The following is a 72089-nucleotide window of genomic DNA, read 5'->3' on the forward strand; positions in this document are numbered from 1 at the left end:
TATATATATATAAATAATTTGTAGGGTTCTTTTTTCCCTTTACTTTAACCATAATTCCAATACTTGGCCTTCATTCATCTTAATATTCATGCAATTCATATCAACCTCTCATATATATATCTACCTTTTCTTCTGTTACAATTATTGTTAGGTTCAACTATATTCTATTTCTATTCATTTCCATTTTAATATTTTAAATTCAAATAATTCTATTTTTAAATTTGTAATTTTTATTTGTAAGTAGTTAAATGAATATTAATTCCATTAATTAAGAATGATATTTAAATAAAATTTGAATTTCAAAATGTTACAAATAATAAATTGAGATGAAACTAAAAAGGTTTAAAAGATAAAAATAAAAACTAGACAAATTAGAAAAAATAAAAAGGGGAAAAAAGTATCATATTTTCCTAAATTCTTAATTTTTTCAGCTCAATTTCTTGGAGTTAAAAAGACAAACAGCAAGAGTTTGTTTGGATTAAATTAATAAATTTTTTTTTTCAAAAAACTCATTCTTTTTTCTTAAAAGTAGTTTAAAATACACTTAAAAATCTATTTTGGGTGGCTTCCAAACACTTTTTTTTTTAAAAAAAAAAAAATTATTTTTTAAATAAAATACTTTGAAAATATAATTCAAACACACGGTAAAATTGACTAAATTTAATTCAGGACTTTGTGAAAAAGGATTTTTCTAATTCTTAAAGAATGATTTATGGAATAATCAAAACAAAAACACATTTACAGGGGAATAATAATAGACATTTGTGTAGAGGATAATAGTAAAAGAGAAATGAGTGAAACCTTCAATTCTTTGATTGTTTATAAAAGGTCTTCATTTTAATCTTCACTTCGAATATCCTTAATTAGCTAATAAAAGGGCTCCAAATTTGTTCTCTAAATATAATATAATGTAATATAATAGATAATGTTCGTTGGTTTTTCTTTGTTATTTTAGTTCAAACATCATACAAGATAAAAAAGATTTAAACTTTGACATTTTAATAAAAAATATATGTCTACACCAATCGAAGTATGTGTGATCTAATCCTTACTTTTACGCTTTAAAAAAGAAAATTTCATTCATTCATTTTCGGTTGAAACAATAGGTATAATCGATATCTAATGATATCTCATCATTAAGCAATATATATACATATACATGTACATACACAACATATATCATCAATAACTTTCTTTTAAAAATATCATTTGTTTCATTAGAAGATATATATGTATTAAAAGGTTAATTATGATAAGGATCTATTGTCATATGAACATGATAATGAGCAATAATTTTTTTTTTTTTTTGGGGGGGGGGGGGGGGGGAGACAAATGAATAATCTAGTGTGTTCTGTTGGTATTTTGTCAAATCTTTAATTATCATGGGCTTCCAAGAAAAGAAAATAATTATTCAAGGGCCTAATAATGTGTTATTGGTTATTCACAATATGCCAAATGACATGTTGACTCTATGTATCAATAATAATTTGAGTTAATCTTAATTAACTATTTAATTATAGTATGTTATTATTATTATTTATTATATATTAAGAGAGATATTTATAAATAGAGTCTACCTCAAGAACAACTGTAAGAAAATGATTTCCAATGACTAATAGGATCAAAATATTGCATCTCTCTCTCTCTCCCATCCTTCTTTTTGGCATGAATTTCTTATATCATAGCTTAGAGCACAAAACTTGGTGGGCCAAATAAATCATATAATTACAAACGAATATTCAAACAACTTGCAATAACAAATATAATAATAATAATAATAATAATAATAATAATAATAATAATAACAACAATATCGAAAAAGAATACTCACTTATACCTTTAAATTTTTTAAATTGGATTTTTTTATAAATAAATCAATTTGGATTTTAGTCAAGATTTTCTATGAGAATATCGTCTATATATTTTCTTTTATTGTCCATTTTATGAAATTGACATATTTTAAGAAGTCTACGAATATTTTAGAATCATTGCATGATTGATTTTTCAGGTAATCGAAATCAAAGGTCCAAATTGATAATTTATTTATGAAAATTTAGGAGCTCAAATAAATCAAATTATAAGTTTCACCACATCCATCGAGAAGATTATACATAAATTTGGAGTTGGGTGTGAATTGATGTTCTTACGAGAGTTTTAATTGATATAACATCTAAAATGTAAAATGTAGGGGTATAACATCTACCAAAAAAAAATATAATAAATGTTATTTTAAAAATGTATTTAACACCTTTTATTTATCTTAATATATTCCAGTGAAAAAGTAGATCAACCTCATAATTTAATTATATTTTCTGAACATTTTTATCATGATTTGGGAGGAACTATTAACCAAATTTCAAACACAAAATTAATTTTTAATGCAATATTTTTCTTTTAATGTTTCACACAAAGTTCATAGCATCTTCGATTGAACTTTAGGATGAATTATGTTTTTACTCAGTAAAAAAAACATTTAGAAGATTCACCTATTTGTCAATTAAATTTTAAGTTATAAATAGAAGCATGCAACTATTTATTAAATAATTAAGGAACCAAAATATATTAAAATTTGAGCTTTTAGGAGAAAAAGAAATTAGTTAAAAGAAAAGAAAAGAGAGAAAGAAGATGGAGAAAAAAACGGTTCCCATTTCCCATGAGGATTAGTGGATAATATAATTAGCATCCATTATCATTTTAAACCATACAAATACCTTAATTCCAACAATAATTATTACTAATTAATATGCATGTTTTTTTTTTTTTTAATTTTTGTGAAAAAAATCTTCTTTTATCTCTATAATTCATTCTCAAATTTATTAAACTTAAACCCTAACTTCAAATTTTGAATTTTGATAACAAAATTTTTATTAATTAGGGTACGGATTTTCAACCCTTACTACTACTAAAATCAAATTTTAAAATAAAATTTTGGGACAAATTAATAAATATAATTATCAAGTCTTTTAATCTTACTTTTATTTGATATGTTGCATTGCATTTTCTCTTTAATCTTCACTTTATCAAATCAAGGCAAGTTTCAACACTCAAAAGTAAAATTTTCAATTTTCAATTGCAGTTCAATTTTGTATCATTAAATTCATGACTTAACAATTATTATAGTGGAAAAGTAATAAATTGGAAGCAATAATTAGAGAATGGGAAATAGTTTATTATTATTATTTTTAAAGGAAGTAAAAGTGAATGAGAATGATAGAGTTAAAAAAAGGAACCAAAACCCACAAATTCTTTAACTTCTCTCTCTTTTTTTTTTTTCTTTTTTTGTTCTTTTAAATATTTCATTCATTTCATTAGCTGTTTGAGTTGTTGATAATTATGCCTAACATCTTCATGTCAACTTGAAAAAGTTGGAAAAAACAGCTGTTCTTCACTTTTGTGTTCTTTAATTAGCACCCAAAATTAGATAATAATTATACCCCAAAAAAGAAGAAAAAAAACTTTGATTTATATATTCTTTATATATATATATATATATATTGCTTGCAATCTAAGCTTCCCCTAGTGCCCTATACCCCAACTGAACTTTCTATTATTTTTCTACTAGAATCTATTTTCAATTATACTAATCTTTTTCTTTTTGTAAACGTTAATTTTTTTTTTTTGTTTTATGAAAAAATAGAAAAGCATATGGTTTGGCAAAATGGTTCACATCATTCTATTTAAAACTAACAACCTTAATTAATTAATGAATGTGATATTTTTTTTTTATTTCACAACAACCTATTTAAGTGTGATTTTAGAATTTTGTAAACCACGTATTATAATTAGAATTATGTTCCTTATATATCTAGAATATTAATATAACATGTCACCTTTAATTTCGGTTGTGTTTTAATGCTATATTATCTAATCTTTTTCTTGTTTTGTTTTGCTTTTGTCATTATCTTCCCAATCTATTTCTTTTGTCTTTGTTATCATCTCTATTTTTGTATGAAAAGATATGGGATTTTAATTATTTTCTATTAATTGAATAAAGAAAGATAACTAGCTAGATTAAGATGTTGAAACCATCCATTGAAAAAAAATGCTTAAACTGATAGCCACATGTAATCTTTTTAGATGTAAACTCAAAATCTGTATATTTTCTATATATAACCACTTGATATCAATTTGAGATTTTTCTTTTCTTTTCTTTTCTTTTTCTTTTCCTTTTTTTTTGTAATTTTCCTCCCATGCATTCGATGATGCAAGATTAGTTACCTAATTTTGACGGTATGCTTGAATAATTTTTCAATCAAAGAGTATTTTCTAAACAATTTCGTCAACACTTAAGCAAAAAGTATGAGTTTAATTTATACATCATACTTTGTTTTATTCGAAATGATATTATAGTTTTAGATTCCTGATTGTAAAAGATAATTATATTCAATTTATAAATTATATATATATATATATATATATATATATATATATATATATATATATATATATATATATATATATATAACAAAAATTGTTTACTTTAAGAACTAGGAGTGAAGATTTTGAATCTTTAATTTGATTTTTTTTATGAAGAAATTTTGTTTAACCATTGAACTTGTCTTTAGAACAAAAACACACTTTATTACCTTTGAAGTAAAAACATGTGATTAGAAGATATGAGTAATGATGCAGCTTACTAATCTTAAAATTAACGCATTAATTACATAATCAAGTTTATGTTAAATAATTTATTTAAAAGAAGCAACAAAATACAAAGAGCTTTATACAATACAATAGTCTTTGTTGCAATGTGTAGAAATCAAAATAGAAATGAGAATGATATAGAAGTAGTAAAATAATTTCAATACACAAAATTACAATAATGTAACGAAACAATAATTAGGATTATTAAAATAGTGAGAGAAAGAGGAGGAGTCCATAAAAGATGAATCATAGAAAACCTTAATGGGAAAGCCACTAAAGTCATAGTCAATAGTGTGTAGAAAAAAAGAATTAAAAGAAGAAGAAGAAGTGATGATTTCATAATTTTTTAATCCCAAGATGGTAATAATTAGATACAAATATTATACATAAAGTAGGACTTTATTTAGCGAAAGAAGGAGATGAAAAGAAAATGCTCAATGGGTTGAACCAATCATACCCAATAAATACCCCTTTACTTTTGCTTGATGTACATTTTCAAATTTTAAAGATATTTTACTTTACTTTTCATTATTTCCATATATACCAACATTTATTTACTTATTTATTTATTTTTACTTCTTCAAAGCTGTTAAATCATAATCATTTCCTTTTTTCTTTCTTTCCAATTAAAGGATAATTATTATAAATAGTTAAACCATTGAAAATTATTCTATAGAATATAACAAAATACTTATCCAAATAGAACCAATATAAAATTTTGTTATATTTTTAAATATTTAAAATAATTATGTTATTTTAAAAAATATTCATTAATTAAATCTATAAACAAGTTTTACCTATTAATTACTATCATTATATGTTTTGTTATCGTCATAATTAAAATTAAATTTTGAAAACTAAAATTTATATATTTCATTTTTTTTTAGATTTTGAAAATTGTTAGGAATAATCACTTTAGTAATGTTCATTTTTGTAACCATTTGACTTTTTTTTTTATTCTTTTAAAAAGTAAGCTTAAAAACATTTCTACCTCATCTAAATTTATTACTTTTATTATCTACTTTTTATTAATGTATTCAAATACCAAAATAAAATTTAAAAAATTGTTTTTAGAATTTGATTAAAAATTCAACCCCAATACCTAAAATGCAAATAATGATAAGAAATTGATAGAAGAAAAGAGACTTACACAAACCAAAAATAAAAAACCAAATGGTTACTATAATAACAACCACAACTAAAAATTCAAAAAAATAATAGAAAAAAAAGAAGAGTGAATGATTGAGCATATTAATTTGAAGTTAGATAAAAATGTAAATAGGTTGAAGGAACTTTAGTCATATATTGTTAAAGAGAAAGGTTATAAATAACTTGGCAAAGTGAAAAGTAGTAACCTTTGTGTATTGGTCAAAATGAGCAAATATTCAATTGTATGGAAAAAGCCTATACAATATATATATATATAATATACTAGGACTTGTTCTTTAGGCATAGGGGATACCCTTAATTTTTCATTTTTATCTCATTATTCAAACCTACTATGATAGTTTATTTACAATATTACTGAAATAACGTTTATCGTAAATCTAATTTTGTATGAACAAACATTATCTATGTACATGAACAAAAATGTTACTTCAATCATTTTTTTGTTCTAAATTAAAGTTAATTTCGTTTAGTTTGATTTATTTTTCAATTGTCTAAGACAAAGAAAAACATTAATATAGAATGATAAATTTGAAATTTGTAAAATGTTAAGATTGTAACAATTTTTTAGAAAGTCAAATAAAAAAAAGGATAATTGTTTTGGGTAACATTTTTAGGAATAATAGTTAAACGTATAATAATAATTTTAAAAAATTACAAGTACAGTAAAATCTATACGACGAAGTCCTACCAATAATACGGTCTATTACTAATATTTAGAAGTATATCTCCAAATACTTTTGAATCTAATTGTTATATTCGTATTGGTTTGTGTTAGTTTTGCGTGTTAGAAAAGTTTCAAATTAATTCTAGTTAAATTAATAAATAATCTCGTTTTATCAAATAGTTAATCAAGATACTTCCCTAATTAAACTTTACTCCTACAAACACAATTAGTACTAATCTTGTTTGTTTTTAGGCCAATGTGATTTGGGCTGAAAATACTTGGCCCAAAGTGAATTACTAATCCGAATAGTTGAAATTATTGGGCCCTCACATATGTTAGCCCATGTTTTTATTTCTACTTTCACATAGAACCCTAAAATAAGGGGTGTTTATATGAAAAACTTTTACAATTTCCCACAATTTCTATCTCTAAAACTGTAATCTTCTTTAAAAATTCAAACCTAAGTTTAAACTCCAACATTTTCTCTCTTTATTTTTGTTAGTTTTCCTTTTTATTTTCAGATTTTGATGATAAATATAATTTTATATGCATCTTGGAACTAAAATTGCAACATCTTATCTTATATATTTCTAGATTTGAAATTTAAATTAATTCTTAAAATGATATCAAATGTGATCTTTGTTTTAAGTATTACAATGTAAAACTTTGGTGAAAGTTATATAGTGGTAGCCCATACTCAATATATATATATATATATATATATATATATATTTTAAATTTAGATATAGCTATTATTAGTTGTTAAAACATATAAAAACTAAACAAAAGTTAGTAGTGGGCTCAATCTTTCCTTTAACTCCCTTTTTAGTTTTGCATCTTCATCCAGTTAGGATTGCATCTGATGGATGTAGCTCGACTGCACCTAGTTTTCGTTTTCGTTCTATATATTGCCTATTCTTTATTGTTCTTACCATTATTGGATATTTCTATATAGAAATGTACTATATCGATCTGTAGATATTTTTATATATTAAGGATTCTCAATTGTTTCTCATACTTACAAGGTATTTCTTCGATACTTTTTGGACTTTATCGGTCTCTATATCAAATATGACTTTCAATACCAATATTATGTATTCATTCAAAGTAAACTTAAATGCTATAAGTGATGGAGATGTGACAAGAATACTCACAATTGTTGAAATAAATGGGAGAAAAGAATATGACAATGAAACAAACCTAAACATTATAAAGGTCATGTGTGAGTGATACTGAGATGCGAGGGGATTGCAAATAGGTCATTAAATAACTCTCAAATCTTTCTACAGTAATTGTATTGAGTGGTTAATTTTTTTCAATACGACAGTTGTGGGAATGAGAGATCGAACCTCTCATCTCTAAAATGAAAAGTCATGTCAATTTCTACTAAATTAAATTTACATTGGACAATGAATAATATTTTAAAGATTAACAATTAATTATTTGACAATACTTTTAAAGAATCGAAAATATGAAAACCTTGTAGATAGATTAGTAGATTAGTAGAGTTAGAATTTGAAAGTTACCATATTCTACAAATTCAAAAAAGATATCAGAAAGGCCAAATCCAAACTCAAACTTCAAGAGAGAGTAATCCACTCCAAATATACTTAACCTTATTCTTAATAACGCATCCACTTTACCTTTATGATCTTCTCATGATTCCTTCTGTTCATTCAATCAGTTAAAGCCCCTGTCATGTCCACCCCATTCAATTGTCCTTTTACATATATCAATATAAAAGTCTCAAACTTTATACATTCTCATATCTTCTTCTGTTTCAAGAAGCTGCCAATAATTAGCTTCACTAATTTTTTTAATTCTTATATGCTTTGCCAAAGATCCAAGTTTTCCCATTACTACCAATTCCAAACCCAGCTCTTCAAGCAACATTTTATATCCCTCCCTCCAGATAAAAATGTCTATATATAGGAACCAACATGAAACTCAAAGTCTCTTTGAGAACAAAAAATATACATTATTAGGTAGTCCCCATTGAATATGGACCCTATGGAGAGGGCAAATTTTAGGCACACTGCTTCTACAATTGCTGTCTTTGCTCATATTTCTGGTCTCACTGCCTGCATTCTTATGCTTGTTTGGTTGCTGCATTATCGCGGCGGCCTTGCATACGATTCTCCCGATGCCAACCTTGTCTTTAATGTAAGGATTCGCTCGTTTCTTTCGTCATTTCACTTTACTTGTGGCCTTGATGTTATTGGTGTTTGATCGATCTACATTGTCAACTTGAATTTATTTTCAACGAAAAGATGTAAAATTAGGTTTAATTACTACTTTACCCTTTATACTTTTGAATTTTGTTTATTCTTGGTCCTTATCATCTTGGTTCATCAATTTTTAAATTTTGGTTAATTTTGATCTTTGTACTTTCAAAATGTTAGTTTTTATATATTTTTCGACTCTTAATGGCCGTTTGGGGGAAGAGTTAGGATTATGAGGTTAGTGTTATGATAAACTTAGGATTATGATAAAATATGTTTGGGGAAAGGTTTACGTAGCAAATGTCATGATAAGATGTGTTTGGGAAAGGATTATGAAAGAAGTGTTATGTGGGTATGGTTATGATAGAATTATCATAAGATGTGTTTGAGGGAAGAGTTATGTAGGTAGTGTTATGAAATTTGTTTATATATATATAATTCATATTATAGATTTCGTATATTTAATTTACCAAAGTGTCATAGTTTTCGTAAAAAAATTTGCCTTAATTTATTTAAATACGATGTTCATTTTCAACATTTTTCAAGTAATTGTTACGTGCAAATATTTTTTGTTTTTAAAATGCATATTATAAATCTAATACAGAATTTCGTATATTTAATTTACTAAATTGTTCTAGTTTTTGTAAAACAATTTGCTTTAATTTATTTAACTATAATGTTCATTTTCAACATTTTTAAGTATACGTTACGTTTTAACAAATTGGTTTTTATGAATGTGACATGCACGCAACCCGTAAACATATTAATAAGTGCAAATAATAATTGAAGATACGAAGTACCGAAAACAAAAAAAAATAAATAAAAATCAACACTTTTACCAACTATAGTTTTGTTTTCTAATGAAAAATTACAATGAATCTAGTTTTAGGTTTCTCTTCTATTTATTTTAATCTACCTTTAAAATATTAATTTTAATTTTTATTTTTTATTAGTATTTTATATATTTTTAAAATATTTATTTTAGTCATTATGCAACAATTATTGGATAAAAAATTCATGAACCTTCCGCCTCTGTAACAAAAGATTTGTTATGTTAATTTAACCAAACTTAATTTAATAACCAAAACAACATTATAGAAGTGAAAAAATATAAATAAACCGCCTCTAAATAATAGGTTTGTTGAAATTATAGCCCCACTAATTTTTAATTTAATCAAATAGTTTTCTAATTATTGTAATCAATTTATGATAGTTTGTTAAAATCTTACCATTTTGTTTTATTAAATTAACTTTCCTTGGATATTTAAGCTAATTAACAAAATACAATGAGGTTGAGATTGATATCAAAATTTTAATTTCACAAATATGTTGATATGAATTCAAACATATAGGGTTGATTGAAGGTAATTAAATTAAAAATTTAATTGTGTAATCACAATAAATTACCTAATTTAATAGCAAAGGAAGAAATTAAAATTTTAATAATGTAATTGAACTAAATTCATAACTTAAAAACAAACTATGATTTTAAAATAAAAGGATTAAAATTTAACGAGACTCATAAATATAAAAATTATAAATGAGAACAAAATTGAAGAAGGATTGAGGAAGGGTTGAAGAAGAGTGGAAGAAAGGTTGAGGGAAGATTGAGGGGTAAAAATAGGATTATATAACTTTTCCCTCAAACGAGAGTTGAATTATATAAGCCAACCTTCCCCTTTATAACCATTCCTCCAAACATGCCCTTAAACTTTAAAAGGATAAATATTTTGACTTCTTAAAAATAAAAATAAAAGAACCAAAAGGATCGCTACCTTTTCAAAGTATAACAACCTATAAATAAACTAAATTATAAAATACAATGAGTATCTATACTTAAATTATACTTCTATTTATTTTAACTCTATTTTGATTCAATAATTTCTTTGTTTTATCTTCTACCAACTTCTGTATATTATCAAATTTTTGAAATAATGTTCAATAAAAGAGAAAAAAAAAAAAAGATATTGAGTTACTAATTCCTCCTAATGAATTTCATAGTTCAATTAGATTGTTATTAGTAAGGGCCAGTCTGGCTAATATGACCCAAACATAGAAGTGCTAATATGAACAGAAGAGAAACTAACATCAAAGGATTTTTTTTTTTGACAGTGTCACCCATTCTTCATGCTCCTCGGTTTCGTGTTCATGTCGGGCGAAGGTACTAAGAACTAGCTCGAATTCATTTAACCAATATTTGAAGATACAATATATATATATATAAAAAAAAAAAAAACAAAATATAACCGTGATTGAATTGGGTTTGAGCAGCCATGATGGCCTACAGAACAGTGAGGGCAGAAAAGATAACAAAGAAGATAGTTCACATGGGTCTGCATCTGGTAGCTATTTGCATGGGAATTATAGGGATAAATGCTGCTTTCAAATTTCATGATCAAGTGAACTTGGAGGATATGTATAGTTTACATTCATGGATTGGTATAGTCACTTTTTGCCTTTACGGTTTACAGGTACATAAGTTTTAATTAAACCCTTAAAACTTTTGAAACTTGCATCATTTTTTATGTAAGTAGACTGACTTACATTGGTTTGCACAGTGGCTGTTGGGACTATTTACATTCTTGTTTCCCGGAGCAGATGCAATGACTAAAACTAGGTTACTGCCATGGCACATAAGTGGGGGAAGAGCTCTTTTAATGATGATAATATGCACCGCGTTGACTGGCTTGTCCGAGAAGGCTACTTCCTTGAGACTGACTGGCAGCCATGAATCCCGTTTGTTTAACTTCACTGCTTTCTTCGTCCTCCTCTTTGGCATTTCCATCGACATCTCCATTAGTTTTGCACGATTTATGCACGTTGATCACACCATTTAGTTCTTTTTTTTTCCCCCTCTTTTCCTAATATTCATGACCTATTTTTTTCCAATTTCTTGCTTTTTTGAGTGTGACCTTGTATACGAGTTGTTTTTTAGTCTCATTGTTGAGATGTGTGTTGATTGTTAAGATTATGTTTATTCCAACTCAATGGACCTCTTGTCCTCTTATTTTGAATGAAATGAAATTTGTTCTGTTTGAAACTGTATAAAGGGTATAAAAATGATTCAACATAGTAGACACATCTTAAACAAGTAGAGGATAGACTTACTTGAAAATCCTACAATTTCTTTTCTTTTCAATATATTCTTATAAAGTCAAATGTCTGGTAACAAAGATGAACATAATTCAATTGAATAAGACAGCATACATTTCTCCTAAAGACGAGATTATCACATCATACATTTCTCCTAAAGACGAGATTATCACATCTATGAATTATAAGGGGAGCGAGAGAAAGGGCTCAAAATCCATCGGGGGGAAAAATGGACCACTTAAAAGCCCAAGTTCAGAATCTAGAGAGAGAAACAGAGTTCAGAATCAAGAGGAGGGGAGGGGAGTGGTTGTACGACTTTACATTTATACTAAAGCAGATACAGAAAAGAAAAAGGGTTAAAAAGAATGTGAAAAATCTGGTAACTTTGACATGAGAGATAATGGTTTCACAATCAGGATTGAGCTTCCCAATCACTGCCTCTTTTGATCTTAAATAATGAACAAACATAACTCCATTGTAATATAATCATTAAAACAGTCAATATTATTGCTAAACCTCCACAAAAATCAAGTTAGAAATAGCACATACCCACTCACCTTCACACTATTTGCTTCTTTGTTACTTCCATTCTTTCCAACAACCCAGATATCTCCTTCTGCATTCTCTTCTTCATGTTGTAATAATCTATTTGAGAGTTCTCCAATACTTTCAACTCCTCCAACTTCTTCCTCCGCCTATCTTCTGCCTCTTTCAAGCACAACTTACCAATTTTTTCAGCGTAGTCTTCATCGAGTTTCTCTGTCTTTGCAATGATTATTTGTCTCAGTCGTTCGGCCTCTCTCCGTGCCTCATCTGCCTTGTTCTGAAACATTCCTGCCTCGGCTTTCTTGATTCTTACAATACTTTCTAAGCTTTCAAGGCCTTCTTTCTTCGTCAATGCCCCAAATTGGAACTCGTCATCATTCAAGTCACTGGCAATGGAGACTTTGAGATCATTCCTTCGAAGGTCGCCAGAGATCAAGTCCCGATGTGGCCTAGATGGGGTGTTTTTCTGCATGGAGTATGTTGAAGGTAGAGAAGCCTTTTGAGGAAGAGACATCCCATCTTTTGACAGGCCGGTTGTATCGGTTGTTCCTAACTTCTCCGAGAATACCTCAGAAGTTGAAATCTCCGATGTACCATCTAACCAAGTCCAACAATTACATTAGTCAAAACATACATTAACACTAAAATGCACAACACCAAAAAAAGATGGAGAAAAGCTCTTACAAATAGAAAAAAGCATAGGCATGAAATAATTCCGAGACGATTTTCCGTATGAAAATGAAATAATTCAAAGATTGAAATGCTTTGATCAACAAGGCAACCAACAGCATTAAACACACCCAAAAAGACAAGCCAAAAAAAAAAAAAAAACAAAAAAACAAAAAAACAAAAACAAAAGATTCAGAACAGTCTAGTTTTGTCTCCAAAACATTTTATGGTTTTATTTAGTTTCACCTGTTACAAAAAGATGGTAAAATTACTTGGGCACTTAAAAAAAATGAAAGGATACAAGGCACTTTATTTCCTACAGTATCTTTTCTCCATAGACTTAACAATATAAATGGGTTAACGATTTCAATATGAAGATGCCAGATGGAATACGATCCAGCAACCTGGCAGAGTAGCATTTTAATTCCATATACTGAACTAATATTAGTCCAGATTGTAATTTGTAAGGTAGAAAGACTACAATGTATAATCAAACTACAAAGAATCACAAAAGATGACCATGAAAGTAGGTCCTCTTTGAATGAGAATTGTTCTTATCGATTAAGAATGACAGGAAGCAGCAGTCCTTCATTGAGGAAAAGAGAGACGATGAAAACAATTGTAAAAAGAGCTAAAAGATTCAGCTATTCTGCAAATGAATAAGAATGAACTATTCTGAATTTTTGTGATTTGAAATGGTGACTCCTTCCTACTACTGTTAAATTAATGAGCTCACTCAACAATTTTAGATAAGGCGTCTCAGAAAGCCACGGCAACAGGAACCGTAATGTTTAATTTTTACATTTTAGCTGATCCTTGATATTGTATTTCCTTTGAGTAGGGATTTAAAAAAAAAAAATGTTATGACTCCCCTTGATAATTGGATGAAAAGTAAATCATGTGCCATTAAACCATTTTTGACAAGGTTTAACCTCAAAGCTTGAGGTTGATAGTATAAGTTCATGCTAATGAGTTGGTCATATGCCATTATATGGTTGTACCATTAAAACATGATAACTACGGACCACAGAAATTGAGTAAGAAAAGGGATGTTCATTCCAGGAATAGAAGGAGAAATGAACAAGAAACAGATACAGCAAAAGTTTCACATAAATGTAAAAGAACTTCATGTTTTACGTGAACAGTCAATAAACAAATTATAAAGACGAAAATTAAGGAGGACAAAGTAGATTAACATCTATTGTTTCTTGCAAACACATATTAAACAATCAAATTCAGGCAAAAGATTAGAAAGGAAATGGATGACGAAGAGTTTTGAAACTTACAATTGAAGTATTCAAGAATGATATTGCAGGCCTCCCAAGGGTCAATTGCTTTCCTTTCAAGCTTGGCCAGCATCTGAGAAGCTTTAATATACAAATCCTTGCCTTTGTAGTCATCGCTTCCAATAAAGATCCTCTTCACGCACTCGAGCTCCTTCATTAAGGTTTCTAGACCCCAGTTCTTTGCACAGTACCCAAAAACATCCTTCACAAATCCAAACATCTCTGAAGCATGATTACAAGCAATGCAATGGAACTGCATCTCCGTTGTCCCCGATGGACCTTTGAGGCTTGGACCAGGCCGAATGAGATTCTTCTCAATCCCACAAGCAGCATGACACCAATGGGAGCAAACATCACAACCAACCCAACTACAAGTATTGCTTGCACAATCAAAGTTCAAACAGATGGGGCACATACATGAACTGCAAAACCCCTTGTTGGCTGAGCAGATTTTGCAGTCACAATCATCAACTGGGATTACACTCTTGCAGCTCCTACATTTCAGAAACAAGAAAATGTCCACAAGCTCAGAAATGGAGCATCTGCTTTTTCCTGAGATGAAACTTGCAAGCCCCATCTTTACTGAAACTAAAATTTCGAGCTGTGCTTTGTGACACTTTGAAAGAGTTTCCTTCGTTAGATCAGATCTTCGCTCTAACCGTTTTTGTAGAGATGATAATTCGTCTCTCTTTTCAGGCATAGCAATCAGATCTTTCAAGTAATCTTTGATTGATGAAAGTGTTTCCTCAGGAAGCTCCTGAACTATCTGAGACATGATTGAAATCGACTCCGAAACGATTTCACGAAGAATTCTCTCCGGCCTACCAATACTCTCTACCCCCTTCAAATTTTCTGATCCCCTTCCAATCGAATTCCCTGACTTCATCTCTGTTCTCGGTCTAGCCGGAAGCTCCGATGGAAAGAACGAGTGCTCATCAGAGTTATTACATATCTCCTTATTCAAAGGGCGATTCCCCTGCAACAAAGAATTAAGCCCACCTCCATGATTTGACAAGGCAACTCCATCCCCTAATGGTTTGAACCTGCTATGAACTGACCCATTAGTTCCCTCTCCACAGTTCCAAATATGGTCGTCTCTCCCAACAGAATACTCGTAATTCTCAGTCGAATTTCGCGTCAACGAGCAACTGGGGTTGTGAGAAAATTGGTGGGAATAGGAATAGGAAAGCGAAGCAGCAGTGAAATCGTTAGAACAAGTAGTTTGGGTGTTGTTCATTGAAGGGGCTAAAGATTGGTGGCTCCTACAGGGCTTTGATCGAACAGGAGGAGGATCTTCATTTTGCAAAGCATTTGAAGCGGTAAGAGAAAGTGAAACTTCAGGTAAAGCTAAAGAAAGATTAAGAGTTTCAAGCTTCGGCTTCTTTCCTCGATTCTCCCTTTCAATTTCATCCTCAACCTCCCGCTTCGACTGGTTTACCCTATTCGAGTTCAAATTAAGGAAATCCCTCTCAACCCATTTATCATCTTCGTTAGTATTCTCAGAAAACAAAACTTCCTTACCTTTGTAATTACCTTTCTCGAAGGAAGAAGACGCAAAACCCTTGTCCTTCTCACAAAGGTAGCTAAGTGTGAGTTCTTGAGAACCCGAATTCCCGATTCGAGCAGATTTCGATTGTTCTTCCCGAAAACCAAGAACACCCTTGTCGGAAAACCCAGATTTGGAATCGGAATTATCTCTGATACGGTCAGAAACATGGCGCAAAAGCTTGGTTCGAGAGTTCTCGCCATCGGAGGCGAGATCTTTGGCCTCGAACATGTCTTCCTTAAAATCAGGCGATGGGAATAGTGAAAAAGGGGAATTAGGGAGATGGGTTTGTTGCTTGCTTCTTCTCTTTCCCCTTTTGTGGAGTGATTTACAGAGGTGTGCAACGGGCAAGAGCCAAAATGTCAAGCCTTTTCATACGAAGACGATGACTGGTTTCGCAATGGAAAATCAGGGATTACGGAAATACCCCTTGACTTGTTCTGAATTACACAAATTTCTCTCTCCTTTCATTCTTTTTGGTGGATTTCTTTTCTGCATTCAGAGAGGGATAATTGGTGATGAAGATGAACTCTCCCCTCCCCCCACTTGCAATTTCGCCGCCATTTTCTTTCAAACAAATGCAAAATTAAGCTAACATTTTTCGTGTCATCATTCAAATGATAAATAAATTCTTCACACTTTCAAAAATGTTTTTAGTACCTCGTAACTTACTTTACACATGTATTATAATTAAATTATAATTTTGGTCTTTTAACTTTTATATTTCTATGTGATAGGTAAGTTTTTACCAAATTTAGTTTCATTTGAATTTGTGTATGTTATGGATAACTTTAGACCAAATGGATAAAAAGGAAATTTAATATTTGAAGAGAAAATTTAACTAAATAATTGAGCATATTAAAAAGAGTGAAACTTTATATTTTGACTAGATATTAAATAGTACATTAATTTATGTTAGGTCTCGACGATATGTCAATATTATTACTATGACAAGTAAATAACTACTGGATTTAGTATTTGTCCTTAAACAAAGATGAATATGCTTAATTATATTTGGTAGATTATGTAGGCAAATGATTCGGTCAAGGGTAGGCCTCAAATATGGTGCCTTCAATCTAACATAATTAACTAACTTTGTTTTTAATATAATTTCAACTTTTTTATTTTTACTTTTTTTTACTACTACATTTTTCATTTGGGTTAAACTATATTCATTTTAGTAATAATGTGTCTACAAATTAGCTTTTCTATATATTAACAGTCTTTAATAAACTTAAAAAGGAAAAATAGTTTTTATTAACTTTCAAAATATTATCCTATATTTTGAATTTAACGAAAAATAGTATTTTTATTTAGTAATAAGGTTTCAAAATGTTACATTTTTACGGTTTAATTTGACTTAAATTTTTGTTAGGCTATAGATTTTAGTATTTTATACTTATTGATCTTTAATTTTCGCTAATACAAATTAATTTTAATGGTGATGGAAAATTATTAAAAACTAATTAATTATGATTCTCTTAATTTTTTAATAGTAATTAATAGACATTAATACAAAAGATCAAAAGCGAGTTTAATCAAGTTAGAAGTGTAAAATTTTAGACGTAAAGACCAAACGAAAACAAATAAAAATGTAACAATTTGAAACTTATGAACCAAATAGAAATTGAACTCCAAACTTAAGTGATAAAACGGTAATATTTTAAACTTTGAAAACCTTACCCTAAATTGAATTTAATTAGGGACTTGAAACCCTAAACTAAGCTATTAGGGTAAACCTCTACATTAGATTAATAAAATCTAGGGTTAAGCGAAAAAAAAAGTTGAACAAATAATTGTTTTGATTTGATAAATTGAAAAAATCATTCACATTGACAATGGGAATCACATCTTCAAATTTTCTATCGTAAAAATTGTGTAGTCAAACTTATAAAATTTTTAAAATTAGACTTTCAAATTTATATAGTTCGTAGAAATTGGAACTAAATCAAAGTTTCATCCTTATCGTAAAAATTAATTAAGAGGTAACATAATTAATTCAAGTAAGATTTAAAAAAATATATTATAGAATTTAACTAAGATTTAAAAGTTTACTAATCACAAATTTTATCATTTCATATTAATTTTTTTTTCACATTTTATCTAAAATTTAATGGATTGAATTTCTTATCATTTATTTTTTTTTTATAAAAAAGATATAATGTACCAGACCATTTAGAAAAAACAAAAAACTAGTTGCAATTTAAATCGTATATATTTTTAAATAATTAAACTACAATGAATTATAAATTAAATATCAATATATAAAAATAACTGAAATGATAAATCTACTTTTGATTTGTATAACTATATTACACAAATTTAGTATTACTTTACCTTTAGTAATTCACCAAACATTAGTTTACAATTATTTTAAAACTTCCCACAATTTCACACTCAACTTTAATTTTCTATGTTAAAAAAAGAAAAGAAAAGAATGCCCATCTCTGTTTTCTTTTCTTTTTTCTTTTGAAAAAAATACAAGACCTCATTTGTTTGTTGCTTCTGTATTATGATGGATAAAAATAGTAACTTGGGTACTAATTAATATTATATATATTTGAGCAAAAAGACGAAAAATCATAAAATTATATATATATATATATATAAATAAAGGGATAAGGATGATGTTAGAGGGAAGGACAAGTGAAGGTTCCAAAAGAGGCTAAGTCAACTTTCCTTTTCATACCACAGAACCGTTTCCCCCACCAATTTCTCTCACTATAAATTATAAGGCTTTCGATTCTACACACACACGTCTACATGTATATTACTATAAGTTGGGTACATGCAGATTTCAGATAATACTTCCTTCTTAAATTTATACATGTGTTTGTGAACTAAATTCTCGTTGATAGATTCTATTTTAAGAGCATAGTAATTAGGGGTGATAGTCAGTTCAATTTTATTAGTTTTTGAAGCAAACCAATTGGTTTTACACCTAAGAAAACATAATGTTGGTCACTCAATTCTATTTGTTGTTTGTCTCTATTCTTATACTAAACAATACATTCGTTCATTTTTCCTTTGAGTAGAATTTATGTTTTTATTAAATAAACTATAAATATTTAAATGGTTATTGATCTTGAGTTTGACTAAACGATTGATTAATTAATTAATTATTCATTCTTTCTCTTTCTCTTTCTCTTTCTCTTTAATTAGATATTGGGTTGAAATTATGCAAAAATTTATTTTTTCTTGCATTTTAATACTTGGTCAAGATATACTTAAATTGCACAGTTGTCTTAGAAGAACTAGAAGTAAAGCTTTGCAGTATTAAATGTAAGGACTATAACCTTTTGACTTTCTAATGAAAACATTGGAAATATTATTATTTTTCTTGGGGTGTATAAGACTTTGTCAAAAACTAAAAGAAAAAACGTTTTTATAGTCATGGATAGTGAAATTCTCTTAACTTCTACCTCTTCCTTTCATTCTATTCATATCATTAATACATTTTCTATTATAAACATATTATGGGTGGAAATATCTATAAATTTTATCGAATAAAAAATAAAACACTTCTTCCAAAACTCTCCATTAATTTATTACAATGCTATTTAATCATTTTATTAGTCAATATATTTAATGCTATACAAATATATGTCTTTTTTTAATCTATGAATTATATCTTTAATAGATGAAAATCTTTATTTAGGAATGGAGAGATTAATCAGCAAATTTTTCTATATTTAAATTTGAAATTTTTCTTAAATGATTATGAAAAATTATAAAAAAAAATAAATAAAATATTTACACTACTTATATCTTAATTTAATATGCTTTTTAAATTATTACTTGGAATTAAAAAAAGAAAAAAGAAAAAAGAAAAAGTCAAAATTATATACCTAGACTTTTGTGTGTAATTATTCTTGTACAACTAATAAATTTTGTGGATTTATGTTATTTTGTTTAGTGCAATGAGTTGTTATTTGATTCTACTTTTGAAAAATCAATTGCTAAAGATCCAAAGCTTTGAATTCATTAGATGCTATACCTTCCATTGATTGAAGAGTAGAGATATTATGCTATCTATCACATTTATAATTGACCATTAAATTCTTCTTATTTTCTAAAGTGCCCAAATGAAGAAAGAATCAGTCAATATAACACTTGAGATATATATATATATATATATATATATGTCAATAAAAACCACTCCCACTCCATAAAAGTCCTCCCCCCACTTTATTCTAATTCCATTGGTATACATATAATATATATACTCTCTACCACTATACATTAACCTATTCATTTACTCAAATATATATAATATCTTTTGTTTATTATAAAGTCTCCATCCTCAAAGTTTCACATTACCCTTTTTCTAATGGTGTTTTATTGAATATGGTGGGGTTATTGTTTATAATTGTGTCTCCAAAACTGTATTCTTTTATAGTATTTCAAAAGTCAATACAAAATATTAGGGGTTGATTGTTCTCAATGGATTAATTAAAAGTGTTGAGTACTCATTGAGAAAAAAACATAATTCAATCTCATGAATTCAAACTCAACTATATACAAATGGGTCAAACTCAAGAAAAACAAAAAAGTATAGTCTTATTAACTTCTTCAAACCTTTTGTTTAGTCTTACACGAATATCTACATAAATTGAACTATGACTACATTTATTTTATAAACATAATAAATAAACGGTAATCTAAAATGTGATCAACTCTATTTGATTACATTTGTTGTTATTTACTAGTGTTTTTCGTAATCATAATTAAATGCGGGTTCCACTATCAAATTTACGATCAGCGAAAATTAAGGAGTGACAGATAATCAATTAGATTTGTATTTAGAAGATATGTAAGACCTACCAAGATATATTGTTACCTTTATAGATACTGTTGCTATTACAGTAAAATAATTACGAGTTTTGTAAATAATTATTGTTGTCATTACAAATATCACTCCCGATTGATTCCTAAACAGTAATGATGACCATATAATAGCAAGAAGATATGATACATGACAATACAAAGTAACTAGTCTCAATACTAATCAAATTATTTTTGTAAGATGTCTAAATAAATATAATTAGAAAAAACAATCTAATTATCACTACAAGAAATCGAGGCTTTCTCGATGCCGGACAGACGAGTCGTGAAAGCTACGTCGAAGAAAACTCTATTTCCGACGCCACACACAATGCATCAGGAGTGACGTCGAGAAAAATGGTATTCTCGACACATCAAGCACGCATCGCCCTAACGGCGTCGGGAATAAGGCCAAATTAAATTTGAAATACACCTTATTCCCGACACCATGCACAGTGCATCGGGAATGGCATCGGGAATAAAGGGTTTTTCCGACGCGCAACCTTTTAATGAGCGTCGGGAATACCCTTATTTCTGATGCCGTAAAGGGGATCTCCCGATGTTTTCGTGTTGCGACGGGAGGTTCCCTTTATAAACGTTTCAATTCTTTGTTACACAGAACTGAAAACGAAAGGGAAAGGGAGAAGAGAGAAACGAAGATTCGTTGCCGTTGGTAGCTCGTCGTCGTCCGTCCCCGTTCTACCGTCGTCTGCCACCTTAAGTAAGTTTAAATATAAAGTTTGTTTAGTTTAAATATAAGTTTTAGAGTTTTTTTTTTTTTTTTAAGAAAATTGTTTTAGAATTTTGTTTTGAATAAATTTTTGTTTGTTAAATGTATTTTGTATAGGATGTGTGTAATTTGTGGTTGAATTGAAAATTGAAGGGTTTAGGATTTAGGATTTACAATTAAATTGAAAATTGAATGGGGGTTTATAGTTAAATTAAAATTTGAAGGGTTTAGGGTTTAAGGTTTGTAGTTAAACTGAAAATTGAATTGGAGGGGAGGGGGATGTTATAGTTGAATTGAAATTTGAAGGGGAGTTTAGTTAATTTGAAATTTGAAGGGGGTTATACTTTAATTGAAATTTGAATGGGGGATTACTAGCTAAATTGAAATTTTTGTAGGGGGTTATGATTGAATTCAAATTTGAATGAGGGGTTATGGTTGCATTCAAATTTGAATCGGGGGTTATGGTTGCATTCAAATTTGAAGGGTGTTTATGTTTTGAATTGAAAATGTAATATGTGTGTTAAGATTTGTTTTGGCTATCATGCAGTTATGGTAACCTGTTTGTAGCTTATTGAATGTTTGTTTTCTATGTCCACAACCATTATGTCATTGTCATACCCACGTAATAATTTTATGGAGACGGACGCTATGTTCCTCGAGTTTGAGAACGATTTAGATAACATCGCGGGAGGGTCCTCGTCTGTGGGCGACAATACGGGTGAGTCTAAGAATTTCCTTCATTTTAACTTGCGATTATTCTTAAGTTTTTGCAATGATAGTATACAGTGAACATATGGATATATGTACTAAACTTAGTTACTTTTATTATATCATTGTAGGACCGAAGGCGTAGAATGACGCGTACGCGCCTCGTTGAGAGACTTTTTATTATGTTTGCGTTTTTTTGTATTATGAGAACTACATTTTTTGTATTAAACTTACTAATGTTTTTTGAATTTATTCGTATTATTAATTTTAATTTTTTTTTTAAATTTGTGTTTGTATTTCTTAATTTATATTGAATTTGTTTTAATTTAGTCCAAAACGTCAGCAAAAATATTTGAGCAATCCAAATGTCCTTGTGAATGTTTGAGCAAAATATTTTAGGGAAAAACAATTAGAAATTACATATTTTAAAAAAATATAAAAAGGAATTTCTGACGTACAAAAGACGTCAAGAAAAAAATGTCGGAAGAGACATTCTCGACGCCGCGTCATGCATCGGCATAAGGTCCGTCAGGAGAGGAACTCCCGACACCACTTTGACCAACGCATGTCACAGCGTCGGGAGAGGCATTCCCGACGCCGTGTTGGTACGCCGTCGGGAATGCCTTTCTCGACTCACTTTTTCCGACGTTATTTCCGATATCGTGAAAAACGTCGGCATATCCTTTTCCAACATTTTTTTCACTTTTTCTGACATTTTTGTGCGTCAGAAGTACCTCCATCTCTTGTAGTGTATATTCGGAACGATGGAGGAATGAATAGAATCTCATTTAGATAGTTAGGCCAATTTAAATTAAGAAATTATTAAATTAAACCCTAAACCTAAAAAGACGAAATTAAATAATATATAAAATACAAAATTATATCTTTGACAGCCATGACAAATCTTTTATTTTAATTTATATATTTGGTAATGTGATGCATTAAAAAAGGGAAAACATTTTCAAAATTGAAAGGTTTGTTGGTCGTTTTTCTTCCCCTATTTCTTTGAAACCCCCAAACCCCATAATTCCCCAACTACTTTTGTCTCTTATTACTTTCTACTTTCTCCCCCAAAACAAAACAATAAACAAAAAACATTCACATCCTATTTATACATTTTCCCTTTTTTATTTCTAACCTTATCTTCAAAACTAGTCTCTCACAAATGTTTAATGCTACAAAATTAATTACCCATTATTTTCTTACATGGGATTTCAATTTTTTCCCAAATACTTTTTTAGAATTAATACACAAATCAAATATCATTCTTAAATAAGGGATGATATATCTTTTAAAGAGCTTTGTTCCACGCATATATATATAAAAGGTTAGATGTCAAAATCTAGATAGAAAAGATGTATTTGATTTATAGTGTGACAACCATGAAGATTTTGTAATTTTTGGAAGAAAACCCTGCAAAATAATTAAAGAAAAATTATCTTGATACTAAAATTGGAGAAGAGAATTTTAGAACGGAGAATAAATTAGAATAGGGATAATAATCGGTTTGATTTTAAAGTCAACTAAGAAACAAACCGATCCGTTCAGATTTGTGAAAAGAGATATCCAAATTGATGATCAATAAAAAATAAAAACTAGTGAATGATTTTTGTTCGATTCAATTTATTATTGGTTTGATTCTTCATTCTTAGTTTTGTTTTTGTTTTTTCTTCTGAATGACCTCTTCTTCTCCTTTTTTTTTTTTTTCGTTTTGAATGGGTCTTTTCTTTTTATTTTCAAATTCAACTTTGACCTATTTCTTTTTTCATTGGAATTTGGCATTTTTGACATTTTGCTTTTTATTTCTTTCTTCTTTAGCATTCTTCTCAATAACAAATATTCATAAACCATAATAATTATCACACATACACCATAATAATTGGTCTTTGTTTTTCTAAACAACAAAAACACACTCGCTATAATAATTAAAATAAAGCTCAACCGAAACGGTTAGCTAAGATTTTGGTTGGTTTTTCCAATTAAAAACCATTCGAACAAATAATTCTTGGTTTTCTCCGAATACAAACTAAGATGTCCACCCAATTTTATACTAAAAGTCAAATCAAACCAAACATTTGTTTGATTTGATATAGTTTTTTTATTTATAGATATTTCTTGTACTCCTAAATGAAGAGTTGAAGGAAGAGTTTAAGTTCCTACCTATGAAACTATAATCATATATTTTAGGTAGCAGCAGATCCAAAAATTTTATATAAAGGTCATCGAACACTATATAATAAATACATTAAAAATGTTTAAAAAGTATCTTGAAGTTTTATTGATATTCCAATAACATTCATTACATTTGTAGCAATAAAGAAAAAACTAACAATTTCCATGTGACTTTTTGTAATGTAAATGTAAATTTAAAAATTACATAAAAAATAATAATATCTTTTTCATGGAATATTTTGAGAGAGTGGAAACTTAGATCACCGACTTTGTTGTATTTCTTTTTCTAAATATTTGTTAAATAACAAACGACAACTAGAAAATAAGGGTTTTATCTTAGGTTTTGTTCCTCTTTTTAAAACTTTATTTTTACGACATTATTGAAACTTGTCAATAAAATAGAAATTTGAAGTATTTGGAGAATTAAAATTGTTGAATGTTGCAAAATTATCTTATAGCATTTAATTCTAAAACAAAATAAAATAAATATATACATGAGTGATGAAAATATTTTAATTTAAAAATTAAATAAAAAATAATAATAGTTGCAATAAGAAAGAATCAAACTCTTAATCTGCACTAGGGGCACAACCACTACACCACCAAAATTTAATTAAAATAAAGCATTATTTAATATATATATCGTAATATGACACCTCAAAATTTGTATTAAAATACAAAATCCGATAATATAAAAGAAGCACGTGTCCCTAAACTCTTAATAAATCTGCCTCTTACAGTAGGATATATCTTCTTAAAACTCGTAATTAATTTTAATCCTACGGAAGTTAGAATATGAATTTTTACTCATTCCAAACAAATTAAGATTAAATCCAAATGAATTTTATTAGTTGGCAAATGCACTTATTTAATCAATATTTATCTTCATTATAATAATAACTTTTGGTTTAATTTGGTAACTAAGTCGCGTCTTCTAAAAATATGTTAAAATGGTAAGGAAGAATTAGGAGCCCAACAAAAAACACTTTTCGAAACTTTCTCTTTGATTTGAAGATAAAAAATAATTTTCAAAATTGAACATTAAAAAAAAAAAAAAAAAAAAACATATTGAAACGAATATTATAGACAGATTGTGCTACATCTTTCAAATATATATATTCTATGCAATTTTACACAAAAACAACACAATTATTGCATCAAGAAAGATAAGTATTATAAGCTTTAAAATAAACATTTAAGCTTGAGCTAGATTCCAAGTAATAAAGCTAATTATATATTTTAATTCCACTGGGTTGATATTAGAATTGAATTATTGCATCCATTAGGAAAAAGGTAGAGAGAAGAATGAAGCCATAATTTAATATAAATATTTATGTCCCCTAAATCTTAATTTATGTAAAATTCTCTCGATCATTAGTGTAACAAAAGGTATTATTAGATAGATGGTGTTACCTCCATTACTCATTTCTTTCTTTTTGTTTTTATATTAAAGGAAAGAAAACCAATGATGAATTGCCATTTTTAACCATTTATGAAATTAAAAGTCTATCCCTAATGAGAATTTTTGAGGCCAACAAAGTCAACACGGTTTTGAAAATTATATATATGTATTCTCACCATTAAATAACCTTCTTTTATTTTGGTACAATTTGGGAGCTTTTATTTTGACTTTTTTTTCTTTTTTTCCGTTCTAAATCTATAAGTTTTGAATTGACTGATTTTTAATTTATATTTCTTACTTCTTTTTTTCATCAAGTAATCCTTACATATTAAAATTCAAAAATTTTATTTTGATACCAATTAAAAATACTAAAACTTTCTTTTTTCTTCTTTCAAATATATTATATTAAGACGTGGAATTGATTGAGAAATCAAACCTTTAACCTTAATTGAAAATATAAGCACTATGTGTCGGTTGAGTTCATGAAACTTAAAAAATTATATGATTCTTATCATTTCTCAAAATAAGTATTAACATTAAAGATGAAAATAAGTATTTGGTAAAAAATCAAAGTGATAAAGTATAAATTAGGTTCCAAAATATAAACTATAAAATAGAACCCAAGCTAAAAATTCTTCTTTTGTTTAAAAGGATTGTGTGGTTTTGTTTGCATGAGTGTATCATAATTTATATGAAAATGCTTCCAATAAATATATATATACACATATATATTTTGAACCAAATGCAAAAAGTACTAATTAATGTCAAAAAGTTACTGAAACATGTTTAGACTTACTCTTTACTTTTCAGGTTTGTTTTGAAAAGTATTTGTGTTTTATTTGATCAAGTTCAGTTAAAAGATTTGTCCTCCTCCTATTTAATTTTGGTTTACACATTTTGAAAAAGTAAAATAAATTATACTTTCGAAAAGTGTTACCAAAGTTAGGAACACCAACAGAAGAGAAGTTTAACACCACAACTTTAATAATCCAGTTTAGGGGAAATCACCTACGATGAAAAAGGTTTTATGTCAAGATGAAGAGATTTATTTCTTAAGATTCAAATGAGTATAAGTTGCTAAAATCAAACAGATACTTAGCATATATTTGCAATTAATCTAGGTCTTCACATAATGTTTCCCTAGATTCGTACTTCTTGTAACACTTATTTTACTAGTTATCACTCTCTCCCTTTAAATCAACAGTTAAATCTTTAAATCAACTAAGTCTTCTTTAATCTCTTGTCTTTAAAAAACATTATGCAATTGAAGGTAATGACTTACCTTGTAACTGGGTATCTTGAATGAGGGGTATAACTACATAACTTTTCGTATTGATTTTTTCGATAGTCTTCTCAAAGTGGCTGAGAGCAATTATTTACAAGAAAGGTTCGCAACAAACCAAATGCATTGCGGTGATTAACGCCAAAGAATCCAAGAATGACCTGACGACAAGGTTTGCGATATAATATATTTTTTTCGGTATATATATATATATATCGTCCAAAAAATATAACACATATTTTAAGAGTATAATAATTATTCTTCAATTTATTTGAAAAAAAATTGTAACTTGACTATACAAACAAAGATATGTCAATGTTATATCTTTACATCATATGAGAAAAAGACATTTTACATCTCTATTTTGGATCTTTAAATCTTTTAGTAATGTACAAATTTTATATCTTTTCATGTATACAAGTGGTCTAGACCATAAATATAAAACATCATAATTTAATAGTAGGAAATTATATTGATAGTTGGATTTAGAGATTAGTAAAAAAAATAATCTAAAAAAAAATGTGCATGTGTGCGCGCGCGTTCGTCATATAAAAAGCATAAAATTGAGTGTGTGTTATATAAAGAGTATAAAGTTGAGGGAAATTCTATCCACATATGGTTACACAACGATATAACATTTCTTTTCGTGTAAGAGTTATAATATAAACTCCGAATATGATCTAATAATGAATATATATTTGAACAAATAAGTACGTCATACGAAAAAATAAATACTTTCTTTATTCAGCTACAATTTATACTAAATGTTTATACAACAAAATAACATGTATTCTTTTGTATCGAAAATCGATGGAATTATTCGTTAATTTAATCTAAAAGCATAAACTTGAAATACAAAAAATTGAGTAAAAACTAGAATTGTATACGGCAGTAAAAGATTTTAAAATTGATACTTTGATAAAATGTTGTTACAAATATGTAGTTAGTTATACAAATATTGATGTGATTATTCGCTAATTTAGGCCACTATTTCCAAAATAAATAAATAGACAAAATAGAAAGAAAAAAGAAATTAGGCTCTTATTTTTTAAAGTTGTTTAATAAAAGTTAGAAGACGAGTTGTAAAAATTAGTATTAGTATCCACATTAAGGTTAAATCCACAATTCTAGAAAAAAAAAATTCATATATTTTCTTCTAGCAAGACCATTAGAAAAAAAAATGAATATGTATTTCTAAACTTTATATTCTAAAAATCTTATACTCGATTTCTTTAGTAAATGCGAAAATTTAAATTTTCGATTGTGTGATTGATAGTTTAGTTTTGTCTTTTAAAAAATTTTAAAAAATTAGGTGAGGAAGAAAGTAGAATAGTGTATGTTTACTTTTTTTTTTTTTTAAATTAAAAACTATTTACAAAGTTAGATAAATGAATACTAAATTAAAATAGTTAGATGAAGTGAAATGTTTGATAAAATTTTTTTAAAAAATAATAGTCAGAAAGAAGTGAATGAATTGGATATATGTGAGAAATATATTGGTGGGAAAACAATTATTATTATTTATTTTAATGGTTAAAAAAAGTAGGAGATTTTTAGAAAAGCAAAATAAAAATAATAAAAATAAAGAAAGGGAAGGTAATCAAAAGGAATATAAATAAATAAACAAAAAAGAAATAAGAATGTGGAAAAGAGAAGGCACGTGTAAGTAATCAAGTGGTGGAGGGTAAGGGCATTTCCGTCAGTTTAGTTAAATTTTGGGCGCCGTCTTGTTGTTCGTGACTCTGACTCGTAAGTCGTGACCTAAACCTTATGCCGACACGACATGTCCCCATTCCGCATTACCCATTTCCAATAAATATTCTCTCTCTCTCTCTCTTTTCTTTTCCTTTTTAATTGATTAATTGAATTTCCAACAAATATTTAATAAATATATCTCAAATTCTCAACTCATTAAAATTAAATATATCTATAAGATAGAGTCTCAAACAAATATATATTTTGTATTTCAGAATGGGTTGACTCAGAGAACGTATTAAATGAACCTTACATTTTATAATTGTTTTGTTTTCGGTTTAAAACTTATTATAATTAGAAATTTATTGTTTTGAAATTTGACTCCCAAAATTATTTTGAGAATTTTATATCTGTTTTTCAAATTTAGGGTTTAGATATTAAAAGTTACTTCGAGGATGTAAAATAACACAAAGAAAGAAATTATGTGTAAAGATCATATCAATACTACTCAGTCAAGCTCCTTTTGAATCACTGTAAAATTATCCATAAATCAATTAACTTCATCTGTTAAACTTGACTATAATCAAACGTATTCGATTCCTTAACGTACGTGTACACATGTATACAACATGTGTCTATAAATATAGAACAATATTTTCCAGAGTGTATAAAGAAAAAACTTATAGATTAGACCTACAATTTATATATTACAGCTTAAGATGATGATGATATCCAACTTAAATTCCAATAGGTACGAGGGAGATTATCGGGTCGTTATATCATCAACAGTAGGGATATGCTGTCATTTCCATTTCTCATCAAATTCTTCAACTCAATTTCACGTTACATAACAGTAGTTTGAATTCTCTCTAACACATCAATCAAAAAAGACATCAACACTCCAACAAAATGCTGTCACAATCAGGATCAACTGCTACATTAGAAGCTCTGTTTGCAAATTGTCTTGTTCAAATGCCAACTATAGGTTACTTCAATCGATTTGACAGAAAAAGTATCAGTTCAATTATCCAAATAATGTAGAGATTAGAATAGAAGCTTTTGGAATTCATGGACAAAAATTGGAAAGAAAAAGGAATCAAGGGATCAAAAAGCTAAGACTTGTATATTGGTAAAGGTAATGAGAAAAAAAAAATGAAGATTTATTCAATAATTCTTAAGCTTAGAGCCACTAAAAAGATGGCAGACAATGGCAGACATCATACCACTTTACAAAAGTTGATACATTAAGGAGAAGGCATCAAAGAGAAGAAAATTACTTACTAAAGCCTCAAAGTGAGATCAGGTGATGATGTTGCTCCTGTTCTTGGTGGAGGCATTGTTTTCCCAAACTCTGGATTTGAATTTTGAACTGGGGTTTTCAAAGGACCTAAGCTGCTATCAACTTTGGCAGCCACCTGCCTAAAACTTCCGGGCCAAAACATCCCTACATCATCATCGTAGTCCTCGATGAATGTTGGGAACCCAAAAGAGCTTTGCTCGAACTTTGCTCCGATACTCCTACCAGGATAAGGCCTCTGATCTGAAGCTACAACTGTTTGGTGTAGAGCACCGTGAGCTTCAATGCCAAGGGATCTAAGAGCTGAGCCATGGAGTGGCAGAGAAGCCAAGCTACCGTATCTGTCGAAGAACATTCCCATCCGTGTCACACGTTTAGCCATTGTCCTTTCCCTTTTGTGTGCATTCTGATGCCCACCAAGTGCTTGCGAGCTAAAGAACTTGCGTCGACAGTAATTGCAAGAGAAAACTCTTGGTATTGTTGAAGATGGAGATTTGTTACTGCTTGTTTCCCCATTGATCTCGCCATCCCCCTTTGAATCGATATCGTTGGAGTTAAACTGCAGTGTCAAATCAAGTGAAAGGGGACTTGTATCAGCAACGACTACTTTACTCAAACTTGGTGAACAGGAAGAAGTGGTAGTGGCAGTGTTGGAGTGATCAGGATTTGCTTCTTGACTGCTGCTGGGCTCTGAGTCTTTTGCAGCTTCAAGGTTTAAATTTAAAGTTTCCATGTTTGGATGAATAGCGCTGAAAGTAAAGAACCAGAGGCTTCCAAAAACAAAGAATCACTCTTTTTCCTTCTGTGTTCAGAATCACAAAAACAATCATATAAGTTAATGTTGCTTCCAGTTAATTGCATAATAGTGGGAAAGAAAATGCAAAGAAGTGCCAATGCTATTCATATCTTCCACATTTGAAGCAACTTATTTGTTTATATCTTAAATGATATTCAAACATTTATAATGTTACCAAAATCCAAACTCCAAAGGCTTAAGTTGATTAGATAGAGCACATTTGAAAGATAGTTTTATAGTACCTCCTAAACTTAGTGGGTTAATTTTTATGTTTATGATTGTGATTGAACCCTAACCCTCCAACTTGATTAAGAGGTGAAATTTACACTTCAATAAACCAAAGGGAATTTAAGAATCGGAACGCTCAAAATCAAACCACCAAAATACTGGACATCCCCACCACAGAATAGAAAGATACTAGTAAGTTGTACCTTACAAGAAAAATCAAGTAAAAGTGCGCAAGATCAACAAAATATCCAAACTCAATAAAAAAATCCAACACAAGCACAAGATAAATATACACAAAAACAATCTCGTCCAAACACCTTATAGATAATCTAAATCTCAGAACAGAGAAACTTATACGAATCGAGAGTATCAATTTCATCATGAAATCAAGTTCAAGCATATATTTGATGAAATTTAAAACTCAATGTCAACATGGACTTAATTGAGTTAAGTATAGGGATACAAGAGAAAATAATTTTTTTCCTAAAATTCAATCACTTGGCACATCCAGCATTTCTTCTCACATGCTAAGTTTGGAAAATTTTGGATTTAAGAGGCTCAACATATGAACTACTCAAAAGAAATGGAAAGGAGATGAAACTGAAGTAGTTTAGAGACTTTAGAGCCATGTTAAATCACCCCTCAACCTAAAAGGGATCAAACTAATGGGCTGCAGCATGTAAAATATCCAAGTTTATGATGATCTTTTCTTCTTCATTTGAGAAAGAAGTCCAAATACTGGATCTGCCTTTTGCGATGCATCCATGTAAAAGCCAAAAGTCTCTACATTTCTGCAGTTTTATTACTATAAATACCTTTGAATTTGAACTAATGAAGAACAAGAAACAAGTATGGACCCAGAAATAAACTCCACCAGACTTTGATTCAGGGATTAAGCTCCAATAACTTGAGATCAAGAAGCCAAACTTAAGATTGGTATATGCAATTATTCATCACAAACTACAAATTTAAAAATCTCTACATAAACCTAGATTTATATAAACTTTCTTTTTACACTCAAAACTTAAACACCAACAAACATCTCACATAAAACTGAGCAGACACAAGGCCGGCCACAACAAAAAGCACCATGGAAGCAAAGCAAAACACACAATCACCAACCCCAGCAGTCCCAATAATGCAAAGGGGGGAAAACCCAGAAACAATTCCAAGTAACAAACAATAGAAAACCCCACCAAGAGAATAATCATTACCCAGAAAAACAGGGATTTCATCTCATCATCATGAACAAAACACCTAAAAGAAAGCAGAGCAGAATCAAAACAGAAGTGGGGCAATCAGGAAAAAAACAAACGAAGGGGGCTGAAATTAGAGGTGACATACATATGAGGGTTGAAGAATCTGGAGTGCCCTTAAGGGCTAAGCTATGCGTTGAAGGCTATGGCAGCGGCAGTGAGAAGCAGAGTGTAGAAGTGAGAAGGGGCAGAGAAGAGGGAGGTGGGTTTCCATAGCCTTTACTGGTTATGGAGTGGGTAAGATTCGACAGAGGAAATAAATGGAGAGAGAGAGAGAGAGAGAGAGAGAGAGGGGATGTGGTGGGATGGAAGATATGGTGTAAAGTTGCAGAATCAGAATGGAAAACCCATTATTTTAGTTGAAATTTGGACACTTCCATTATTCAAATTGAAAGTATGAAACCCAATAATCCTAATTGAAAGAAGGAACAGAGATAAGAGGGAAGTTGTTTTGAATCTTTTGATATAACTATAAATTCCACGGCGGAAGGAGATCAAATGCCATATCTTTTTTGCTTAAAAACGTTTATTCTCTTCTTACAGTCTCCCACTAATAATGAAAGAGAGAGAGAAAGAGAGACCTAAAAGGGGAAAAAAGAAGTATCTTTCGAATGTCTATTCTCTACAAATCATACACTTCCACATATGTGAGTACTTAAAGCTCATGGGTTTATGCTATTCTCCTAATTATTTCAACAAACGGTCACAATTGACGACCTAAGTCTCCCATAATTTTTATTTGTTATATTATTTAGATTTTGATTTTACTTTTTGAAAATTGTACTTGTTTTATCCAAAATATGTTATTCAAACTACATTTATTTCTTTTGTAACTTTTCTTTATTCTTACGTTGTCGAACTACTAGTTCTATGTTTACTAACTTTCTTATCCAAAACTCCCACATTCCTAATTCGTCAAGCCCTTTCTTCATAGAGTTGTGCATTGTAAGTGATTTGAAGCTACTCATAGCAAGCCTCCCATAAAGGCAAGTGAAGTTGGTGAGCCGTAGGATGGACAATTATCTCATTTGGTTCAGAGATGACACAGCTGATAGTGGACTCTTTCACTCTATTTTATTATGTACGCTTATCGAAAAGAATGTTTTTGATATACAAGAGATATGTGTTTTCTTACCGCTTGACTTGCTTCTAGGTTTGGGGAAAAGGGTGCATCTTGGTTTAGGTTAGGGGTTCCAAACCTTGCTTTTCTCTATAATTTCAAATCTCTCATTTGCCTTAAACAAACAAAGAAAGATTTTCCAATCCTCTTAGGAATCGATACAGACTAGTTGCTATAAAGAGCTCAAGAGACTTGGAATAGTCCAACTTTTAATAAAGTATGACACATTTAATTTTGAGATCATCAAGCTTCTTAAATAAGGATGTGTATTCTTTTGTTGAGACTGATGTCCTCGTTAAAGATATTCTTATTGTTGGAGCTCTATTAATTATTAGTGTTTTTGTCATGAGTTTGGACCCTCTTTGAATTCTTCTTTGATTTGAAAACATAGATAATATTCTTTTTCTCATTTTTAATGAGATTGTTCATGGCTTAAAAAAGAAAAAAAAAACTATTTTTTAGTTTTAAAAAATGTGACTTTGATTTTGAAAACACTTCTAAATTTTAGATCATGAAACATTTGAAACAGTATACATGTTATAAAATCAATTTTCAAAAAACGAAATGATATACCAAACTTAATTTTAATTCACAATCAATCTAATTACTAGACAACTACACTCTAGCATAACATGGTCATTGAATACTTTTTCATGGTAATTATTTAATACTTTTTTTCCTTTTCTTTTTTTTTTTTCCTTTTATTTAAGTGTGCTTGGAATGAGGTGTCAAAAATTTTAAAAGTAGCAACAATAATTTGATTAGATTTATTTTTATTTTTAGAATATAAGATTTTTAAAAATGTCGTTCAACAATGTACATAAATGAAATGATATTGGAAGATAAAGGAAAAAAACAACATTGTTTTTTAAAATGTTAAATCATTTTTAGAATAGAGTTTATATTTTTCTAACATTTGAGATGATATAGTAGACATCTTGAATAAATTACATTTTTAATTCTTGAAGTTTGGAATTTATAATATCATTTGCGATATAAAAGTCAATTAAAATGAAAAGAGTAATTCAAATACAGGGAGAAACTAAAATTGAGTATTTTTCTTTTCATTGAACTAACACAAAGTCACAAACTAAAAAAAAAGGTAATCTTTCCTAACATTTTATTGATTCAACAAATTTGGGGTAATTTTTTTAATCTTCAACTAAAAAAAACGTAGATATCAAATATCATAATGTAGATTTCAACACTTGAGAGTGAAAAATGTTACAGATAAACATTCATTTTAAAAAATTTAAAGAGAAGAAATTATTCAACTAAAACTAACACTTTATGATGCCCATTTTACAACTAAAATATGGTTGCCCACAAAACTTAGAATCCATACAAAAACAATAATAAATAAAGGGGTAATTACGAAATCTAATAATTTTTAGAATGATTATTTAGTATGTAGTAATATTTTTTAAAAATTGCAAATATAGTAAAAGCTATCCATCCCATAAATAAATAAAACTAATAAAAAAATTTCGAATCATACTTTACTTTTGAAAATCATTGGAGTAGTTTTTCTCACTAGAGTACACTCGTCTATGAAGAATGTTTTATAAAAATATTGTATTTAAAGAAAAAAATTAGAAAAATAACGTAGTTTCTAAAATATTTATCAATTTGTGGTACTTTTGAAGAGGTTAGGTGTTCAACACCCGACTTCCAAAAAAAAAAAAAAAAAAAAAAAGAGTTAAACATGACCTATTTATTTTTTAAAAAAAATCTTGAAGACGTCTCACCACTGTAGCTTGTCGCAATGTCAATCATCGAAGCAGAGTAAACCTACCGAAGTTGTCGCCCATGAAGTCCGCAATATCCCTTCTATAGCATGATGCCTATACTTCAAGCTTTAAGATTTTATGGAATGGCTATATTGAGCTTCATCTAGTTAGATTAGCATCTGATTACTACATTCGTTGAGAGATGGAAGTCGGAGACATATATGTTTCATATGCCCGATAGATAATGCATTATCACTTTGCAAGACATAGAAGTGTTGTTGGGGCTACCTTTCGATGGGGAGTTTGTTATCAGTCAAGTGCTTGAAAACTGGTCAAATGTATGTCAAATGTTATTTGGTGTGGTCCCATCTGCTAATAAAATAAAATGATCAAGATTAAGTTTGATGTGGTTAAGGACGAAATTTCAAGGAAACTGTCGTCAAATATACAAGAGCATAAATTCTAGAAGTAATGGGTGGAAGTTTGTTTTCAGACAAATCAAGTCTGGTACATGCATATGATGTTTATGCTATTATTAGTTGATGTACATGAAACGGGTCGATACTCCTGGGGTGGAGCATGCTTGGCATGGTTGTATAGACACCTATGCAAAGCATTGAAACGAGACGTTCGTGAAATTGTTGATCAATTGATACTTCTTCAAATAAGGGCTTAGGAACAATTTTCCATAATGGCTCCACAACTTCAATATGTCAACAATCATCTACTACTTAGACGGACATATGGTTCATGGTATGTTACTTCATTTTAATTTAGAGCAACAATAGTTTTTATACTGATTGGGCGAAATAATTAATTCAAAGTCTAAAATATTAGTTTATTAATACAGATGAAGAAACCAATTTTGTGTAACCAGATCAACTACTCATGTAATAAGTTAGTATAAGTACATTCTGACATTCTTCAACATGATTAGATGGGTAAATACTGAAACTTTATTTCTTTATACTTTTATATTTATTTATTTATAATGTAATATGTGATGTTTCAGATTATTTGGAAGCCTTACAAAAATGTAATAGATAATTTGCCCAATTTTTACAAGAATGGTCAAGACATATGGCGGACCATCAGTCCTCTCATGTATTTTCATATTGGAGAGTGACGTTATTATGATAGGGTGATCAGATAGTTCAGTTTTAAACAAGATATCCCATCAAAATGCAATATTGAGTCACTATTGCACAACATTGACTTGAGAAATACGGATTGGTTAGATAAGATCACACATTTGGTGGTTCGATGGCAATCTCGTAGAAGATTTATTGCGATGGGAGCTTCGATTCAGCAATTCAATAGAGATGCGACTCAAGAATACATGAACTGGTATAATAATAATAATATATACGAGGCTCTACATCACTTGACCGGGTACAATTGAGGGTCATCTAGTATATATTTAAATATTGTATAATTACTTTAAATTATATACTGGTATACTCATATATATATTGCAATTTACAGATATCGAACAACATTAGACTTCGTGATATTACAAATGATCCACAACGCATGTTCTTGATATATCCAATATTAATAATAATGATAGGTACATGGAAGAGCTACATTATATTATATGTACAATGTATCTATCGTACCTCCATCGGTTCATAAGAGAATGTGCTCGAGTGGGAAAAGTTGAACTCGATGAGGTTTACCATAATGTGAAAGAAGTGCCTCCTATGACATAGACCCCGAGCCAAACTGGTTATAGTAGTTCGATGAAGATGATGCCAGCATTTGGGCTAGGGTATTACGATTCAAAGGCTTGTACAAGATATTTTAATTCCGGAGTTGGTCCATCTTCTTTATACATGAATGACGATCCATCAACTTCATACATGCATGGACACGAACGAGGTCGATGAGAACATAACAAATATCTATACTATGAAGCACCTGGAAAGGTATCAGATCCACAAGAATACCAGTAAGAACCAGAAAATCAAGATGAGCAAGAGTCATAAAAAGTTTAAAGTCAACGACGACAATCAGATTCTGAGACGCATTGATTTTCGTTTAAGTCTTTAAATTGATGTAAAACATTGATAAATACATTTTAATTTAGATTTAATTCTTCATTTACAAACCATTTAAAAAAACGCTTCAACAATCGTATTCTTTTTTAATTATTAAAAATCATAATCATAAATTTTCGTAATTAAAAAAACAAATGGAAGGGAATTGAAAACTTATGTAAAAAGTTATTAGTTACAGATGAAAAAAATAAGAAAATAAAAAAAATAAAAAATATAGTGCGTAAGTCGAGTTTTCAATCCATTACTTTTGTGGAAGAGTATAAGTCATGAGTTGAATCGAATAAATAGAAGAGAGCGTATGTGATGGGTACCCATAACATAGGAGAGAAGTACTACATTTCTCCAAACATTGTGCAATATATATATTTCTCTCAATTTGTTTAAAGAACAATATTAATCCAAGTTTCTCCGCTCAAAGTATCCATTCCAACTACTTAATATGTCGTAAATATAATCGAATCTAGCTGTCACACAAAACATATCAACAAACAGTTCACAAAACTTTAATTTCTCCAATCACCTTAAATTAGAAAGAAAAAACAACTCATCACCAGTCTTATCAGATATGTCGTTGAAGAACGAATTATAAACAACATCTCTCCAAGGTCGGTTCAATAATTTAATTAAAACCAAAAAGAAAAAAAAAAAAAAAAAAGGAGAGTGGAGCACCCACAAATGGAAAGAAAAAATATGAATTAGAGAAGAGCACATGATATCTCACACAAAGCATAAACAAATGACATTGTATATATCTTTAAAAGAAAAAATGGTTGGGAGTTTAGGGCATTTGGTGGTTGAGAGGGACAGACATGTATATCATTAGTCATCTTCACAACAAATGTAGACAGACAAGCTTTAGAACTAAAGACAAAGGACTAGTGAAGCCCTCTTCAAAGATCACCACTACTTTTTTGAAATTTCTATTACTTCCAAACACATATCAAATCATGTCTTGTCATCAAATAGATAACCACTATGTTCTTCTAGTTAACACACACACACACAACACAACACAACACACTAGCTTTTGTTTTGGGGTATAAGTTTTTTTTCATTTTAATATATATGTTAAAGAAATCTATGCTTTATAGAAAGCAAATCATGTATATTTCTTTTGTAAAGTGTGTTGATAAAAATAAGAGTAAAGTTATAGCTTTATAAGTTTGTGCTTATTTTGTAGGTTTAATTTAATTTTACATCACACCAAATCTCCCACTTTGAATAAGTGATTAGAGGAATGTTTTTAATGCGTTAGAATATCTCCAATCGTCTCTTTTCAATTTCTCGCATGAGTACTAACGCTTGAATTCAAGCTTATTCTCTATGAGAAATTACTAAAATTTTGCATCTTCAAATAAATTCAAATAAGACATCTACTGTGTAAAAAGAATCAAAATTACAATCACGTCAAATTCACGTACAAAGTTTCTAATTTGGATAATTTCAAACCAAAGTCATAGATTCTTTTTATATTCTTGAAATTCAATACTGACGACCACTCTTTTAATATTTTGTCAAAACTCAAAAATGTCTACCTTTACAAATGTATTTGTAAAATTTATAACTTTTGAAGTTAAAAAGAAAAATCATTGTATCAAAGTAAACAATATCATATCACTGTAAAGATATGTAGAGTAAAGAATCGCTAGTTCTCTCAACAATCTTATTTTAATTTTACTTTCTTCTTCTAACCACTGTCTCATCTACTTAATTTATTTCTCAAAATAATAATAATAATAATTTATTTATTGTCAGATTGAAGATATTAAAATTTTATGTCAATGCCCATAGGCCCCATACTGATATAATTATTGAATAAGATTAAGATTGCTATATTAGCTTAGCTATGCTGCATTGAACAAATTTTTGTATAGATTTTCTGAAAAGTTCAAATAATTATCACTTTTTTCTTACAAAAAAAAAAAAGAAGATCAAAATAATTCAAGAATGCTAAGCATAATAATAAAGAAATTAACATAATTCAACTAATTAAAAAGGTGGAGACCCTACTTTAATGTGTAATGTTGTATTTAAGTGATAGAAATCAATTTGTGTTTTTTTTTTAATTGAAAAATGATTATGATTATGTTATTTATTTTTATCTAACATTTCATTTTAAAAATAAAATATAATGTTAACTATCGTTAAACTAAGTTTACTTTTTTTTTTATTTGAGATAATTTTAATCAATATGCTCTTCACTTTTTAGTCGTGCAACAGATATTATATATTCGGTTTAAAAGTGAAATTATCTTTTTGATAAATTATTGAACTAATATTTTATATAATTTACCAAATACATGAAGGTATCATAAAAATATTTATTACTGAAGTAGTCTTTTACTTGTAGGTTCATAATTTATTTGCACTCTGGTGATATTTATTGTTGAGTTGTTTTTCCCTGTGGTGGAGAAGTGTGATCAAACTTATAATTTTGAGATTATAATAATCATATATGATAGGAGATGAACTACACTCTTTTTTTTTTCTTGATATTATTTTTGTTCAAATATTGACAATTAAAAATATATTTAATTTGACTATGTGTTACGTAGAGCTATGAACCAACAAATATATTGAGAAAATATATGATCACAAAAGAAATTAATTACACGTAAATAGTAGAAATCTGAACCTCTTCATCAATGGTAGATGAGAGCCAATTAAGCAAATCAAAAAATCCCTACTAACTTCTCGAGAGAAGAAAAGAGACTTATAAAACTAACACAAGATTTACTTAAATCCACATTTTCGGTAGGTCCAAAAAAGCTCTTTAATCCAGTCAAACTCAACTCAACCTAACACATTATTCTATGTACGCCATGAAACCTAAAGATAGATAAGGAGGCAATCTCCTCGACCAAGCTATTTAGCTAAGACAAAAATACAGCTTACAACATTAGAGCTCAACAAGGCTGTCAAACTCCCCCAATCGAAGGGGAGAGACACAATCTTGAACCTATTAGGAAAAACGGAGAGACCCTTTCTCACCATGGTAAAGGCTTAAAGATTCTCAACAATCCATATTTCAGTCTCCACCCCTTTAATTCTCACACCCTACAAAAACTAATAAACATTCAACAATATAATTATATATAATTACCGAATTTACTTTCTCATTCTCTACAACAATTTACTATATATAATATATTTTTTCATAAATAATATTATAAAAGGTGGGTTTCTTTTCCAAATTTGGAACAGATTATTTTGGAAACTTTCTTTTGCCAAACTTAATTTCTTTTGTACTAATCATGTCTAATAGAAATATAATCTATTTTTTATTTTCTTAATCTATTTTTATACACTCATCTATTTTAAATTTTATTCTCAAAAGAAAATATCTGTACTTAATTTAAAATTTAAATTGCAAATTAAATTATAGGATCGACTTACAAACTTATCATTTTCATTTTTATTTCATTTTTAATTTATAAACTTTTCATTTTCTTGTTTTTTTTACAATAATATATTTTAAAAAATTCTAGCATTGTTTTAGGTCACCGAATCTTAAACTTTATTAAAAAAAATCATAGGATTTATATTTAATGGTTGCATTTTGAACTATTTATAAAAATTCAAATTAAAATTGTAACTTTTAAAATAAACTATACACTTTCTAAAACAAATAACCAAGTTTTGACTTTTTTTAATAATAGTTAAACTAGTGCATCTGTTTTTCATTTTTAAAACAACAACAATAATAAATGTTGCGAAGGAAAAGATGCATATCCGATACACGACTCCGATCATCACTTTGACCATTCCTCAACCACATGGGCCGGAGCTTGATTAAAGAAAGTTGTGTCCTCCCTAACATTTTTCACCTTATTTTTTATAATATTTTCACCTTACACCCTTCTCTTTGTTTACTTTTTTGTGGTTAACCTGTTTTTGTCCTTTGTTTGAAGAAAAAAACATTATTTTTGAAATTAGTCCTATAATCACACTAAAATATATAGTATTAACCGAATAAGTATATCTTCTTTTAAAATAAGTTCAAGTATTTCAAATTAAAATCAAGTTAAGTATTTAATACTAATATTTCAAAAGAAAGATCAAATTTAATATTTGATATTGGATATTGTATAATAAGTTTTAAACAATGTAATGACTTATGAATACGAGACACATGTTAATTTTTAATTAGTCATAAATTTGATCATTTATAATTTTGAAGAAATGACAAAGCCATTTGTGATTGAATAACTATTATTTCATGACAAAGACATATATATTATATGCGTGAGTGTTTCGGCTAGCTTATACACACCTCGGCTAATCTCACAAGAACAACCTATCTGATTCTATAACATTTGAGTATCAAAAATACTCGTAGGAAATTGATTTTTAAGTAAAGTGACCACCATAGAAAAATAGAGAACTCTGAGAGAAATTATACTTAATGTGAAATTTTAGTAGGCTAAATTATACAAAATACTCTTTTAACTATTTAGCATTAGTTTACCTAAATAGATAATAAATAAATAAATAAAATTGTCCACTTTACTTAATGTATATGAACTATAATAAAAGGTATGAAAATTTTAAGAACTAGGATATTTGACAAAATGTTTATACTTCATAGAAAAATCAAGTATAATGAATTTTTTTTTAGTGGTTTTGTTCTATGAGTCTAAATAGTTTGTCGACCTTTTTATTTTTGAAAAAAATTTATAAAAATAAAGATATCAATGAAAGAATCAACAATGACGTAAATGGTAAATCAAAATGTTTTACCAAAGTTGTTAGGGCAACTAAAAAAGGAAAATAAATAAATCACAATACTAATGTAGTAGCATGTTTAAAATAATAATAATAATAATAGTAATAATAATAATAATAGTAATAAATATTATTATTATTATTATTATTATTATTATTATTATTATTATTATTATTATTTAGGGTTATTTTTGCAAGTTTAATACAAATTCCCAATATAGCCCTTATTTATTAAAGTTTCACAGTTGGGCTAAGCCCATTGCCAAAACGGCAAACGTCATATTAATGCTGTTTAATTTTGGGCTCATCGAAAAAGTGCATTTCAAATGGGCCTTGAGGGCCTGATTGATAATAGATTTTTATACCAAAAACTATGAAAATTTATAAAGATTGAAATTTTACTGTATAGCAGCATTTAAATAAAAAATATGTAAAATATATCCAAGTCTAACCATCGATATTGTTGATACGCACATATGATCTACAAGTGATAGACCAAATTTGACGATATGATCTATCTGTAATAAGCTTCAATCACGGTAGCCTCCGATATATTTTGATATATTTTAATTTTTAAAAATTGTTACAAACAAATATTAATACTTTCAAAAACTTTTTCCCCACCATAAATTTCTAAGGTTTGAATTATTTTTATTAAGGTTAAAATCTATAATTTTGGATTGCTAACCTTTTCATTTTAATTTCAAAAGAAAATCTTAATATTGATATATTACTAATTTAAATATTTTGACTTAATTATGTGGTATTCATGAATTTTCTTTCACATTCACCTTGAATTTGATAGTTTTCATAATTTTATTTGAGAGAAATAATTATAAAAAAGTTAACGGAAAATGGATTATAGAAAATTTGATAGATTTTCATGTATTTTGTAAATAGTTTCTTCTTTTTTCACTTTTTGTTATATTTGGAATGATCAAATTTTTTTGATTTTAGGAGATTTTGTTTATAGGGTTACGTAATCATTTAATTCGAATTCTTCTCTTCTTTTTTTTTTTTTTTTCATTTAATGCATAATTCTTTTTTTAGTTTTTTCCGTGATCACCTTTTTCTTTAATGTGTTTTCTTGGAGTTCGTTTATCTCAATTTTCATTTCAAATTTCTTTAACATAAAACATATCATTTTTTTTTTGTCAATTTAAGGGCTAATGTTTCTAATTTTTTTTCATATATATTTGACATTTTGTATTTTTAAAAAAAGAAACCATTAGAGAAGTGAAAGGGTGTTGATGTCATTTGTGTAAATTTTAGTTTCATGATTATACAATAAACTCTAACATTGCATGTAACCATAAGTGTCAAGATATTTAAGTTAGATAACTTTACAAATTAAAATTAGTTAAAGAACAACATACCTTGATCCATGAATAATCTTTTTCCAGAATTGTGTTTCTCTCACTTGCATTCCTTTAGGACTTAATTTAGGTTTCTTGATGGAAAGAATAAAATAGTTAATGAGGTAGCGAGAGGACCAATCCCTAAGATTCTATTTATAGACATCACCCATCCATGTTAAATTAGGACATTATCTTTTAATCTAACAAGCCTAATAAAATAATAAGCCCAAAATGGATAAATGATAGATAATGCAATTGGGTCACATTAATGATAATATTATATTTAAGAATAAATCTAACAATTCGAGCGTATTTTTTATATAATATTCTAGTTCATCTAGTTCATTAGGTTATTCGTGGAAAAGATAATAACTTTAGAAGTCCATAGCTCAATTTTAATTATATCCTCTCTTTTAAACTTTCACTTTTTAAATCATATATCTCTTAATATCAATAATGTAAACAATATAATAAAGAAGTAATACAATACTCACAACATTAATTGTGACTTTAGAATTATGGAAACCAAATAAAATAAAATAAGTCTTACTTTAAATATTGAGCAAATTTGAGAACAAGAAATAAAAACATAACGTTGTCCAAAAAAAACAATTGTCAAAGTAAATTAAAAGTGTATTTAATGTTTGCTGTAATATTAGTTATGGTATTTGTTAGGGGTAATCTTAGGCCGAAAGAATAAAACTAAAAAATTATGGGAAGAGGGCAAACACCACAGGAATCGGATCAAGTTTAGGATTTTCAAGTTAGTTCAAATAACTTGACAATCCGAACAATTCAGACTATTCAACCAAAATTGTAAGAATTGCGTTGGGTTAGTTTTTATTTTGGATTTGGATTCGGGTAATATTTTTTTTTAAAAAAAATTGGGTTAACCCAACCCAACTCGAATTTATAATATTATAAAAATATATATCACAACTTACAAATATTATAATTCATAAATATTATTATGAAGTTTTTTATTTTTCCAAATTGTAGTAGATAGGTTGAATTTTGATATTTAACATTTGAGTTTTATGAAATTTTAATTATTAAAATGTGCCGGAGACAAATTAATATTTTAAGTTAATAGATAATATACTTAAAAGAAGAAAAGAAAATAAATAAATAGCCGACAATCCAATTCAACTCAACCCGAATATTGAGAATTGAGTTGAGTTGGATTAAAGATCTTATTTGAGTTATTTGAGTTGTCAATTCAACCAACTAAAATTTGAGGTTGGTACAAAAAAATTTTCCAACTCAATCTATTTATACCCTTGAGACCAAGGGAAGAGAACTGGTCCTTGGGTCAGTTCATCCACACTCTATGATTCAAGTCAAACTTTACTATAAATATATGGACAGTTGAGAATCATAATCCAATAATTAAGTGTATAATAACGTTTTAAAAAAATTGAAAATATAACAAAATCTACTAGTAATAAAACATTAACATTAATAAACTTCAATTAGTTTGATAAACTTTGAGAACTATATCTAAATTGTACTATAATTGCAAATACTTTAACACCAATTGTTATATTTGTAATTATCTTCATGAACACCATTGTAACCTTGGTAATGTGAATCATATTCTTAAACTTGGTAGCTTTAGTATTGAATTATTTTGGTGAATATGGATGTAAAATTCAAGCAATTTTGGTTGTACTATTTTTAGTTGATACACCTTTTTTTCAAAAAGAAAAAAATAATAATAACTGGTGAGAAAATTAATTGCTTGTCCTCCTAAACAATGTCAAATCCATAGTTTTTAAACACAAAACTTAAAAATTGTAAAAAAGATGCTCTAAATATTGGGAAATCAATGAGAGAGGTCTAATATGAATTATTCTTTTCAAATAAATATGTAATGTAATGAGATATCATATCAAAAGAGAACTTGTTCTTCTCATAATCTCAATTGGGAAAATGAAAGTCCATCTTTAAACAAGAGAATTAATTGGGTCAAATTTGTAATTTCTTAAAAGTATATATAAAAGACAACCATTCATCTATAAATTAATTTATATTTATTACAAATTAAAATCTAGAAAACAGCTTTAAAATGTGTTTAAAAAGTAGAAGATAAAATTGAAAAATGTTTAAGCATATGACATGACAATATATGAATCTAATACTGGTAACAAGAATATTTGATAAACTTATTTCTTTATTTGCTAGCTAAACAACATGTAAAAGTGGTCGAGAATACATCATAAGCAACTAATCTATACTAAAATTCTCAAATTCGTTGAAAATGTCTGAAGTTATACTTTTGTCGATTTTAATTAAAAAAAGGACACTAAATGACGTTTGGACACCTCAACTTTCGCTTTGTTTTCATTTCTAAAAAAAATTATAGAATCTTCAATTGTAACAAAAGATGCTAACATTCGATAACTTTATTTATTCATATATGAGATAAACAACATGTAAAAATGATCGACAATTCGCCATGACTAACTATGCATACTTGGATTCGTTGAAAACCTAAATTCTATAACGACAATAAATGGCCTTTGGTAAGTTTAAAAGTATTAACCCTTTGATTGTTGAAAAGAAAAAGTAGTAGTCCCATCAAAAGATTAGAGTCCTCTTTTTGTTATTTTAATAGAAAGTTAAGGATACCATTTTGACTTTGGTATATTAAGTATAATAGTGTTTTATCCCTTAATCAATGGAACCAAAAACCATTATAAAATTAGCAATAATTAAACTTAAGAAAGCATATTTCTGGTGCTAATGATTCGCAGAGAGCTTGATTAAAGACATTACTATTAATCAATAGTAAAACCAAGGTAATCCAATTCTCTTTGTCAAAGAATATAAATATAAACCCACTTTTAACATATATATATATATATATATATATATATATATATATATATATATTATATATATATATATATATATTATATATATATATATATTATTAATATTAATTAATTTAAAAACTAGTTATTTAGACCATTTTTGAAAAGCACATAATAGCTATTTACCTAAATCGGTGTGTTAGGTTGGACTTTGAATATGTCTTATTTTAACTCCAAGTCGAATTAATGTATGAAGTTAAATAGGTAGAACGAAGACCACTCCTGCTTGCATAAAAAATGAGACGTAAAGTTAGAGAAATAAATATTTTAATGATTTCATATAAAAAAATTATTACTGTTTGTCTATAAAGAAAATAAGAGAAAAAGTTGGATTATTTTATATTATGTTGTATGAAGAGCAAACAATAGAGAAAAGGTATAATGTTAAAGCTGCATGAACATTTCAAATCTTACGTATTTATTAATCTTTAACAATTTATATTGCATTTTAAAAGACCAATAGTTTGATTTTTCACCTATAGCTATGGAATGGATTATATGTTGGAAGCAAAGAGTAAAATGAAATGGATTGAGCTATGATAACTCATTCTTTATTTAGGATTAGAGTTTTAATTAAATAACTTATATGTTCTTATTATTCTTCAACAATAATAGGACGTTTGTTTCCAAAGCTGGAAAAGTTCTCAACCAACTTTTCGATGACCGTCGTCGTCAAATCTCAAACCACCACTTTCGGTGACTGTACTAGCAAATTTCCGGCAACTAACGTCGCCAACCTCGTCAGTTGCCACTAGTCAACCTTAAAAAGTTTAATAAAAATATTTTAAATATATATAACAAATGAAACAAACTTGTATATACAAATACTTTAAAAATTGATTACTTTTTAGAATAATAGTAATATAAATGAAACCATATAGAAGAAGAAAATTTTCTGATTATTAGTATGATAAAGAGTAATAGTTAAAAAAAGAGTTACATACCATTTAAAATAACCTAAGTTAAATTTATGTACCTTTATAATTTAGACTATAATCTAAATCCAAACTACAATAACACACGATTTAATTTATTATAATCAACGTACTATAATGATTCATTAAGTATCCAAATACTTCCCATGAAATTAAAAATCTACCTCCCAAAAAGTCTTTTATTCTTGGTAAGGATTTAACCCTAATTCAAACCTATCAGTGCATTTATATTATTATTTGACAAATTGAGTTATACCCAAATTGAGAGAAAAAGACTATGTTGATTTTTATTTATTGTTGTGGTGTACCTTTATATCTATAAAGTAGTTGGACTTTTTTAATCATATCTCAAGTCTCCACTATTTGTTTACGTAATATTATCTACCCTTTTCACCATTGTACGTTATCAAAGAGAACTAGATGCCACATTTAGTGCTTATTTAGCTGATCAAGTCAGTCTAACCATTTTTTATTATACAAAGTTATTCAATTTATCAATTGAGATTTAAACAATTGCTTTTTTTATTTATTTTTTATTTCAACTTTTCAATTTCGATTTCCACTTGTAGAAAATGGAGAAAATAAAATGTTGTTTGTTTATATGAGTCAATTGATAAAGTTAAAGTTGATTAAAAAAACTTGATCGCATTTCCCTTTTTCCCTTTTAAATCCAACAAAAAAGGTACATAATTATATATATTTTATCAACATTGACACCTAATGGAACTCAATTAAAGTTAAGATAAAGCTCTATGATTTATATATATATATATATATATATATATATATGTCAAGGATGGCTTTCAAGATTTGATGAAGATTATGTTTGAAATTTTAAAATATTTGGGATTTCGAAGTATTTTGTAACATTTGTAGTATATAATTAAACACATAAGAGGGTAGAGAGTTTGGTAGAAACTTAGAAAGAGTTTGTGTCCTTTTTGTAATGGTGAGTTGGACTTGTTGTGAATATATATTAATATTCAAATTCATTAATTATAATAGAAAGTTTGGGTCTCCCTCCTTTTTATTAACTTCTTTTATATGTAAGCATATGTAGTTAAGTTGAAAAGCAAACACAATTTGTCGTTATTTTTGGAGTAATCTAATTCATGAAATGAGAAATTTATTTATATCCAAATCATATGTTTTTTTTGTTCTAAAAATAAAATTGAAATTTGTTGGAATTCGAACTTGGTTTGCTTCAGACGATGCAACGAGCTTCTTGTGAGCTTGAACTTTACCTCACTTTTACTTGACTTGGTTTTGAGTTGACCTTTGTAAAAGATCTTAGTATTAGTATGTTATCGAGTATTCCTACCATACTCTAATGATTAAGTTGGTATAGAAAACATTTGGTTCAACTAAACATACAAGAACGAGTAAGATCAAAGTTCTTATTTGGAAACTACTTACTATTTTCTTCTAGAATAATCATCAAATAGGACTATTTTTGGAGAATCTCCACTCCGATCCATGCAAGATTAAACGAAAATTGATTAGAAAAATAAAAAAGCTAGAGATTTTCTTTAAGACCCAACTCTCTTCAAATTTCCACATAAAAATTTGTAGGAACAGAAAATTGATTAGGTTGGGGGCGAGGAAAGTTCCCCTATCCCCACCTAGGTCGTGAACATCTCTAATTATAAACCATATTCGTAAATAGTACGCAATTTGTTTTAAACCTAATGCTCAAAGTAATTACAAATAGCTTAAAAATATATATTTTAAATACATTTAGAACTGTTATTTAAAAATTAAAATTCAATTTTGGAATCCATGTCTAAAACTATGCAATAAAACACTATTTAATCTCAAGTTTTCAAATTGCCTACCATACAAATCCTTACTTATCAATATATTATTGTTTCCATTTTCTATATTTTATATTTTTACTAAAATTAAATCTCTAAGACGCATCATATCCCATTTCATTTTTCAATCCTCAACACTTCACTCCTTTCTAATTCGTTATTGAGTAACTAATATTCTAATTTTAAAGATATACCATACTTTTTTATTTCAAAGATAAGAATAGTTTTAATAGTTAATAAGACTTTCCTAACAAATTTATTAAACACAATTCAAAAACTAAAAACTCAAACAACCAAACTTAATTTAATTATATTGGGTAGTATAATTTTTTAGGATAGTAACCAAGTGGATAGCAATGTTTTCTAAAAATTAAAACTATAGAGCAAAAGTCTATTATAGATCTTTATGGTCATCTATCACCGATAAATTTTTATGGTTCATGATTGATAGACCACCACCAAAGATATAGTTTATCATTTCTAGACTATAAAAATTTATCAACGATAGAAATCTATCAGGATGGATTTTGCTATTTTTGTAATTTTTTTGAATATATATAAAACAATTAGTTAAAGAAACTTAAACCTTAAAGTGTAACCGAATATAACCTCCTTTTATTACTCTCAAGTGAAAATACACCCTTACATAATCACTCAATAAATGAGAGTCATTTACTATTTCCCTTTTTTAGCCTTAATATAATATCGAAACTCGTTAAGCCCAAACGGGTATTCAGTCCAAGATAGATGAATCTAAAAGAAGCATCATCTTGAGGAGACATGTTGAGATGATAAGAGTCTCATATTAGAAAAACTAAGGAGACTCGCTCTCTTTATAAGATAAATGAGTTACTCGTCTCATTACCAATTGATTTTGATCAGATGAAACCTTAATACTATCAAAATGGAATTCCATACTATCAAACATGGTACCAAAAACAATAAATGTTTATATTTTATAAATATGATTGTTATATTTGAAACCAACCGTTGTTACATTTTTAAAAGCAATAAATGCTCGAAATGGGAAAGAAAAAGTTGTAAAGTGGAAGATAGGAAGTAGTGCATCCAGTGACAATAAAAATATATTTGCAACCATAGTTGTTGTATGTCATTTCAAGTGAGAGAGGAAAAGAAGAGGATAATGACAATAAAATAGAGTGAAAAATAATGGCCAATGAGGGAGCTAGATTGACTATTAGCTATGATGGGAATATTGGAATGGAAGGAAAATATGTCAATTTGCATTTTGTTTCTTTTAATTTTTCTTTTAAAGAAATTACTTTGAAAAAATAAAAAATAAAATTGAAAGTCGAATAATCTATTAATTAAATACATTTTAGAATTAAGAAATTAAGTAGACATTGAATTAGAAGTTTAAGAATGACTTATTAGCATTATATTTTGAAGTTGTTGTCTATCTTACGCACAAAATTAAATGTTAAAAAACTGTCAGACATTTTTAAAAGTCTTTAAAAACTAAATACATGGATACAAAATCTAAAATTTCAAAACTAACATGATTTTAGTTTAAATAATAACTCAAGCCTATGAACTTTGTCTCCCCTCAAGCTAAGTCATGGACCCAAGAGAAGAATCTTCTTGGCCGATTTCTTGCGGATGAGGGTATTAGGAGTATCCACAAGTGAACATTACGATGCTACCAATCCCAAAAATATTAATTGATATGAAGACTCATCACATATGACTCTAACATATACATGCGAGAAAAAAGACTATATGTAGAGAGAGAATTGAGTCATCACATTATGGAAGTATTAGAAACAACTTTATTATGGATGAAAATATATAGTAAGTTAAGCATGAAAAGTAATAGATGTGTGAGATGGAATAAGGAGTAGTAGTGAATGAGGATTTGGACCACACAAGGAGCAGCAAGAAAGGCATTAGTTAGTTGGTAAAAAGAAGAGAAAGGAAAGGGGGCATTTGATTTGGGTGAAGAGAGATTTGATTTTGGAAGAATATTAGGGGAAAGAAAACAATGAAAGAGAGGCACATGGCCGACATCCCCTACATAATAAAAACTTACACACTTTCAATGGCACTCAATCAATTTCTTCTTCTTCTTCTTTTTTTTTTTTTTTTTTTTTTTTTTAATAAGTAAACGACAAAACAAACATCCCCAAACAGAATATTATTCAACACACCATACTCTCTCTCTATATATAGAATTTTAAATGCAATGTTATGTGTGTGTGTGTTATATGTATTTGTGGGTTCCATTTTCAGATTGTGATGTCTCTGTCTTTTTGGTCTCATTGGGAGCTGAATGTCTTATGTTCTTTTAGTAGAATTTTGTGGATTATTTTGGAATGAGATGGCTAAATAGGTGAGGTTGAATAATCTTATTTACTGATGCTAAAATTGATGATATAAAACTTTTATATCCTTTTTATTTTACAATAAAAGGGTAAATTACATAAATTTTTATTTTTTTTTAACAAATTCCAAAATTCAAAAATGAAAATAATACATGTCAAAGTTTAGAGTTATAATTGAAACGTTATTTAAAGTTCAAAAATATATAATTTTAACGAAAACTTACAAAATTACCAAACAAAGAACACGAAAAAACGTAAAAGAGGAAAAAATCGACTCACGTTTACGTGGTTCATCAACACTGTCTATGTATCTACGAATTAGAAGACTTAAAATAATTTTATTGAAGAAAATAGCATCTCTAAGATTAGAGAGTTTATATAGTATACTTCTCTAAATCCTAAAATCATATTTCATAAATAAACATGTGTAGTTTAAGTTAAATAATGTAAGTTTTAAGAAGATTTATACTTAGCCTTACAATAAAAAACGATACATGACAAAGTTTCAGGAGCATAATGGAAAAACAAACTCCAAATTAGACTAGTTATATATAATTTTAATGATACCACACATGTCTTCTAATTCTTAAACCTTAGTCATCAAACAAAATTTAATGAATAATAAATAAAAAAAAAAAAAGAAAAAAAAGAAAACTCTCCTTTGCAAATCCCAAAGTTTGGGAGTGAAAAATTAAATTTCTCAATTGAAGCATACTCCAAAATTGTAGGATATTTTGTGTATTAACCCAAAATTTTCTTCTCATTATATTAAAAATATTGTAAGTAAAAAGAAAAAAAAAATATACTTTACGAGTTTTATTAATATCTTTAAATATTAAAAAAATATAAACTTTTTAGAAAATGGTATTGTTAATATAAACTAAAAAACTTTAGAGCCGCGTAGCTCATTTTAAAAATATCTTTAAAGGGTTAAAAGTTTCACATTTTCAAATAAAAGTTTTCAAACATGTTTGCATTGTTTGTTTACACTTTATCATCTCCCTCTTTCATTAATTCCCCTTTCTCTCATCCAATTTTACTTATATTCTTATTTATATCATTTTAATTCTTTTTTTTTTCTCTTATATTCTTCAATACCATCCTAATCAAATTTTTTTCCATTCTCCAATCTCTAAAATTACCCTCTTCAATCAAGCTAATAAATGGCAGCAAGAAGACAATGAAAAACAAAAATTTTAGGACTTAAATATTTTAACTATGGTGTACAAGATGTTAGTTGATACATTTAAATTTGATTAAAAAAAAAAAAGGAAGCATACTTTAAGAATTCAGGTCATAATTTTGAGGACACCTAATGAAAAGAAAAGAAAATTATGGATTACCAAATTTGTAGTGCGATGAAATTAGATTAATTTGTTGATCATATTTTTCTAATTAGTTACAAAGATTCTCCAAACTTTTAAAGATGATATGTCTTTGTCAACCTGTTTTTTTTTTTTAAACAATTGGGTGTTTCATTATTTCGTTAAATTGATGCAGACTTCCCGCATCTAATTGTATCCGGAATATCTTTTGTGACCTAGCTATGTCATCTTTACTTGACTTAATAACTTCCCGGAGTGAGGATTATTCTCACAAACCAGCACATGTTCTTTCATGATGCTTTGTCCCCCACTCACATGTTTCTTAAGAAAATTTTCAATAAATCACCAAACTTAAAATTGCTCCGACTAAGTACACACTTAACTATGAAGATATTACGATTGAGCCACAAAAAAGAAAGATGCATCTAGTTGATATAAATAGTAATTTTGCATTCTTCTAAAACTTTTTTAACCATACTTAATTTTATAAGCTCAGGATCTCACTCATTTGATCAGTATGATTTCTATTCGTTTGATCATCATGTCCCCCTAAGTTTAGAGTCTTTCATAGGCCACCAACTTCTTCTTGGTTCATCCTCAAGGCACATTTCGTTGGAGGGGTGTTCCACTCATATCTCATCGGTAATGATTGACTCAACTTTTCATAAACAAACATTAGACATTACTATGCATGTAGGGTTTAAGAAACATAAATTTTGAGGGTAGATTTTGATGTGGGAATTTTGTGAAACTTTGGTGGATTTTATACACGTAAAATTCTTTAAGGCAATTAATTGGAAGATTGTAGTCATGTTTGGGGGTTGCTAAAACAAATATATGAGCATAAATATGAAGTTTTGAAGAAAATGAGAGGATTTATGTTTAGGGTATAGTCATCATTAAAGAGAGTTCCTCGACTTTATTTAAAGTTTTGCTACATATTTAGGAAGAAAAGAAAGAAAAGAAAAACGAAGAATAAATGGTGGAAGCTTTAGAGATTGGGGGAAATGGAAACAAAAAGAGGATTTCGAGGGTATTATGAAGAAGTGAGATACAAAATATATATGTGAGAAATGTGAAAGTGTTGGACCATAGTTTAAAAAGTAGAGCAAAGAGATAAATAAAAGTGGACACGTAACATTTTATTAAGGATATTAAAACAACTTTAAAACTTCAAAAGTATTTTTTCCAAATCAGATACTAATTATTTTTATTTGTGTACTATCAAAAATGTTTTTTTTTTTCTTTCAAATTTCAAGAACAAAATATCATAATTTTTTTTTTTTTTTTTTGAAATTTCAACATTTTTAAAATAAAGCACAAAGAGCATTATCTTATATAATGATAATAATAATAATAAATAGGAAAGAAAATATTGTCCAATATATTCCAATTAGAAGTGCATGCAAAGTAAATAGTTGAAACTTAAGGTGTAAATGGTTATACAAAAGAAGAAAGCAGAAGAAAATTATTCTTGGGGTGGTTGGGTTTCTTTTTGTGTATCTTTATTAGTGAAAATGAATATCAATATTTCATGGCCCCATGCAATCATCCACTAAGATATTCTTTTTTTTTTATTATTATTATTATTTTTTTAAAATCTCAAATAACACCAAACTCTCTCTACCATTTTTGCAATGCTTTACAAAGATTTGCCCCCTTAATTCAACCATACCCAATTTTGCCTATTTGGTTATGTTTTTGTGTTAGTGATTAAAGGCAAGATCTCTACCATAAATAAAGGTACGTATGCCTTAAAATAGCTACTCCAACAAAATTATTCCCTTTCTTTATCTACTTCAACAACATGTCAATTTTACTTTCTAATTTCTAAATCCAACTTTCTTACTTTTTTTTTTTTTTTTATTATTATTTACTTTTTACCAAAAACAAAACCTTAAAGAGATAGTTGCAAATATATACCAATTATAGTCTAAATAATTAAGTATATAACAACATTTTTTAAAAAATTACAAATATAATAAAATTTGTCAAAAATTATCAATGATAGATGTCTATCACTGATAAACCATGTTGGTCTATCAGTATCAACAATAAAAATCTATTATGCATAGGTTTTTCTATATTTGTAATTTTTTTTAAAAAAATATTGCTACGTACTTGATAATTATTTTAAAAATTGCTATTCATTATAATTACCCAATTTTAAAAGCTAAAGCTAAAAGAAATAGCTTTTAAAAGTAGGTATTTATTTTAGAAATTTGACTAAAAATTCAACCATTATACTAAGAAAAGACGTCAATAATAGTAGGATGGATAGAAAATATTCTCAATTTTTTCAAAATAAAAAATAAACAAAATAATTAAATATTAGAATTCCTAAGGTAGTTTTTCAAAGTTTGAATATTTTGTAATCAAATGTTTAGTGTACATTAAATGTTTGTGATGTGAATATATTGTGTATGGTTGAAGCCATAAAAGTTGTTCGATGAAAAGTATACATATTGGGAGAGACACATGTCACGTTTAGAAAATAACAAAGTTGAAATTAGTTGTGGTTCTAAAGCTTCAACTACACATTTTCAAAATAAATTTCAATCTAACTATGTATTATCATTTTTACTTTCAAATTAATTCATTTTGTTAATTTCTTTAATATTATCCAAATGTAACACAATCAATAACAAAATAAATAGACTCTAACATACACAACAAAGCAAAGAAATATAAAAAGAATAACACTAACATGGAAAATATCAAATAAAAATAAACGCAAAAATCTTAATTAATTTTAACATGTTTATTTTAGTATATTTTTACGAGAATTTTATTCAATTTTTTTTTTAAAAAAAGTATTTTAAAACAAAATTCAAACATGTATATATTTTGTTTACTATAAGGTTAAAATATTATTTTAGTGTATGTATCTTATATTTTTGTTTCATCTTAGTCTATGTACTTTGACAAATATCCAAAAATAAATTTGAAAATTGATCTATCAATAATTCTTAGATTTGGTTTGTATTATTATTTTTTCTACTATTGTTTATATAAAAAACATATAGCATTCTTTTTATAAACTTTGAAAATATGTTCAATATATCTTCTCTTGCATGATAATGATATTTATTCATTTCAAGGTCATATCTACTTTTCAAAGCGAACATTTTCCAAAATTTTAAATAGTATTGAGAGAAGTATATATGTTAAAATAATATTTATCCAAATAACTCATTAGTGGAGTATATATTGTCTTTTGATGTTGGTTCTGAGCATTAGATTCTCTAGAGTTCTAATAATTGAATTCATCAAATTTCACTTCATTTGATTAGATTGCAATTGATTTCAATGGGATCCTAATTAAGTCATTTCATTTTAAAATGAAAAAAGAGAAATAACAGAGATAATAATAATAAAAATAATAAATGATCTAGATTTAGAGATTTTTGTGCATCAAGATCCTATCTGATTTTTTTTGTTCTTGCACAAAAAGGAAGATTTCTTTCCCATTAATGAAAAATCAATTCTTGACTTTGCCATAACTTTAATCAACAAAAGATTAAAAAGAAAAAAAAAATGTGGCCACTCTATGCTTTAATTGATGGAATAATCTCCAACCTACACGTGGTGTATTAATGATTTTGAACGGTCTTGATTTGGAGAAATCAAAATTTGGGTCCCAATAAGAAAATTTGAAAGGACCAATCTATCTTCTTTTGGTGAAACTAACCTAAATCACAAACTAAGACTAAATGGGAAAAGAAAACTTGTTATCCTTACAAACTCAAAACGATGAAAAATTATCCAATTTAATTATTAGTTATTATTATTATTACTTTTTTCATAAAACGTATATCTTACTTAATTGTTTTTTTCGTTCAATATTTTAAAAAGTCAGTCATGGACCGGAGGAGAATTCGATAATCAAATTCATATGAAAAATAAAAATAATAAATTATCATTGTATTCTATTTCATTTTTTTAACTATTAAAGATTATGTGTTAATATTATCAACACAAATATTTAAATATTAAGAACATATTCGATGAAACTAATAAACGATGATTTGACTAAATGGAAAAAAACGAGAGTAAATTCAATAATATAAGGCATGTGGGCAAAAATTGTTCAACTATTACATCGCCAATTTTTATACCAAATGTTTTAACATGCATGTCTTTGTTTGTTTTATCGAGTTCACTTATTCTCACGTAGCATATTTTTACAAATTATTTTTCGTAGGAATAAATATCGACGAAACCAAAATCAAAAGTTTATAAGATCTTTATTTAGACCAATACGATCTTTAGTCCACACATTTCTACTCCTTCTAGAAGTGAATATATTCGATTCCTCCAAATCACGTGACATAATATTCTAAAACAAAATAACAACTCTTTAAATCTATAAATTAAAAAACAACCCACAGAAAAAATCATTGATTAAAATTTAGAATTTAACTTAATTGGACCAAAAGTTAGAATACTTTTTAACTTTACGGTAAGTTTCATTTACATTCCAACTCAAAATATTATTTTTATGTCTAATTTAAACAATTTATTCTAAATTTTCTCTATGGAGCGTTTTTTCATTAAAATAAAATGAAATTTGCCGAAACAATTGTCAAGTGAAAATTACAAGATATCATTTGTAATATGAACTATTGTTCGTTTAAATCGACAAGACATCATTTTTTAAACAGTAACGTCAATCATTTTTTAGTACAATAAATATAAGTAAAAGGGAAGAGATCAAACATTATGTCTATCAAATAAAGAAATGGATATTAATTATTGTTACACTCAGTTAAACTCATTTTGATTTAATAACATAGATCTTAATAATTTTGAAGAAAATCTAAACCAAAATTGAAACATCGCCTAAAATTGGAGGGGCTAGAGGTAAATTCAAAGGGAATGAGATCCGGGCAATGTCGCCATGTCATTATCACACAGATTTGCGATGGAGATTTTCGTCTTCCTCTTCCCACCAATTCGATTCTCTCTCTCCCACAGTGAACATAAAGCAAAACCCAAAAGAAAAATTTTGTTAATTTTTTTTGTTTTCTGGTTCTGGGTCCATTCAGGTTGGAGCTATTTCCATTCTTTTTTGTTTTGTTAATGGAGTTTCTCTGAGGCCATACTTGTTGTACTCTGTATAAAAAGCAAGTTCACAGCAGATGAGAGAGAGAATTATAACAGTTTGCTGATGAAGAATTACAATAAAAATATATATTTAAAAGGGGGAGACAAAGCCAGAGTGGAATAGAAGAAGCAGTGAGAGAAAGAAGACGACATAGTAAAAGAGTATTAGGGAAGAGGAGCGATTAGGGAGACAGGAAAGTCAGGACTGAAAATCCTTCACAATCTTTAATATTTTGATTTCAATTCCCTTGAGTTACGAAGAACAATCAAGAAAGAGGAGGAAATAAAGAAACCCCGTTTGATTTTCTACAGTGAAAAGCTACTCCGGATCGACTTGTGAAGGAGTTTCTTCTTCTTCCATCATCTCTGCAAATCATTGGTTACATTTTGCATTTTTTTTAATACCCAGGTGAGAAAAACTGCAAAAGCATTGTTTCTTTCGATAACCCACTTTTCCCTTTTCGTTTTTTTCTTTTTGTTTTCTTATTGCTCTGTTTCTCTCTGTGTGTGTCTCTTTGTGGGTTTCTTCTTGTGTTCTTCGCTACGCGTGTGTGGTTTTTCTTGGGAGTAGAGGTAAAGGGATTCATTCAACTGTGAATTTGATTGTTTAATGGAAATGAAATGGGTTACTGAACTTCACGCTTGGGGGAGGAGGAATAGAGGGGAATGATTAACTTTCTGCTCTGTATTTTTTTATTGTTTGTTTCCTTTTTTGTCACGTAAAGACCTTCTTGACCAGAAAGTATATGAAGCGAGGAATTCTTTGGAATGTGGGCTTTTCTCTCTCCCTTGGACGATATTTTATTGTATACCAAAACAACACCCCATCTTTTGAGAGTCAGGTTTGTCTCTGGGAATCGAAAGGCTCTCTTTATTGATACTGAGTCAGCTCAGCTCATCGTCTTTCCTTCCTACTCTAGAAATGGGTTTCGGTGAGTGCTATAATAGGAAATGGGGTTTTTTCTATTTGGGTTTTTTTGGTCTTGCTTTCTGGACTTTAAATCCTACAGGTCAAATGCTATTGTGCCGAGCTTCCTCTTGTGAACATTTTGGTTCTGTTTAATTGCAGAAGGTGTCAGAGGAATTTTCAGAAAGAAAGTAAGCTCAAGAAAGTTGCTGGGTGTTGAGGTTGGCCTAGTTTTGGTAGGGGAATGAAGAAGAGCAGGAAGTGAAAGAGGAAGTCGAAGACGAAGACGAAGCAGGGATTTCTGGAGATGGGTATGAAAATGCAGCAGAGCAACAACTCTGCGGCTATGAAGTGGAATGAGCAAATGGGAACGACAAAGAAGGGTTACACATTTGTTCAAGCTAATAGGGCTTGGCTTAGAAAGTATCTTCTGTTTTGGATTATGGGGATGGCGTTTATCAGCATGTTAATTTATAATGGGATGGATGCCGATAATAAAGTGAGGCGGAACGAAGTTTTGGGAAGCATGTGTGAGCAGAGAGCAAGGATGTTGCAGGATCAATTCAGTGTTAGTGTTAACCATGTTCATGCGTTGGCTGTCCTTGTTTCCACCTTTCATTACTTCAAAAACCCTTCTGCTATTGATCAGGTATGTGTTTCTCTATGTGCATTGGTTTGCTCTTTATAGTTCTGGGAAATCTGAACAATACAAGATGCACAAGTTCATTTCCTTGCACTTTCTTGAGGAAACTAGCATTTCACTGTTTTTTCTTTCCTAACATGGTTGTTTAATGAGCCTGAAACATAACAATGCAGGAAACTTTTGCAGAATACACAGCCAGAACTGCTTTTGAACGGCCTCTACTCAGTGGGGTGGCGTATGCACAAAGAGTGATTCATTCAGAGAGGGATACCTTCGAAAAGCAACATGGATGGATGATAAAAACAATGAAAAGGGAACCTTCACCAATTCGAGATGAATATGCACCAGTAATATTTTCTCAAGAAACAGTCTCGTATATTGAATCACTGGATATGATGTCAGGAGAGGTAGAGTAAGATGAGCTTGCTATTCTAGCTTGTATGTTGGATACAAGTGGCATGTCGTTACGTGTTGTTTTTCTTTTTTTGTTTGGTTGATTTATTCTATCTGATGTGTTGCAGGAGGACCGTGAAAATATTTTGAGGGCTAGAGCAACAGGAAAGGCTGTTTTGACAAGCCCCTTCAGGCTACTGGGTTCTCATCATCTGGGAGTTGTTTTGACGTTTCCTGTTTACAAATCCAAATTGCCATCTAAACCTACTGAAGAAGATCGGATTGAAGCAACAGCAGGGTCAGTCTGGATGTGCAGTTTAATTAGGAATGTGAATTCGTCTGTGCTTAGTTTGTTATTTATTTAATATAGAACATATAGAATTATCTGTCAAGTATTATCAGTGGTTCTCATCAACAACTTTATTTCAAATTTCTTGGGCTTTAGCATCATGTGAGAGATAGAAGTTATATTTTCAAGATATCTTAAATTGTTTCTTATGTTAATGCAGCTACGTTGGTGGAGCCTTTGATGTTGAGTCACTTGTGGAAAACTTGCTTGGGCAGCTTGCAGGGAATCAGGCTATATTGGTAAATGTATATGATGTCACAAACTCTTCTGATCCCCTCATCATGTATGGTCATCAATATCAAGATGGTGACTTGTCTCTTTTGCATGAGAGTAGCCTTGATTTTGGAGATCCATTCAGGAAGCATTTGATGATTTGTAGGTAAAAGGCTTCTGCCATGTTAGTTACTTTTCTAATCTGGATTGTTGCCCCGGTGACTTATGGCTTTCTTTATGTGGATATGGTGTAGATATCAGCAGAGGGCTCCCACATCCTGGACTGCTCTGACTACTGCATTCTTATTCTTTGTGATCGGGTTGTTGGTTGGATACATTTTGTATGGTGCAGCAACTCACATTCTGAAGGTTGAAGATGATTTTCATGAGATGCAAATACTGAAAGTTCGGGCAGAGGCTGCTGATATAGCAAAATCTCAGGTACCATCAGGCATCAATTAATTCCTATAGGAATTAAAATAATTAGAGACTTGAAGAGAGAAGGAGACAGATGGAAAGGGAATTCAGTGGAGAGAAAAGAATAGTTGGTGCAAGAGTTCAAAATCAATCAGATTCTTTGTGTTCAAGATATGGATATTGTAGTGACATATGACCTTGTTAGTGTCTAGTACCGAGCAGAGAGCATAATAGGGAGGTTAAATGAAATAGCCAAAACTAAATCTCTGCATTATACAGAAACATAAACATATAAAAATCTTGATTATGGCCCGCTTAATCCTTTTCCAGATCACTGCATTTTAACTTAGTAGTTAGAAGGATAAATGGTGTATTCAATTTTCTTTAAGTTCATGGATTTGAATTACAATGACCACCTTCTTAAGAGGATTAATTGATAGAACTAATTTTAATGTGTGGCATAGGAAGAGGATTAGAAGGGTTGTGTCATGTGTGTGAGACTCATGTATTTAGTTAGTTATAATGTTAGCATGGGTAAGATTTGAGAGAGTCTAAAGACATGGAAGTTATCTAGGAAGGGCATCTTTTGGATTTTGAATCAGTCTTAGAAATGTGGAGAGCAGGGTCTCCATTGGATATGTACCTCTACATTATCGATATTAGTTGAATTCTATCATAAAAATCCTTTTGGAAACAGTTTTCAGATGCCAATGTCATGTGAAATCAGTTGAGTTGCATGTTATTTGGAAGTCGCCCATGATTTTTTTTGTATGATTTAAATATTTCAACCCATCCATATGCTGCAGCTTCTCTTGATTAAATTCTCTCTTTTATTTTGGTTTCAGTTTCTTGCAACTGTTTCTCACGAAATTAGGACACCAATGAATGGCATCCTCGGTATGTGTATTCCTGTCAAGCTTTGCTTTTACCAACTTGATTGGTTTTATATATGCAAAGGATACTCAGATTTTTATACCTTTGTGTGCATCAATTTCAGGAATGCTCGCACTGCTTCTGGATACAGATTTAAGTTCTACACAGAAGGATTATGCTCAGACTGCTCAGGCTTGTGGAAAGGCACTGATAGCATTAATAAATGAGGTTCTTGACCGGGCAAAAATTGAAGCTGGGAAGTTAGAACTGGAAGCAGTTCCGTTTGACATTCGATCAATACTCGATGATGTGCTATCTTTATTTTCTGAGAAGTCTAGACAAAAGGGTCTGGAGGTAAGCTGTATGAACGTAATTTATATTTCAAATAAACACGTTTGCTGAATGCTGGCTAGTGGCTATCTGTTATATGTCACGTTAATTAATAACTCCCTTGTCTTTCTTGTCATGGTTACCTCAACCGCAATTGATCCTGTTTGGAAAATGAAGCTGGCAGTTTTTGTTTCTGATAAAGTTCCAGAAATTGTTATTGGAGACCCTGGAAGATTCAGACAAATTATAACAAATCTTGTGGGTAACTCTGTTAAGGTGAGTGGATTTTTCCTGTGTGCATTTCCAAATTTGAAATGAACACTTATCTTAGTGCATCTTCAACGGGCATGTTTGGATCATTTGTGTTTTCTTTTGACCATTTCAGTGAATGTGTGTGTGTGTTTTTAAGTGTATTATTGACTGAATGGTTGGAGACAGCATAAAAAGAGCCTTTCCGTGTTCTTTTTTTCCAGTTTACTGAAAGGGGACATATATTTGTTAAAGTGCACCTAGCTGAGCACTCAAAAGGCTCCATTGACTCAAAATATGTCAATGGAATATCTGACAGTGACTTATTCATATCTGGTGGTCGTGAGTTTCAAACTTTGAGTGGATGTGAGGCAGCCGATGATCAGAATGCCTGGGATAACTTTAAACATCTAATAGCTGATGAGGACTTCCAGTTGAATGCCACTCCAAACAGCATGGTAGTTGCCAACGATGGTTGTGGTCATGTTACTTTGATGGTAAGTGTGGAGGATACTGGAATTGGGATTCTCTTACATGCTCAAAATCGAGTTTTCATGCCCTTCATGCAAGCAGATAGCTCGACCTCCCGAAATTATGGGGGGACTGGTATCGGCTTAAGTATCAGTAAATGTTTAGTTGAACTAATGGGTGGTCAGATAAACTTCATAAGCCGGCCTCAGATAGGAAGCACGTTTTCCTTCACTGCTGTTTTTGGAAAATGTAAGAAAAACTCAATCAATGATATGAAAAAACCAAACTCTGAAGAACTTCCCCCCAGTTTTAGAGGAATGAAAGCCATCATAGTTGACAGGAAACATGTTAGAGCTTCTGTAACCAGGTATCATTTGAAGAGACTTGGTATTAAAGTTGAAGTCACCTGTAGCATCAACATGGCAGCTTCTTTATGCAGAGAAAATGGATCCACAATACCAGGGTAAGGCCTTCTATTTTATTCTTTTTCTGTTTCTTTAACACGAGTAAGAAATTTTGGAAGGAGTGGAATCACTTGTTAAATAAGTCATTTTCGTTCTTGAACTCTCACACTTTTTTCTTTTAGTTTCATCGTTAGTTTTATATTTTAGCCTTTGTTGTTGATTTTCCATTAAATCGTTTTGAAAACAAAAGTTGTATGTGTTTCAGAACCCAATAACCAAACCTACTACATGTTGTTTTAATTACAAATATATACCGATATCTATTCATGAAGTGAGGAACAAAAATTGTGGGTCAGCCAAAGTTCTATGTCAAGTCATTCTTTTTCAAGCAAATTATTGACAAGATGGTTGTTGTGCAAAGTTTAGGAACTAAAAGTTCTCAAACTAAAATAGAATAAGCTTGGAAATAAGAAAACAAGGTTTAAGCTGTTATTTATTGTGCTTTGGTTCTTCCTAATTTTCAAGGAGTATTTCTTTTTCCATCCCTCCCTTGCTTCGTTATTGCTACTTTGATTAATGTAAGCCAAAAGACTTTGATTAAGAACCATACTTATATGTAACATTTTTCTTTTTGTTTCTAATCTAATTTCGAAAATGTTCTTGAAATCCCAGTCAATTTTTTAAAACTAAAAACGCAATTTAAAAACCTGTTTAGTGTTTTCATAAAGTGATGAGCTAAACAAAGAGAACTCAAGTAACACGTAGTTTCCATAAGCTAATTCTTAACAAACAAAACCAAAGTTTTGGTTCAGACCGTCTTCTAGCTTTCTTTCTAGTGCTCTCAATCTAAGTTCTCTGTTGATTATTCTATTCCGGAAATTTGTCTTAATTGGTATGCTCTTACTTCGGTATAACCATGTTATATCTTATTTTGTAACTAGCTTGGATGACTTTATACTATAATAGGATATGATGAGTTGGGGTGCCAACCTCGTTGAGATGTCGGGTCCACCTATTGATTCTTAGATTTCAGGATTACTATGCTTTTTATGTTTCAATATAATTCGATCTTTGTATCTTGATCATTAGCCTCTTTTCATTAAATCAATGTAAAGTTTATTTCTGTTTTTTTTAAAGAAAAAATAAATAAAACCAAAAAGAAAATCGAGGACTCAAAAGTCTTGGCAATATTTCAAAGTGTTGTTGAATGCTAAATTATAGTCTTCTCAGTTTAGTGGACCTTTCGGCAGATGATTTCTGTTACAACTTTCTTAGAGGAACTGTTTTGCTCAATGTTGCAGAAATGCAATCCTTCCAGATATGATCTTAGTTGAAAAGGATACGTTAAATTCCGACGAGGAATGTGGGATCATTCGTCAATTGAACTTGAAACTGAATGGGAATTCGTTTAAGTTACCGAAGTTGATCCTTCTTGCTACAAATATTACCACTGCAGAGCTAGACAAGGCAAAAGCAGTAGGTTTTTCCGACACCGTGATCATGAAACCGTTGAGGGCCAGTATGGTGGCAGCCTGTCTGCAACAAGTACTCGGGGTTAAGAATCAGAGACGGGGAAGAGGCCTACCCATCGGTTCTGCTTTCCTTCAGAGCCTTCTCTGTGGCAAGAGAATTTTAATTGTTGATGACAATAGAGTAAACCGTAGGGTTGCTGCAGGTGCTCTGAAGAAATTCGGTGCAGATGTTGAGTGTGCAGATAGCGGGAAAGCTGCCCTGAAGTTGCTTCAGCTACCTCACAATTTTGATGCTTGCTTCATGGATATTCAAATGCCTGAAATGGATGGGTATGTTCTAACTAGCTTTTTTCATTTCTTTTTTCTGAATTTTGAAGGTCTTTAATTAGAATGACAAAGTTCTTTATTTCATGAAACTCAACCAAGCTAGTTCAAAAGTTTTGAGCTACTGGACTCAGAATACGAGGGCTATTATGGAATGCAGAGCCCTCTTCTGATTTATGAGAAAAGTATTTCTCAAAACATCGTTCTCAAACAATCCTTTCTGATCTGAACACAAGAAATTCTGGATAAAATTGAGTCTAGTTTTGTCAAAACTACAGGTTTGAGGCGACTCGTCTGATCAGGATGATGGAGAACAAGGAAAATGAAGGAGGAACTTATGCAGGAGAAGGCAAGTGGCATATGCCGATATTAGCCATGACTGCAGATGTGATTCATGCTACGTATGACGAATGCCTGAAATGTGGAATGGATGGCTACGTCTCGAAACCCTTTGAGGAAGAAAATTTATACAAAGAAGTTGCCAGGTTTTTCAAAAAATCATAGTTCATCAAAGGCTTCATGCTCCACTGCAGACCTCCTCTTGGTGAGTTGGAAGTACCAGCAAGTTTTGACACCATTGCTGGTGCTAACTGTCTTGCTTATTCGACATGAGCGTCGGGAATTCTTGACTGGCATTGAGATTCAGGTTTAAACCACTCTTAGCGTTTCTAACCAACTAAATATTTTATTAGTTTAGAATGTGAGTACTGAGTATCTACCTGTATACAGAAATATCCGTCCCCAAATGGATGTATAAAGGTTTGTAAGGGGAAGCAACTAAACTGTAAATTCTCATATTTTAAGACCTCTTCTAAAATATATTGATACTTGGTTGGCTTAGGCTGTCATTTTGGCCAAATATTTGGTATTTACATCAACCTATTATGGGGTGATGATGTTGAAAGAATTTCAAATCATATTACAATAATCAAATACCCAAAGAGGAAAACTAACTTCGTGGTAATTCATGTAGAAAGAAATGTAAGTAGTTTGATCAAATCAACCAAATTGAACTTGTTCAATTGTTTTGGGAAATAAATATGGTTAATTCAGCAATGCTCATTTCCTAATTATTCCAAATAAGCTCACAGGTCAAATTCGATCCTACTAATCCAATTAGAGATATCGAGGGTAGGGTGTCACAATCGTAACCTTTTAGATACAGGACAGGTGATTGTTCGACATTTGCTCTAATTCGGCGAACAGGTCTGAAATTCAAAACTTGTGGATAAACTCGTTATTTGATGTAGCCATTCCTTTCCGTTTTGAGATAAAATAGTTTTGAAAACGTGAGAGAAAAAGAAAAGCTTGGTAAACACTATTGAAGATTGCCAACCGTAAAGAAAACTTAGATTTTAATGAGTATAAAAGTTCTCGTGTGAAATTTGTTCTGTTTTTAAAATTTAAATTTTTTCTTTTTTAAAAAAGTATATGTTTAAATAAGAGGTATTTTAAAAAATATAATAAAACGACAAAATATTTACATTGTATATAACAATTCTAAAAATGGAAAAAGTTCACATGGCCGCAATGAAAATACAAAAAGTAATATATTTGATACACGTTCGTTTAGATTTGGTACATAATTGTTTAAATTTGAATAACTAAATTTAAACGATTTATTTTTTCAATTTTATCTCTTAATTTGGTTACACTATGGTTTAATTAATTGATTTAGATGATCGTTTAGATGATTTTTTTCAACATTCTTTGTATAGGATCTTTTAGATTTTGTTACTAACAACGTGTAAAAAAAGCGCAATGAAAAAAAAGAGAAAAAGAAGAAAGACTGATAGAAACAAATCATATTTGGTTACCTAAATCTAAACAACTTAAAAAAGGGAGAAAAAACGAAAAAAAAAAAGAAAAAGAAGAAAGACGATATAAAAAATCCAAATCTAAACGAGGTATAAAAAAAGAAGAATAAAGGAAGAAAGAAGATTTCGCAAAAAAAGAATGGAATGACAAATCTATAATATTTAAAAAATATTTTAGTAGTTTATCATATTTATGAAATTTTTTCCACGGTTTTAATTAAAAGGTTAAATATCTAACCATTCTTTTTAGACTAATTTCACATGTCTGTTTGAATTATTTTCTAACAAAAGAAACTAATTATCTATCAAACTATTCCTGTATATAGTTTAAATTTAATTGTTTCAATTCAGACATATCCATTATCTTGGCAACTAAATAATAAAATTTGAAATTTAAATATGACATTTACATAATAATGATAATAACATATAAATATAGCAAAGTTTAACGATATATCTGAAATTTTACTTCATTTTGTAACAATTTTGGTTCATTTGATAGATTTGAAAATGTTTCTAAAAATAACTATGATAATACATTTAAAAACAACAACAAAATGGGGCTAGGATAAGGTGAATTTCTTATCCTGATCTAAAAAGTTCATCCTTCATTTTTCCTCCGAGAGGACGATTGGTTAGTGATCAAAATGAGTTGAGTTGGAAATTATAATAAGAAAATTATTAGAAGAGTTGACACGATTAACGATGTAAAAAATATTAGTATTTTTATATGAAATATGAGTTGATGTAAATAACGAGATAATAAGGTTATTTCATTTTTGGTGAACCAAACAAATATTGGTTTTTTTTTTATCTACCCAACCCAACTCTTCCAAATTACTTAAGTTGTCAAACACCTGAATTTATAATTTATTAAAGACAAATTAACATCTTTAAATCCAATTGAATTTCATAAAAGATTCACTAACAATAGCTACTTAGTTCATTTATTAAAACAGTCTTGTAAAACTTTATGGTAATAATATTGATAAGGTCAAAGAAATCAAACTGTCATAACATTCAATAGTTACATTGTGTATTTTACTTCACTGATCACATAATATAAATTTATGATTAATCTGTTTTCAGAAAAGAGAAATTATGATTAAACTATTATCTCTTAATCCATATGAGTTGAACATAAATGAGTTCTCTCAAAATTAAAATTAAATTCTTTTAATCTGTATTTATTGTACTAAAAAGAAGTGAAAGAAATATTGACAAAGAAAACAATTCAATTATTTGTCACTATCCTTTGAGCATCTTTCAAGACAATGACTATCTAATCTTATCAAAACCATTCTTCCATTTATTTATTCAAAAGAAGAAGAAAAGAAAATGAAGCTTCATATTCAATATGTTCCTACTTATTCATAGACTCAGTTTTATATAGAGGAATCAAAATTTAATAATAAATATATATATATATATATACGGATACAACCCATACAAATAGTAATTTGAAGTTGATATATGTGTCAAAATAGTATAAATTCTAATCACATCTCCGTCACATCTTTCCCTAGAAATTTAAGACAATGACTATCTAACAATCAAATATTTTTCTTTTCAAATATGAGTGAGTTATTTTCCCACACCTTCAAACTCTTTTCTCATAGTTTTTTACTTGAAATATATATATTATATATAAATCTTGTGTTCTAACTATAAATATATTCATATAAGAATGAAAGTAGTAAATTAGGGATTAAGATTAAAACAAAACTTGCAAACTATTGCTATTATATTATAGTTATATTTTATGTTTAGTTGAAGTGATCGTAAATATATTAGTGAGAATAATTATCTTCATTGATATGAGATTGTTTTGGATAAAACAGTGAATGCAAACCATGGAAGCGCATGTCCATAATAGATAATATCATATCATTATGAAGATACGTGGAGGTTCGTCGTTCTTATCATTAAAATAAATAGTAAACTTCATAACAAAACAGGAATTGAAATGCTAATATTGTAGTTATCATAGATTATAATAGTTGGCAATAATAATTGTCATTGAACAACTTTAAAATATTATAATTGGAGTCACAAACATAAAATGTGTTATAAATAACTTACCTCATCCACTTAAAGTTGGCGACCAAACAACTCCATAATTATTAAGCCTAAAAGTACTATCAATTGTAGTTATCTAATCGGATTTCTTTCCATTCCATTTCATCAGGAAATTTGTTTTTACATTAAGGTAATTTACAAATAACACTGATAATAGAACAGTGTATTTAATACACACGTGTAAATAAAACCTCAAACTTTATTAGATGATACCAAAATATGATACAAATGTAGGCTCACACACACACACATATATATAGGTAGGGAACCAACCAGTCTAAATAACTAAAGAGCAAACCGACTGAACAAGTAAGAGGTTAAAAAAGAATAGAGAACAGAATAGAAAATAAAGAGATTAAAGCTATGCCTAAAATATTTAAATTAAGGACAGAATAATTGATTATTATAATGCACTTTAGATGTAATACAAAATTATCATTATTGTACTCGCACATTTGTTATTTCATATGGCCATTGTGTAATGATCCAATTTTCGATATTTATTATTAAAGTCATTATTTCAAAATTTATAAAATTAAAATTGAAACTTTTTTTTTACTAATAGAGTAGAAATTTTATTTTAAAATAAGATTGACGAGATAAAAAAATAAAAAAAATTAATAAATAAGTAAATAGAATTTTGTTCGGAGACCCTTAAAAAGTTATAAAAAATAGGAAAACTTTCCTAAATATAACAAATTAATATGTACGGTCTGTGTAACAAAACCCATAAACTTAGCCATTTTTTAAATATTTCTTCCATCTTTTTATCTTCTCTGCGATTTTTTTATCTTTCTCTATACTCTTTTTTTAGCTGCGATTTTTTCCATTTTTTTTTTAGATTTGAGTAACCAAATCTATTTCTTTCTATTTTCTTTCTTGTTTTTCTCTTTTTTAGGTGCGTACATATCTTCTTCCTCTTTCTTGTTTTTCTTTTTTTCTTCATTCACTGCATGCATCATACCGTCTTTCTTCTTTTCTTTTTTTACATTTAGATTAGGTAACCAAATCTGATGGTATATAAGAATCTTGAAAAAGTTGGTTAAGCATTCAAATTAGGGTAACAAAAACAAAAAGATTGTGTATAAAGAATATTGAAAAAAATCGTTTATACCAAATTTTGAAAAAAAATTGTTTAGATTTGGGGTACGATAATGTAGCCAAATCTAAGAGATCGTATATCAAATTTTGAAAAAAAAAATCGTTTAGATTTGAAACTCTAAATCTAAACGATTGTGTAGCTAAATCTAAACGATCGTGTAGCTAAATCTAAACGATCGTGAAGTCAAATCTAAACGATCGTGAAGCCAAATCTAAACGATCGTGCAACCAAATCTAAATGATCGTATACCAAATTTTGAAAAAAAATGGTTTAGATTTGGGGTAACCAAATCTAAACGATCGTGTAGCCAAATCTAAACAATCGTGTAACAAATTAAACGATAGAATTGAAAAAAAAAATAACAAATCGAAACGATTGTGTACCAAACAATAGTCAAATCTAAACGATTGTGTACCAAATTACGTTACCAAATATATTACATGTATGTTGATCAGACATTTTTGGTATTTTACACGTTAGGCCTCTGGGCTTTTTCCATTTTTGGAATTGTTCTATATAGTGTAAATACTTTACCGCTTTTTTATATTTTTGAAAAGACCCCTAAAAAATGACAATAAAATAAAAATAAAATAAATTAATCCTAACATCTAGTTTCCTATCAAAACATTTAAAATAATTTGAGAACAAGTATAAACATAAGCAATCCTCTAATCCCAAATGGCATGATCATGACTCCCACTCGTCATTCACCAGTTTGCTTTTGCCTTACTTGATGAATGACTTGCTTATTCTACCATACGTCGAAAGCATGCCCTCCAAATTTAGTTATTCTCTACCCTATTCATGGGTCTCTCCTTTATACCGATTCCCATCTCTACTATGATACTTCGAAACTGGGACTAAGGATAGAGGAAGAAAGAATTGCAACATCAAGTCTCTCATTTCTGCTTAAGTTACCGTTTGCGTCGATCTTTTGCTGTTGAGCCCTTGTTCATTGATTTCTTTATGTGGCTCATTCCTACTGGTCTGACCTTTCACATTTATCCAGGGTTAAGGTGAATATGGATAAACAAGTCCTTCAGATCCGTCCACCAGACAATATTAGTGGAATGAACAAGTCCTCCGAACAACTGAAAGTTAAATAATAGTCTTTTCAATAGGATGACTTGGGACATCTATTATAGAGAAATCCATAAATTAGGCTTGAATGAGGCCTTACGAAAGATACCTAACAAAAGAACATATCGATCAAGAGATGAGGCTGCTTTTGGTCATTGAGGTCTCGCTTCTTCTAACCGTATGTGGGCAGATACAACTCCCTTTCCTTGTTTCACACTTGAATTTGGACATTCAATAAACAACTTTGATCATGAAATCAGAGAAATGGAATATAGTAAAAAAAACATCGATTTAGACCACCACGTGGAATGAATAAAAAGAATCTACATTTTCATTAATGATTTCATTTTTCTATTGTACTCGTACTGATTTTTCTCGTGAGCGCTTCTCAAATTCTTTGAGCCTCTATCGTCTTCTTCCTTTGTAGTAGGTTCTCAGTTGCCTTGCTTCACTAGGCTTTCTCTTTATTTTGAGTATATAGGTTTTTTGACTTGACTATTACAAAGATTACTATTATAGGACTATAGAAAGAAGTAGCATAATAATAGAATATAATCCTTCCTTGAGTTCTGCCTTTACTTTAATATTTAAAAGATTACTATGCGAAGTGACTGTGAAGGAATGAAAGTACGAAAGAGGTTTCAGTTCCTTGCCTCGTTTAGCTTGGCTTCTAACCTTTTCTTCCTTTAAGTTAAGTAGGTGATCTTCCATCCTTTCTTTCAATATATGCTCATTTTCCCTAGTTAGCTCGGGAGAGCGGAAGGTAAAATTCCTCTCTCTTTTAGATATTGAGTAGGTGGCTAGGCAATTCTGACTCATTTAGTGAGAAAAACCTTTTTCATGTCTGAATTTCTTTGAGTTTAATTCTGAGTTTGAGCGTATGAATCTCTAAATACCGTTACACTCTGAAGGAGGAGTTTTTTTACCTTTACTTTAGGATCTCAAATCGGTATTCTAAATTTGACTTATCATCTGACCTTCTTTGGTTGGAAGTGCAAGTAGGAAGAAGATGTAGCAGGCTAGCAAGCGAGTTCAATTAGTCAATCTTTAGTCCTCTTTTCTTCCTTTTGCGCGAGTAATTTTCAGACAAGCTAATAGTATAAAAAAGAGAAGCTCACACATTTCGAGTGTTAGGGAACATCTAGCTTCTCCGCCTTTATTGATCTTGGGATTTGACCAGTTGGAGTCAACAACCCATTCTACTTCTTGCTTTTTGGAGAGTAAGCAAATCCAGGAAGGTGCAATTACTTTCTAGCCTTAGTCTAAGTAGGGGAAGATAGATTGACTTATGAGTGAGGTATCTAGGAGTGGGCTTATATGTAGCCAGGTTGAGACCTTCCTTTAA

At 29.1% G+C, this 72089-nt stretch overlaps 4 protein-coding genes across 8 annotated transcripts; 2 read left to right on the forward strand and 2 right to left on the reverse strand.

Moving 5' to 3' along the window:
• The first annotated feature begins 8416 nt into the window (after positions 1-8416).
• LOC103504338 (probable transmembrane ascorbate ferrireductase 3) lies at positions 8417-11740 on the forward strand. The gene is made up of 4 exons (XM_008468731.3): positions 8417-8641; positions 10813-10861; positions 10972-11171; positions 11259-11740. The coding sequence occupies exons 1-4, from the start codon at positions 8480-8482 to the stop codon at positions 11535-11537; spliced, it is 690 nt and encodes a 229-aa protein (XP_008466953.1). The 5' UTR covers positions 8417-8479; the 3' UTR covers positions 11538-11740.
• Positions 11741-12161: 421 nt separating this feature from the next.
• Positions 12162-16455, reverse strand: LOC103504350 (protein OBERON 3). Its single transcript, XM_051090422.1, has 2 exons — positions 14295-16455; positions 12162-12936 (listed from the first exon to the last, which is right to left on the reverse strand). The coding sequence occupies exons 1-2, from the start codon at positions 16069-16071 to the stop codon at positions 12353-12355; spliced, it is 2361 nt and encodes a 786-aa protein (XP_050946379.1). The 5' UTR covers positions 16072-16455; the 3' UTR covers positions 12162-12352.
• Positions 16456-29220: 12765 nt separating this feature from the next.
• Positions 29221-32851, reverse strand: LOC103504366 (zinc finger protein 7-like). 2 transcript variants are annotated; one of them, XM_008468754.3, is made up of 4 exons: positions 32319-32841; positions 32189-32231; positions 29935-30752; positions 29221-29642 (listed from the first exon to the last, which is right to left on the reverse strand). In XM_008468754.3, the coding sequence occupies exons 3-4, from the start codon at positions 30681-30683 to the stop codon at positions 29633-29635; spliced, it is 759 nt and encodes a 252-aa protein (XP_008466976.1). In that variant the 5' UTR covers positions 30684-30752; positions 32189-32231; positions 32319-32841; the 3' UTR covers positions 29221-29632. The 2 variants fall into 2 exon arrangements, with proteins under 2 accessions (XP_008466976.1, XP_008466973.1); XM_008468751.3 differs by lacking the exon at positions 32189-32231 and having other exon boundaries at positions 32319-32851.
• A 24582-nt stretch (positions 32852-57433) lies between these two features.
• On the forward strand, positions 57434-65525 carry LOC103504382 (histidine kinase 4-like). 4 transcript variants are annotated; one of them, XM_051090424.1, is made up of 13 exons: positions 57434-58030; positions 58361-58553; positions 58691-59177; positions 59345-59578; positions 59693-59862; positions 60074-60292; positions 60381-60567; positions 61389-61440; positions 61541-61770; positions 61924-62022; positions 62220-62929; positions 64172-64672; positions 64945-65525. In XM_051090424.1, exons 3-13 carry the CDS (start codon positions 58836-58838, stop codon positions 65168-65170), a joined length of 2970 nt encoding a protein of 989 aa, XP_050946381.1. In that variant the 5' UTR covers positions 57434-58030; positions 58361-58553; positions 58691-58835; the 3' UTR covers positions 65171-65525. The 4 variants fall into 4 exon arrangements, with proteins under 4 accessions (XP_050946381.1, XP_008466985.1, XP_050946380.1 ...); XM_008468763.3 differs by lacking the exon at positions 58361-58553; XM_051090423.1 differs by lacking the exon at positions 58361-58553 and having other exon boundaries at positions 58694-59177.
• Positions 65526-72089: the final 6564 nt, after the last annotated feature.

This window comes from Cucumis melo, chromosome 9 (genome assembly GCF_025177605.1).
Source record: "Cucumis melo cultivar AY chromosome 9, USDA_Cmelo_AY_1.0, whole genome shotgun sequence".
Lineage (NCBI taxonomy): Eukaryota > Viridiplantae > Streptophyta > Magnoliopsida > Cucurbitales > Cucurbitaceae > Cucumis > Cucumis melo.

Coding starts and splice junctions, on each gene's coding strand:
- LOC103504350 (XM_051090422.1), bottom strand. CDS start 16,071: ATGTTCGAGGCCAAAGATCTCGCCTCCGATGGCGAGAACTCTCGAACC. Junction 12,937..14,294: donor CATTCTTGAATACTTCAATT/GTAAGTTTCAAA, acceptor GGACTTGGTTAG/ATGGTACATCGGAGATTTCA.
- LOC103504366 (XM_008468751.3), bottom strand. CDS start 30,683: ATGGAAACTTTAAATTTAAACCTTGAAGCTGCAAAAGACTCAGAGCCC.
- LOC103504382 (XM_051090424.1), top strand. CDS start 58,836: ATGGGTATGAAAATGCAGCAGAGCAACAACTCTGCGGCTATGAAGTGG. Junction 59,178..59,344: donor ACCCTTCTGCTATTGATCAG/GTATGTGTTTCT, acceptor ATAACAATGCAG/GAAACTTTTGCAGAATACAC. Junction 60,568..61,388: donor CTGATATAGCAAAATCTCAG/GTACCATCAGGC, acceptor TTTTGGTTTCAG/TTTCTTGCAACTGTTTCTCA.
- LOC103504338 (XM_008468731.3), top strand. CDS start 8,480: ATGGACCCTATGGAGAGGGCAAATTTTAGGCACACTGCTTCTACAATT. Junction 8,642..10,812: donor ATGCCAACCTTGTCTTTAAT/GTAAGGATTCGC, acceptor TTTTTTTGACAG/TGTCACCCATTCTTCATGCT. Junction 11,172..11,258: donor TTTGCCTTTACGGTTTACAG/GTACATAAGTTT, acceptor TGGTTTGCACAG/TGGCTGTTGGGACTATTTAC.